The 70,717-nt window shown below is 48.1% G+C and overlaps 2 protein-coding genes across 2 annotated transcripts; one reads left to right on the forward strand and one right to left on the reverse strand.

The window, feature by feature from the left end:
• Positions 1 to 1,928: 1,928 nt before the first annotated feature.
• LOC131697463 (origin recognition complex subunit 5-like) lies at positions 1,929 to 54,195 on the forward strand. The gene is made up of 14 exons (XM_058986487.1): positions 1,929 to 2,038; positions 3,756 to 3,774; positions 4,020 to 4,112; positions 7,774 to 7,974; positions 9,483 to 9,557; positions 11,601 to 11,712; positions 20,875 to 21,005; positions 23,833 to 23,881; positions 24,527 to 24,617; positions 25,191 to 25,240; positions 31,092 to 31,204; positions 32,426 to 32,473; positions 44,991 to 45,101; positions 54,047 to 54,195. The coding sequence occupies exons 1-14, from the start codon at positions 1,929 to 1,931 to the stop codon at positions 54,089 to 54,091; spliced, it is 1,248 nt and encodes a 415-aa protein (XP_058842470.1). The 3' UTR covers positions 54,092 to 54,195.
• On the reverse strand, positions 17,990 to 20,005 carry LOC117412502 (proline-rich protein 12-like). The gene has a single exon (XM_058985490.1). The coding sequence runs from the start codon at positions 19,910 to 19,912 to the stop codon at positions 17,993 to 17,995; it is 1,920 nt and encodes a 639-aa protein (XP_058841473.1). The 5' UTR covers positions 19,913 to 20,005; the 3' UTR covers positions 17,990 to 17,992.
• Positions 54,196 to 70,717: the final 16,522 nt, after the last annotated feature.

Genomic DNA, 70,717 nt, shown 5'->3' on the forward strand with positions numbered 1-70,717 from the left:
AGCGCTTTCTCTAACCACTGAGCTACTCAAACCCACTGCCTTCCACACTGCAGCCCAGCACTCTCTAATCACTAAGCTATGGAAACCTCTAACCACTGAGCCACTCCTTGCAGTAGCTCCAAACCCTGACCTCAGCACTCCCTTTAAATGCTGCAGTATCCCCAGCGGTCTGCCTCCTCGGGGGCTAATGAAAGCACAGGGAAGTTTGTTAGATAGCCGATAGAAGCTGGAGGAATGAGATCTCTGGGGGCTGGCCTCGGCAGATATGAATGCTGTCCGGAGCACAGCAGCATTTTATTACAAAGAAACTCAAATTATATTCTACCTTAACAATGAATGAATGAATGAAGCTTGAGCACAGGGCGGAATTTCAAGTCTGCAATAAAATAAATAATAAAAACGTTGTCATGAAGTACTAGTTATAACTGCGGTACTTTTAATTACCCATATTCATTCCATGCTTCTTTGTAACACATGGTGTTTCTCACATGTATAAGGCATGCATTCACATCCTGGCGATTGTGAGAAGTGTTCATTTTATGCATGAATGCATGCCTTATACATGTGAGCAACGTCATGTGTTACAAAGGAACATGGAATGAATCCAGGTATATTTGTGTTTTAATACAACAGAGTAACACAAATCAATGACATCTCTCACACACAAACACACTCACTGTAGGACTGGACATCTCAGTAACCTTGATTACATCTTCAAAGCATATAGGAAACAGAAACGGCTTCAGAGAACTCAGGGCCCTGTTTACTGTAAAGGTCAATAGTTATTGTAATTTGTATTCATAGGGTGTAGAGAAAGATGATAATGAATCAACACTGGAACAACAGAACCCAGAACAGCTCAAGTACTGGAGCAACATAACCTAAAACCAACCGCTCATATACAAGCAACAGAACCTAGAACCATCTGCTCAAATACTGGAGCAACAGAACCCAGAACCACTCAAATACTGGAGCAATAGAACCAAGAACCACTCAAATACGAGCAGCATAACCTAGAACCAACTGCTCAAATACGAGCAACAGAACCTAGAACCAACCACTCAAGTACTGGAGCAAAGGAACCTAGAACCAACCGCTCAAATACTGGAGCAACAGAACCTAAAACCAACCACTCAAATACTGGAGCAACAGAACCCAGAACCAACCGCTCAAATACTGGAGCAACAGAACCAAGAACTACTAAAATACGAGCAGCATAACCTAGAACCAACTGCTCAAATACGAGCAACAGAACCTAGAACCAACCGCTCAAATACTGGAGCAACAGAACCCAGAACCACTCAAATACTGGAGCAACAGAACCCAGAACCACTCAAATACTGGAGCAACAGAACCCAGAACCACTCAAATACTGGAGCAACAGAACCCAGAACCACTCAAATACGAGCAACAGAACCTAGAACCAACCGCTCAAATACTGGAGCAACAGAACCTAAAACCAACTGCTCAAATACGAGCAGCAGAACACAGAACCACTCAAATACGAGCAACAGAACCTAGAACCAACCACTCAAATACTGGAGCAACAGAACCCAGAAACAACCGCTCAAATACTGGAGCAACAGAACCTAAAACCAACTGCTCAAATACTGGAGCAACAGAACCCAGAACCACTCAAATACTGGAGCAACAGAACCCAGAACCACTCAAATACGAGCAACAGAACCTAGAACCAACCACTCAAATACTGGAGCAACAGAACCCAGAACCACTCAAATACTGGAGCAACAGAACCTAGAACCACTCAAATACTGGCGCAACAGAACCCAGAACCACTCAGAATTATTGAATCAAACACCATAATAGAGGAATCAAAATATTTAAAAGCAATTCAAACGACATTCGAAGCTGTTTACTCTATATAGGAAAAACAACACGCTTCTGTAAAGTTAACTGCAGAGATAATCATGGATCCAGTGGAGCAGGACCACAGAGGCACAGTGGAAGCGCAGAGCCGGCGTTGCTTTGACACAAGCACGCAGCGCACCGCTCACAACCGCTACAGCTTCTGGTGCAGGTATTCTGAGCACCTCTAAACTTTAGCAATTATTAGAAATAGATTTTACTAAATGTTTTTTTAATGATCATTCTCATAATATGTGTAAGAAAGTCCTATTTTTCTTTTTGTTAGATGTTTTCATGATTTCTTTTTTATGATCATGTCATACAAGTTGTTAATTTGAAAGCAATCTGCCTACAAACCCCAGAAGACAATGCGGGAACTGCTGGTGCTGCAGCGCGCGAAACTTCACTCCTGTCCTGCAAGGAAAGGAAAGTTGAGTTGAGCGTTTCAGGTAATAATGATGAAAGATAGCGCGGGTTTAATGAGTGCATTCAAACCCGGACTGCTCGACAGGAGGGGAGGAGGTGGCGCTGCAATCCGGGTCGCCTTTGAAGTCTATGTGTATCCTTTATAAAACATGCAGGCACTAATGCGTACACTGTGTTAGCTGGATTTACCATGAGCGGAGACTATACCGGTACAGAGTTTAATAATAATGAAGGAGTTTTAAAACAGTAACATGTTACTACAACGGGAGCTGTTTGGAGACAGGCTATGTAATTAAAAAAATAATAATTAAAAATCACAAAAACTAACATGAAACCTATATTTATTTTAAAGGAAAACAGAACTTGAGTTCCCGCTGTTGTCTGTTTGTCTGGCAATGGAACCTTGTATTTCTGTGTTTGTGTCGTATTCCGATGAAGCGTTTTGTTTTGGTGTCGAGCCCAGCTGTATCCTTCACCATCAAGCCGCAGCGTCTCAGTCGAGATGAACCCGTTCCCTCCCCTCCTCGTTATGGCTGGCTGCACTCCCCTTCATTGACATGCCTGCTGTGGGGTGAAGCCCAGCTCTTGGAAGTGTGGGACAGACAGACACGCATTTAATGTATTAAGTGAAAGAGCTCCCTGTACGTGTGGAGCACAGTGCTCCAGGCAGGGCTCCTTCTCGTTTCTGAGAGCACACTGATCCCTAGATGCATGATGTATTAAGTGAAAGAGCTCCCTGTACGTGTAGAGCACAGTGTTCCAGGCAGGGCTCCTTCTCGTTTCTGAGAGCACACTGATCCCTAGATGCATGATGTATTAAGTGAAAGAGCTCCCTGTACGTGTGGAGCACAGTGTTCCAGGCAGGGCTCCTTCTCGTTTCTGAGAGCACACTGATCCCTAGACGCATGATGTATTAAGTGAAAGTGCTGTCGATATTTGGGGAGGTAAACACGCCTTCCTGTACCCCTTTGAAACCCCGTCTCCAATGAGATACTCAGTACCGAAGAGTTTTTATCTTCTCAAGCAACAAGTCTGGCTATTCCAGGAGAATGTGTCGTCAGTTACCGTGGATAAGTCACCAATATCACACTGCAGGCAGGACCTTTTCATGATCACATTTCTGTGCATTAGGATAGACCCATGACCAAAAACAGTCTGATAGTCTTATCAGTAAAAACAGTCAATGTCTTAACAATAAAGCATTTTCATTGACTCCCCCTTCTGTAGGACTTGAGGGGCTCCTCTCCTTTCTCTCACTCCTGAGATCTAAGGGAGTGTGCTGGCTTCTCTCTGCTATGAATGATGTTTAATTCTTCATTAGTTTATTTATTAAACAGGTGCAAGTCCATATTCTTACCTTGTGCCATTAACTACCCAGGTCAACCAAAGTACCCCCCTTTCAGTTTTGAGAATGTGCAAGCAGGATGGTGCATGTTGCTGTTTGTTTGTGTGTTTCTCTGCAGCAGTGCAGCTACCTCTCTGGTTTGTATTGTGTGTTTCTCTGCAGAAGTGCAGCTACCTCTCTGGTTTGTATTGTGTGTTTCTCTGCAGCAGTGCAGCTACCTCTCTGGTTTGTATTGTGTGTTTCTCTGCAGCAGTGCAGCTACCTCTCTGGTTTGTATTGTGTGTTTCTCTGCAGCAGTGCAGCTACCTCTCTGGTTTGTATTGTGTGTTTCTCTGCAGCAGTGCAGCTACCTCTCTGGTTTGTATTGTGTGTTTCTCTGCAGCCCCAGCAGTACAGCTACCCCTCTGTGTTCATCTATGGACATGCAGCCACCGGGAAGACCTTCGTCACGCAGACGCTGCTTCGCGAGCTCCAGGTAGAAATGTGGTTTTGAAATCATGCTTAATAAGTAGTTTGCAGTGACACAGTCAGTGGTGCGTGCTCGCCTCTCCTCACCAGGGTTCGGGTCCAGGCCTGATTTTCAGTTCCAAGTCCAGCTGAGTTTCCTTGGCAGGGATTGGAATTGGAATTCATGTTCTAGAGCAGTGTTTCCCAACCGGGGGTACGCGTACCCCTAGGGGTACGTGGGCAGTCCCCAGGGGGTACGTGGGAAGATTTTCAAAAATGTGCAAAAAAAAAAAATATATTGGGAAAAATATTTCTCAATAGGCAGGAAAACATTTACTGAGGTCACTGGTGTGAAATCTGTAGTTTATTTTGTATTTATAGGACAATTTTTTACTTTAGTTTCGGAGTGTATTTTTTATTCACCCTGGCCACTTCCCGCCAGTTGACCCTCGCTCACTCCTCCGCGGCCGCGCGCCACAGTCACTCACGATTTCAGGTAACAGGCAGCTATCTTTGAGTAGAAGAAAGACACTAGCTATGGATCAATGGCTGAAAAAACGCACTGTTCCAAGCAGCAGCAACGCTAGCGGCAGGTCAAGTGAACACGTGGAGAAAAGAAAGAAAGTTGACAAGTCAAAGTACCGTCAATTTCATGAACAGTATGTCCTCTTCGGTTTCACATCCACACCTACAGAGCCGCCTCAGCCACTGTGTTTCCTCTGCGGCGATGTGCTCTCAAATAATAGCATGAAACCAGCCCATTTACAACGGCACCTCAGTACCAAGCATCTTTCCTGTGTGGGAAAGACAGCAGAGTTTTTCCATAGAAAGCTGTCGGAATTTAAGGGAAGTCAAGAGAAATTAAAGAAAGCAACTGCAGTATCAACCAAAGCATTGGAAGCCTCATATGCTGTGTCGCTACTTGTGGCTAAGTCCAAAAAGCCGTTTACTATAGCTGAGGAGCTAATTTTGCCTGCTGCTGTTATTCTCGCAGAAACAATGATTGATAAGAAAGCAGCTGATGCACTGAAGACTGTACCATTGTCAAATAACACGGTGTGCCGCAGGATCGATGACATGGGCGTTGATATTGTTGATCAAGTGGTGGAAAAGTTAAAACATTCTGGTTCATTTGCTCTGCAGTTGGATGAATCGACCGATGTCAACGGGGAAGCCCAGTTGATTGCGTTTGTGCGATACAGAGACATTTCGGAAATTAATGAGCACATTCTGTTCTGCAAGAAGCTAACGGGGAGCACTACGGGTGAGGATGTGTTTCACATTATTGACAGCTTTTTCTCAGAGCACAATCTGGATTGGAAATCCTGTACTCATTTGTGCACGGATGGTGCGGCATCAATGACTGGGAGGGTGAAAGGATTACTTGCCCAAATAAAGAAGGTCAACCCCGACGTTGAGTGGAATCACTGTATCATTCACAGGGAGGCACTGGCCAGCAAGAGAATGAGTCCTGAGTTACATGATGTTTTGAATGACGCAGTGAAAGTGATTAACTTTATCGAGTCGAGGCCTCTAAATCACAGACTGTTTGAAAGGCTCTGTCATGACAGTGGGGCTGAGCACCAGCAGCTACTGCTTCACACTGACGTACGTTGGCTATCGAGAGGGAAAACACTACAGAGGCTTTTTGAGCTGCGCGACGAAGTAAGTGCTTTTCTGTCAGAGCACTCACACCCCCTTGTGGCTGTGTTCGAGGACACAGACTGGGTAGCCCGCCTTGCCTATCTTGCTGATGTGTTCAGCAAACTGAACAACCTGAATCTATCTCTGCAAGGTAAAGACACACACATTCTAAACATGTATGACAAAGTGTGTGGATTCATGAAGAAGATCAAACTCTGGGAGCGGAAATGTGAAGATGGGGACATAAGTTGTTTCCAGCAGCTACCTTTCTACAGGTGATGTTGACAGAGATCCTATGGTGCAACTAGTGAGCACACATTTATCCAAACTCAACAGTGAGTTCAACTCCTACTTCCCTGACATTGAAAACAAGTCTGCCAAACTTGACTGGGTGCGTAATCCTTTCATGACTGAAAGTACGAACAACAACATTCCTACCAGACTGCAGGAAAATCTGCTGGATGTGTCCTCAGACCGCGGCTTGAAGATGAGGTACTCAGAGACAACACAGTCACAGTTCTGGTGTGATGTGGAGAAGGAATATCCTGATTTGGGGAAACATGCACTGAATGAACTGCTGCCATTTGGATCTACATATTTATGTGAAGTGACATTTTCATCTATGACCATAATCAAGACCAAGCACAGGAACAGACTCAACTTGGAGAAAAGCCTGATAACTGCTGTTGCCACACTGTCCCCGAGACTGACAAAGCTTATGAGTGAGAGACAGGGTCAAATTTCTCATTGATTGGTGAGTCTTCATGTGTCATATGCAAGTCTATACATATGGGTGATATTGAGAGTAGGCTGCTACTATGTGTATAAAATTTGATCTTTGTTTTTGTATAACTGGTCTGGACTCTTGAAGATGTGAAAAAGTCATACAAATATTAAACTGATAAAAGTATGAGTATTATTATAGTAATACATTATCATTATTTACAGGTAAATGACAGACAGACAAATAATATTGATATTAAACCTAATTTAGTCAAATTTACACCTAATCTAGGAATCACACCGGTCACACACGCATAAGGGGGTACTTCAGGCAGGTGAAAGTGTTTTGGGGGTACAGTACCCAAAAAAGGTTGGGAACCACTGTTCTAGAGACACAGCGATTGTTGTGGTTGTTCAGTTGCTTTCATTTGGAGCCAGTTTAATTGACGAGCAGTGACTTCAACTGAAGTAATTTGTTGCCACTGTGAGAAGCTCATTTTAACAGAATCCTGCTAATTGCAATTTTGATCAGCGATGTGTTGGAATTGATTGAAAGGGAATTTGAATTTGAAATGGAACTGGAATTCACCCCAACCCTGTGTTCTAACGTGTTCACGTCCAGTCTGCTAGCTGCTCCAGTCTCTCTCTGTCAGCTCCCTGTAACATGTGGAGACACCTTTTCAATTCATGTTTTTGGACAGAATAATAATTGAAAATGGGTCATGCCACGCCAACTCAACCAGAAAAGAAATAGCCAGTTTGGATAGAACTATGTGGTACTTTAACCTCACCAAAGTGGCCATAATCAATGCTCGAATGCATGACAAATGCAACTTCAAAAATTCAAAATCCCTGGATACTGACGTATTTTGCTTGATGCTTGTAGATCTCATTAACATCTATCCAAACATATCTGTGGGTGATTTTTTGGAGTCCCCCCCACGCAAGTTATTATGGCCTAACTTGGTACAAATAGAAAAACTTCAAATTTCAAGGGGGTTTAATGACCAGTGGAGGGACTTGAAACCAAAAGTGTTTCACAGAATTTGGAAGACTGGTTCCTAAGGTTCTTACAGCAATACTTACATTTTAAGAACATAAGGGTTGGAAGTGAGACTCCTATTGCACAGCAGTCTCATCATTCTTTACTACCAGCTTGATGAGCCAGTGTGAATAGGTAACAGGCTCAGCTGTGTCTTAAACTCCTAGTGAAAGTAGGCAAGGATGAAACTGCTGTGCAATGGGAGTGTTATGTGCATCCCTGTGTTGTGTGTGTCTGAGTCTCTCTCTCTCTCTCTCTCTCTCTCTCTCTCTCCCCCCAGCTCCCTCACGCGCTGCTGAACTGTGTGGAGTGTTTCACGTCTCGCCTGCTCTTTGAACACATCCTGAACCAGCTGTGCGCTCACAGCCCCTCCCCAGACAACGAGTTCTCCTCTCACACTCGCTGCGATTCCTTCAATGACTTCATCCGGCTCTACAGACAGCTGGCTGACCTGCAGCAGCAGAAGAGCACCACCTACATTGTGAGTACAGCAGGATATTACCAGTGCTGTCTATAACCACTGAGCTACTCCAACACACTGCAGCCCAGCGCTGTCTATAACCACTGAGCTACTCCAACACACTGCAGCCCAGCGCGTTCGATAACCACTGAGCTACTCCAACACACCGCAGCCCAGCGCTGTCTATAACCACTGAGCTACTCCAACACACTGCAGCCCAGCACTGTCTATAACCACTGAGCTACTCCAACACACCGCAGCCCAGCGCTGTCTATAACCACTGAGCTACTCCAACACACTGCAGCCCAGCGCGTTCTATAACCACTGAGCTACTCCAACACACCGCAGCCCAGCGCTGTCTATAACCACTGAGCTACTCCAACACACTGCAGCCCAGCACTGTCTATAACCACTGAGCTACTCCAACACACTGCAGCCCAGCACTGTCTATAACCACTGAGCTAGTCCAACACACTGCAGCCCAGCACTGTCTATAACCACTGAGCTACTCCAACACACCGCAGCCCAGCACTCTCTATAACCACTGAGCTACTCCAACACACTGCAGCCCAGCACTGTCTATAACCACTGAGCTACTCCAACACACTGCAGCCCAGCGCGTTCTATAACCACTGAGCTACTCCAACACACCGCAGCCCAGCACTGTCTATAACCACTGAGCTACTCCAACACACCGCAGCCCAGCACTGTCTATAACCACTGAGCTAGTCCAACACACTGCAGCCCAGCACTGTCTATAACCACTGAGCTAGTCCAACACACTGCAGCCCAGCACTGTCTATAACCACTGAGCTACTCCAACACACTGCAGCCCAGCACTGTCTATAACCACTGAGCTAGTCCAACACACTGCAGCCCAGCACTGTCTATAACCACTGAGCTACTCCAACACACTGCAGCCCAGCACTGTCTATAACCACTGAGCTACTCCAACACACTGCAGCCCAGCACTGTCTATAACCACTGAGCTACTCCAACACACTGCAGCCCAGCACTGTCTATAACCACTGAGCTACTCCAACACACTGCAGCCCAGCGCGTTCTATAACCACTGAGCTACTCCAACACACCGCAGCCCAGCGCTGTCTATAACCACTGAGCTACTCCAACACACTGCAGCCCAGCACTGTCTATAACCACTGAGCTACTCCAACACACTGCAATCTTGTACTATAACTCTGACTAACCCAAAGTTCTCGATGGTTTGAGTACCATAATTGCTGCTCCCCTTCTCCCTTGTGCATTTTAACTCATTCATTTTTAACACATATCATGGTGACTCTGTGCCGTGCTGTTTGTTCTCTCCACTCTGATTGGACTCTCTGACCCCGCTGTTTGCTCTCTCCACTCTGATTGGACTCTCTGACCCCGCTGTTTGTTCTCTCCACTCTGATTGGACTCTCTGACCCCGCTGTTTGTTCTCTCCACTCTGATTGGACTCTCTGACCCCGCTGTTTGTTCTCTCCACTCTGATTGGACTCTCTGACCCCGCTGTTTGCTCTCTCCAGGTGTTGGACCGAGCCGAGGCATTGAGAGACATGGATGCCAATCTGCTATCTGGATTTCTTCGACTGCAGGAGCTGGTAGGGGTGAAAATACGCAAACGCAGGCATAATTTCAGAACCGTGTCATTCGTGTGTGGCTGCAGCAGCCAGCCCCTCCAATCCGCAGTTCAGAACCGTGTCATTCGTGTGTGGCTGCAGCAGCCAGCCCCTCCAATCCACAGTTCAGAACCGTGTCATTCGTGTGTGGCTGCAGCAGCCAGCCCCTCCAATCCGCAGTTCAGAACCGTGTCATTCGTGTGTGGCTGCAGCAGCCAGCCCCTCCAATCCGCAGTTCAGAACCGTGTCATTCGTGTGTGGCTGCAGCAGCCAGCCCCACCAATCCACAGTTCAGAACCGTGTCATTCGTGTGTGGCTGCAGCAGCCAGCCCCACCAATCCACAGTTCAGAACCGTGTCATTCGTGTGTGGCTGCAGCAGCCAGCCCCACCAATCCACAGTTCAGAACCGTGTCATTCGTGTGTGGCTGCAGCAGCCAGCCCCTCCAATCCGCAGTTCAGAACCGTGTCATTCGTGTGTGGCTACAGCAGCCAGCCCCTCCAATCCGCAGTTCAGAACCGTGTCATTCGTGTGTGGCTACAGCAGCCAGCCCCTCCAATCCGCAGTTCAGAACCGTGTCATTCGTGTGTGGCTGCAGCAGCCAGCCCCTCCAACCCGCAGTTCAGAACCGTGTCATTCATGTGTGGCTGCAGCAGCCAGACCCTCCAACCCGCAGTTCAGAACCGTGTCATTCATGTGTGGCTGCAGCAGCCAGCCCCTCCAATCCGCAGTTTGTTTGGATGGTACTGCTCACTGCTGTTCAGAATTCATTCAGCCCATTTCAATGGCTTGCATTCTGATTGATCTGACTGCTTCCCTTCATGTAGCCTCCTGTGTGCCAACCCCATGTCAGTCTATTCCACTCACACCAGCTATGTATGTATGTATGCCATGCATGTGGAAGGATGTGGACGCCTTTATAATCATTTTACTTTGAATTAATCCATGATGTTAATAATACTTGACAACAGTGAGTAAAGTCAATCAAAGTTATTTATTAAAGCGTACATTTATCAAACACTAGCCTCCACGTATTATTGGAAATATAGAAATGCACCGCTCTAAATCTACTCCTAGCCAGGATATACTAGCCAGCTAGTTTTAAACAGTTACAGAAGAGGGGTGTGAGATCTACCTGCACTGGGACTAGTGTTAAACAGTTACAGAAGAGGGGTGTGAGATCTACCTGCACTGGGACTAGTTTTAAACAGTTACAGAAGAGGGTTGTGAGATCTACCTGCACTGGGACTAGTTTTAAACAGTTACAGAAGAGGGTTGTGAGATCTACCTGCACTGGGACTAGTTTTAAACAGTTACAGAAGAGGGGTGTGAGATCTACCTGCACTGGGACTAGTGTTAAACAGTTACAGAAGAGGGGTGTGAGATCTACCTGCACTGGGACTAGTTTGAAACAGTTACAGAAGAGGGTTGTGAGATCTACCTGCACTGGGACTAGTGTTAAACAGTTACAGAAGAGGGGTGTGAGATCTACCTGCACCTGGGACTAGTGTTAACAGTTACAGAAGAGGGGTGTGAGATCTACCTGCACCTGGGACTAGTGTTAACAGTTACAGAAGAGGGGTGTGAGATCTACCTGCACTGGGACTAGTTTGAAACAGTTACAGAAGAGGGGTGTGAGATCTACCTGCACCTGGGACTAGTGTTAAACAGTTACAGAAGAGGGGTGTGAGATCTACCTGCACCTGGGGTTATTCTTTCAGGAACAGGAGTGAAGGATGTCCTCTTGAATCTCCTGAATAGCTACAGCTCTAACTCTATCACCCCATGGTTATAACAGATGTTATGCAAAGTCATCTCTATCACCCCATGGTTATAACAGATATTATGCAAAGTCATCTCTATCACCCCATGTACTTTCAATCTTGTCCTGTTCACTTTGCCACATACCGGTTTTAGCCAGACCAGTGGCTTGTTATTGTGGTCCACACCCTCTGTACATTAACTTTCATAACCCTTAAATACAATTTTCCAGTTTTTCTTTCTTCTTTTTTTTCAATGCTGACAGGTGGGAGGGAACGTGACGGTCATCTTCCTCAGCGAAATCGTCTGGGAGAAGTTCCGTCCGAACACCGGCTGCTTTGAGCCCCTGATCATCTGCTTCCCGGACTACAGCAAAGGTGAGGCAGGATCAGCAGGAGCAGGGCGAGATCCCTTGTCAGTCCTCTCTCTCTATCTCTCGGTTGTTACTGTATAGAGACCTCTCTCTCTCTCTCTGTCTCTCTCTCTCTCTCTGTCTCTGTCTCGGTGGTTTCTGTATAGAGATCCCTTGTCTGACTCGTCTCTCTCTCTCTCTCTCTCTCTCTCTCTCTCTCTGTCTCGGTGGTTTCTGTATAGAGATCCCTTGTCTGACTCGTCTCTCTCTCTCTCTCTCTCTCTCTCTCTCTCTGTCTCGGTGGTTTCTGTATAGAGATCCCTTGTCTGACTCGTCTCTCTCTCTCTCTCTGTCTCTGTCTCGGTGGTTTCTGTATAGAGATCCCTTGTCTGACTCGTCTCTCTCTCTCTCTCTCTCTCAAAAAATTCAAAATTAAAAAATTCAAAAATGCTTTATTGGCATGACGAGAGCGCTCAGGTATTGCCAAAGCTTTTATAATACAAAACAGAAATAATAAAACGGAAATACAATTACAGAACCTAACAAACACAAAAAAACATTGTTCCCTTCCCTTTGAACGATATAACTCCCTCCCTCCCTCCCTCCCTCCTCATCAACAGTACCCCCTGGTCGTGTATGCAGGGTGTCACACACTGTCCCTCAGGTTGTGGCAGGCAGACACATAATGTGCTGCTAGATTTGCAGTTCGCTCCTCCTCTCCTAGAAGGATGGGGATTTTACTCAAATTGGAGAGGAGGTTAAACTCTGCCATTTGTTTTTTGAATTGGGGGATATATCTCTCCCGTATCTCTGTGTATTTTGAGCAGGACAACAGGAAGTGCATTTCTGTCTCTACCTCTCCCAGATCACAGTGACCGCACAGCCTTTTTTCTTTGGCAATCCAGGTTTTTTTGTGCCGGCCAGTTTCGATGGCCAGGCTGTGGTCACTGAGTCTGTACTTGGTCAGGATCTGTCTATGTTTTGTGTTTTTGACCCTGACCAGATATTCTGCCAGGGTAAATTCTTTTTTTAGGGCCAGATAGCATTGTAATTTATTGTGTGATTCAATTTCGTTATTCCAATGTACTTTATAATTGTTTTCCAGATTTAGATTAATTTGTTTCATTTTTTGTGCTGGGAGTTTTTTGTTGGTGGTGTTCTGAAGCTCGCTGGTATTAATTTGACTTATTTGGCTGCGCTTCAGTACCATTCTACTGAGGGGATTCTCTTGTGGGGGCTGTGAGCAGCTCCGCAGTGCAGTGTGGTGGTAGGACTGCGGATCAGCCTGCTGTAGATGGACCCAGTAGTTGAGCGCTCGTTTCTGTATGGAGTGGAGTAAGGGGAACCGGCCCAATTCAGCCCTGCAAGCGCTATTGGCTGCACTCCTGTGAACCTGCAGGAGGTGTTTACAGAATTCCAGATGGAAATTCTCTATGGGGCTTTGATCCCATTTTTTATAATCAGGGTTCATAAGGGGACCCCATACTTCACTACCATACAGGATTGGCTTTATTATGCTGTCGAAAATTTTTAGCCAAATTTTTATTGGTGGTTTAATTTTGTATAGCCGATTCTTTATTGCATAAAAAGCCCTGCGCGCTTTATCTCTTAATGCATTTATAGCCAGGTTGAAGTTCCCAGACGCACTGATTTTTAGACCCAGGTAATTGTAGCTGGTGCTATGCTCCAGGGTGTTGTTTCCCAGGGTGAAGTGGTACCTGTTTCCCTGAGATCTGGCTTTCTTCTGGAATACCATAACTCTGGTCTTGTCCAGGTTTACTGTCAGTGCCCATTTCTGACAGTACTGCTCTAGCAGTGCCAGGCTCTGCTGCAGCCCCTGTTCAGTGGGTGACAGCAGGACCAGGTCATCTGCATAGAGCAGGAATTTGATTTCTTTGTCGTGTAGAGTGATGCCAGGGGCTGCAGACTGTTCCAGCACCGTAGCCAACTCGTTGATGTAGATGTTGAACAGTGTTGGGCTCAGACTGCAGCCCTGCCTCACTCCACGCCCTTGGGTGAAAAACCCTGTTCTTTGGTTTCCAATTTTCACACCACACTTATTCTCTGTATTCTCTCTCTCTCTGTCTCTGTCTCGGTGGTTTCTGTATAGAGATCCCTTGTCTGACTCGTCTCTCTCTCTCTCTCTCTCTCTCTCTCTCTCTCTCTCTCTCTCTCTCTCTCTCTCTCTCTGTCTCGGTGGTTTCTGTATAGAGATCCCTTGTCTGACTCGTCTCTGTCTCTGTCTCTGTCTCTGTCTCTGTCTCTGTCTCTCTCAATTCAATTCAATTCAATTCAATGGTGCTTTATTGGCATGACTTACAATAGCAGGTGTTGCCAAAGCAATTATACAATACAGACATGTATATATACAATGCATCATGAATACATATATATAAACAAACTGATTTATAAAGTACAGTAAAAAAAAAAAAAAAAAAAACAAAAAAAAAAAACACATATCACTACTAACAATAAACATGTATCAGGACAATAAGCATTTACCTAATACATACATGCCTACATACACAACAACATACATACTGTATATACATAAGTGTGTGTGTGTCTCTGTGCAGAGCTCTCATTGTGTGTCCCTCAATCTGTGACATGCAGACACATACTGGGCTGCTAGTTGGGCTGTGCTTCTCTCCTCTCCCAGGAGGATTGGGACTTTTTCAGGGTTGGTCATGTTTGGGAAGTTTGGGAGGGAATTTGCAAATTTTTTAAAATAAGTTTGTCTATTTTCCGAGTATTTCTTACATTGAAGAAGGAAGTGCATCTCTGTCTCAACCTCTCCTGTCTCACAGTGACCACAGAGCCTTTCTTCTTTAGGAAGCCAGGTCTGCCGGTGACGGCCTTTTTCAATGGCCAGGCTGTGGTCACTGAGCCTGTACTTGGTCAGGATCTGCCTCTGCTTTGTATCTCTGACAGTAGAGAGATACTCTGCCAGAGTGTAATCTCTTTTTAGGGCCCGATAACAATCCAGTTTATTTTGAGATTTTGTTTCTGTGTCCCAATGTTTCAGATAGCAGTTTTTGGTTAGTTTTATAATTTGGTTGACTCTGATTGGGGGCTGGTAAGCAGTGCTGCCCTGAAGCTGGTTTGTTTTAGTATTATTAGTTGGGTTCAGTGCAGTGAGCTTCAGGGCCAGCTGGCTTAGAGGACTCTTTTCAGGGCTGAGCTCTTGGGTTTGCATGGCCTCATACTGGAGGGAGTCTGATTCACTTTTCTTTAGGTGCATCCAAAACTTTAGTGCTCTTTTCTTTATATTTATGAGTGTTGGGTAACGGCCTAATTCTGCCCTGCATGCATGATTTGGTGTTTTTCTTTGCACCTGTAGGATGTTTTTGTAGAGTTCAGCATGCAGGGTTTCGATTGGGTGTTTGTCCCATTTAGTGTAGTCTTGTTGACTGAGTGGACCCCATACCTCACTTCCATACAGCGCAATGGGCTGGATGACACTGTCAATTAATTTTAGCCATATTTTGATAGGAATATTGATTTTATAGAATCTTCTTTTGATGGCATAGAAAGCTCTTCTGGCTTTTTCCTTTAGTGCATTCACTGCTAGGTTAAAGCTCCCTGACGCACTGATAGTCAGGCCCAGGTACGTGTAGTCTGAGGTGTGTTCTAGTGTAGTGTTGTTTAGGGTGAAGTGGTATCTGTTTCCCTGAGTTCTGGCCTTTTTTTGAAAAATCATTATTTTGGTCTTTTTAAAGTTTACTGCCAGGGCCCAGGTCTGACAGTACTGCTCCAGCAGTGCCAGGCTCCGCTGCAGCCCCTGCTCTGTGGGCGACAGCAGGACCAGGTCATCTGCATAGAGCAGGAACTTGACTTCGGTGTTGTGTAGAGTAAGGCCGGGGTCTGCAGACTGCTCCAACATCGTAGCCAACTCGTTAATATAAATATTGAACAGTGTTGGACTCAGACTGCAGCCCTGCCTCACCCCCCGCCCCTGAGTGAAGAAATCAGTTCTTTTGTTGCCAATTTTGACTGCACATTTGTTTTCTGTGTACATTGATTTTATTATATCATAGATTTTACCCCCTACACCACTTTGAAGAATTCTGTAATATAAACCTTCATGCCAAATAGAATCAAATGCTTTTTTAAAGTCAATGAAGCAGGCGAAAATTTTGCCTTTATTTTTTTGGTGTACGTGTTTGTTTATTAGGGTGTGTAGGGTGTAAATATGATCTGTTGTGCGGTGATTTGGTAGGAATCCAATTTGACTCTTACTCAGGACATTGTGTTCGGTAAGGAAGGCCAGTATCCGGGCGTTGATGATACTGCAGAACACCTTCCCCAGATTACTGCTCACACAGATGCCCCGGTAGTTGTTGGGGTCGAATTTGTCTCCACTCTTGTGAATTGGGGATATAAGCCCTTGGTTCCAGATGTCAGGGAAGTAACCAGTACTTAGTACCATGTTGAACAATTTAAGCATTGCCTCCTGTAATTTAGGGCTGCTGTGTTTGAGCATCTCAGTGCTGATGCTGTCAGGGCCACAGGCTTTCCTGGTTTTCAGTGCCTGCAGCTTCTTAGTTAATTCCTGTAGGGTGATTGGAACATCAATTGTGTTTTGGTTATCTTTAATTGATTGTTCAAGTAATTTCAGTTTTTCTCTAGTTTCATTTTGTTTATCTGTTAGATCTTTTTGTTGAATATCTTTATAAAGGTTTTCAAAATAATTTTTCCAAACTGTTCCATTTTGTATCGTCAATTCTTGTTGTTTTGTTGGGTTTAAATTGTTCCACATTTCCCAGAACTGATTTTGGTCAACAGATTTTTCAATGTCTGTGAGGGTTTTGTTTGTGTGTTTTTGTTTTTTCTGTTTGAGGGTGTGTTTGTAGTGTTTTAGAGTCTCACAGTACCTCAGACGTAAGTCTGTGTCTTGTGGTTGATGGTGTTTTTGATTAGATAATTTTCTTAGATTTGTTCGTATTGATTTACATTCATCATCAAACCATGACTGTGTGTGTTTTTGTTTCCGATTGATCTTCTTTTTGGTCTTTTTAATATTTGCCATTATGGCTGCTTTTTCAAATATCTGATTGAGGTCATTAACAGACAGATTTAGTCCTGTCATATTAGGTTGGTACAGAGTGTTGAGGAAAGTGTTAATGGTGTTAGTTATTTCAGTGGAACTGATTGCTTTGATATATTCCTCAGTGCTGTTTGGAGCCCATCTGTATGGTTGATTCAGATTGTACAGCTTACTGGGCTGTGTTTGTGTGTTGCTTGCCTGACTTCCTCTTTTCAGGAACACAGTGATTTGATTGTGGTCCGATAGAGGGGTTTGTTGCCTGACAGTGAATGCACTTAGAAAGGAGGGGTCCATGTCAGTGATGGCATAGTCGACTACACTAGTCCCAAGAGCTGAGCAATACGTGAACCTCCCTAAAGAGTCCCCTCTGATCCTGCCATTAACGATGTACAGACCTAGGGCTTGACAGAGATGCACTAATTCTCTCCCATTTTTGTTCACGGCACGGTCAGGGTTGTTTCTCTGGATTGTGGTGGGTGTGAGGTACAGAGGGGTCTGTCCAAATACATGGCTGTTTCCCTGGGTGTTAATACAGTCAGGCTCTGAGCCTGTCCTGGCATTGAAATCCCCACAGAGCAGCACATTCCCCTGGGCCTGGAAATGGCCGATCTCTGTGTGGAGGGTGTTAAAATACTCTTCGTTGTAATAGGGGGATTCAGAAGGGGGGGTGTATGCTGCACACAGGTATATGTCATTTTGACATTGGGCTATTCCCTTGTTAATTTTGAGCCATGTGTGTGTTTGGCCCTGTTTGACTGGGCTGATGTAGCTGGCCAGCTCCTCTCTGTACCACACTATAATCCCCCCTGAGTCCCTGCCGCGCCGGACTGTGCTCAGTTTAATAGAGGGCACTATCGCCTCCCTGTAGCCTGAGGGGCAGTGTGTGAGCGCGTCTGCACGGCACCATGTCTCCAACAGAACTATCACATCGACATCTTTTGTATTTTTAATAAATTCAGGATCTGTGCTCTTCAGCCCAAAAGCAGAGGAATACAGGCCCTGAATGTTCCAACAGCTAACAGTAAATGAACTCATGTAATCCAACCAATATTATTCTTAATGAAATAAAATGTCTAACAATAACACAACCTTTTATCATTTTAAGTTCCCTTTAAACAGTAAAGTACAAGTATAGTAATTATTTTAGTAGTATTAATAATTATTTATTTATTTATACTTTATTTATTTATTTGTAGTTATTTACATGTAGAATATTTTTTTTTTTTTTTTTTTTTTTCCTACCCGAGTGTTGCAGGTCTCAGTTCAGCAGCCTGGAGCAGAGGATGCTGAGGAGCTGTTTGATCTCTCCCAGTTCGGTGGGGGCTGGGGGGGTGGGCCGGGACAGAGTTGCAGCATAGCTGAGTTGCTGCTGGTGGTCGCTGAGCCTGGCGGTAGTGGGACGAGTGGGGGGCCGGATGGCGGGCGGCTGTACGGTGCTGCGGGGGCGGGATGTGTGCGCTGCAGTGCGGGGGGGCTGCATGCTACGCTGGCCTCTGCTGGCACTGCTGCGAGGGGGGCTGGCTGGGCTACGGCCCATGGCTGCATCCTTCAGGGTCTTGGCAAAGACTTTGACCCCCTCCTGGTTGAGGTGCACCTTGTCGTAGAGGTGCCAGGGCCCCACTGTGGGGTGGTGTGCCAGGTGCACGTTAGGCAGCGCAGCGCAGCCTCTGGTGATCTCTGCGTTCACAGCGTTGATGGTGTGTGGGTGGGTGTCGGCTCGGGGCAGCAGCGTGGAGATGACCACTCTGGAGTCGGGGAACTCCTGCGTGGCTCTCTCAGCCACCCTTCTCACGGCCTTGGCAGTGTCGTGGCGCAGGGAGCCCAGGTCGTTGGTGCCGGTGTGGATGACGATGCAGCTCGGGCTCCCCAATGTGTCCCGGTTCAGCAGCTGCAGGGCTCGCTCCGTGTTTGTGCAGCGGATGTTGTTGACACGCCGGCTGGGAAACAGTCTCCTCATGTCCAGGTATTTCCCGTTGCTGTCAATGAGGAGGACCACTTCTGCGTTTGTCTTCTTTTTGGCCAGCATGCTGTGGGTGTGGGTGGGGATGGGGGTGGGAGCGGGGTGGGGGGGGGAGCGGGGTGGGAGGGGGAGCGGGGGGGAAGCGGGGGTGGGGATGGGAGCGGGGTGGGAGGGAGACCGGGGGGGGAGCGGGGGTGGGGATGGGACCGGTGTGGGAGTGCGGGGGGCAGCGGGGGTGGGAATAGGGGGGGAGCGGGGGGGGAGCGGGGGTGGGGATGGGACCGGTGTGGGAGTGCGGGGGGCAGCGGGGGTGGGAATAGGGGGGGAGCGGGGGGGGAGCAGGGGTGGGAGTGTAGCGGGGGTGGTAGCACGGGGAGCAGGGTTGGGGGGGGCTGTGTATCTGTGGAGCTGCTCCCTCAATCCCTGCAGCTCCTTGTTGGTGGTTTTCTCTCTGCGCTGCATCTCCTCCTTGACGCTGGTCAGCTGGGTCCTTAGGTTCGCATTCTCCTGCTGCAGGTCCTTCATCTCGCTGGTCAGCTCGGTGATGGCCACCCTGTTCTCTCTCTTGAGCTGGCTCACCTCATCTCTGAGGTGCTGGGTGATGCTGGTTTCCTTGAGCCTGGCCAGTGTAAGTTCTCTGAACTCCACAAACTCCAGCTCCAGCAGGGCCAGGCACTCCCGCATGTGCTGGGTGTCGCTGGGGGTCGTGGGGGGGGGCAGGTTGGTGTCGGGTGTTGTGCTGTCTGAGGTAGGATCTTCAGGGTCTTCAGGGTCGGTGTTCTCGGGGTCGTTGGCTGTAGTGTTTGTTTTTTCAATCTCTGCTGCCTCTTTTAGTTGTTTATATTTTTTTTCAAAGGAGGTCAGGCTAGCCTCACTGCCCTGGATCAACACAGTTCCGCTGTGGTAGACATTAATACTCAGGACTGTGCTGTCCGGGTCAGAGTCTTCTCTTAAGAGGATCTGTCTACCTTGGCAGATCCCTCTTTTTGTGACGTTGCTGTACGTCTTACACACAGCAGTGTGCCAGGCATTGAGGTGCTGAGTGTAGAAGATGAGGTTGCTTCTCATCTTCTTGTCTCCTGTCCCAGAGTAGTCTGTGTACAGACACTCCGGGTTCTCTCTCAGCACGCTCAGTTTATGATGCTTCCTGGCCTGTGCGCTGCGCAGTTCAGCCGGGCACTGGAACTCCCTGCTCTCTGCACGCTGACTCGTCTCCATGGCAACCGGGAGAATCTGCTACACTTTGTTGCAATTTCCAACTGTCACTGCCAACGGCTGCTTTTTTGAAAGTAAACTGAACTTTTTTATTTTATTTTTTTTAAAAAGCAAACTACTGCTGAACTTTTAATTTTTGTATTATTTTTTGTATTTATTACTATAAAATTATAAAATAAAATGATGGTAGTGTAAAACGCTTACCTCTACCTCTGTAATTTTCTTCCTTTATTTTCCTCTTTTATTTACTTCTATCTTTTCTTTCTTTCTCTTTCTTTATCCTTTTCTTTCCTTTTCTCTTAAATATTTTTCTTCTCTTCCTTTAATTCTCTCTTCTTTCCTTCCTTCCCTTTGCTCTGTGATTTTCTTCCTTCCTTTATTTTCCTCTTATTTCATTCTTCCTTTCTTTCTTTTCTTTCTCTTTCTTTTTTCCCTTTCTTTCCTTTTCTTTTAATTTTTCTTCTCTTCCTTTAATTCTCTCTTCTTTCCTTCCTTCCCTTTCCTCTGTGTTCTTTTTTCTTTTGGTCTTGATCTTCTTTTGGTGTTTTTATAATATTTAATCAAAATGTTTTTTCTTATTTTTTCATATTACGTTAAATACTACTTTAAGTACTACTATACATATGTTTATGTTATTAAATTGGCATTTTATTTCACAAAGAAACATAAATTTTTAAATTTTCAGGAGCTCATATTTTCTGTGACTGCTCACTCTAAAAGTCTCTCTCTCTCTCTCTGTCTCGGTGGTTTCTGTATAGAGATCCCTTGTCTGACTCGTCTCTGTCTCTGTCTCTGTCTCTGTCTCTCTCTCTCTCTCTGTCTCGGTGGTTTCTGTATAGAGATCCCTTGTCTGACTCGTCTCTGTCTCTGTCTCTGTCTCTGTCTCTGTCTCTCTGTCTCTGTGGTTTCTGTATAGAGATCCCTTGTCCTGACCCCTCTCTCTGGTCTTTGATTTCCTCGTGCAGCTGAGCTGCAGCAGATCCTGTCTCTCGATCACCACCCAGAGTACTCTGCAGACCTGTACGCCTCCTACATCAACATCCTGCTGGGCGTCTTCTACTCCGTCTGCCGAGACCTGAAGGAGCTCAGACATCTGGTGAGACGTGCACTGCTCTCCGACACTGCTGCTAACCACAGTCAATCTGCAATCTCCCAGAGTTGTGTCCCATTGAAGCAGCAATCCCGATTCCCAGGATCCCGATCAGGCGGTGCTGACTGTACTGTGCATTTACCGTAGTCTATTATGGGTTGTAATGTTAGTGGGTTTTGTTTTTTGACAGGGATGGAAATAAGACTCTGTATAGGAGTTTGATACATTCCTGTTTATTTTTTCCAAGTTTAATAAGTCACTGAGCTTTTCACTTATATAGTGGGGCTAACGAAGCTCCTATTAAAACCTGGAATGGGTGAAACTGCTATGCAATATATGCTTTACCATACCTCTCTGGGCTTTACAGTGCTTCCCTATGCATTCACTATGCTTTATTACACTTTGCTATGCTTTTACTATGGGAAGCTATAGCACTGTAGCGGGTTCTGTAGCACTTCCTGATGCTGTTTCACCTACCAGTCCCCCAGCATGGAGTGTGGGGGTGCTTTGCTGTTTGTAGCGTGGTGTACAGTGTGGGGGTGCTTTGCTGTTTGTAGCGTGGTGTACAGTGTGGGGGTGCTTTGCTGTTTGTTTGTAGCGTGGTGTACAGTGTGGGGGTGCTTTGTTGTTTATTAGCAGCGTGGTGTACAGTGTGGGGGTGCTTTGCTGTTTATTTGTAGCGTGGTGTACAGTGTGGGGGTGCTTTGCTGTTTGTTTGTAGCGTGGTGTACAGTGTGGGGGTGCTTTGCTGTTTATTTGTAACGTGGTGTACAGTGTGGGGGTGCTTTGCTGTTTATTTGTAGCGTGGTGTACAGTGTGGGGGTGCTTTGCTGTTTATTTGTAGCGTGGTGTACAGTGTGGGGGTGCTTTGCTGTTTGTTTGTAGCGTGGTGTACAGTGTGGGGGTGCTTTGCTGTTTGTAGCGTGGTGTACAGTGTGGGGGTGCTTTGCTGTTTATTTGTAGCGTGGTGTACAGTGTGGGGGTGCTTTGCTGTTTGTTTGTAGCGTGGTGTACAGTGTGGGGGTGCTTTGCTGTTTGTAGAGTGGTGTACAGTGTGGGGGTGCTTTGCTGTTTATTTGTAGCGTGGTGTACAGTGTGGGGGTGCTTTGCTGTTTGTAGCGTGGTGTACAGTGTGGGGGTGCTTTGCTGTTTGTAGCGTGGTGTACAGTGTGGGGGTGCTTTGCTGTTTGTTTGTAGCGTGGTGTACAGTGTGGGGGTGCTTTGCTGTTTGTTTGTAGCGTGGTGTACAGTGTGGGGGTGCTTTGCTGTTTGTTTGTAGCGTGGTGTACAGTGTGGGGGTGCTTTGCTGTTTGTTTGTAGCGTGGTGTACAGTGTGGGGGTGCTTTGCTGTTTGTTTGTAGCGTGGTGTACAGTGTGGGGGTGCTTTGCTGTTTGTAGCGTGGTGTACAGTGTGGGGGTGCTTTGCTGTTTATTTGTAACGTGGTGTACAGTGTGGGGGTGCTTTGCTGTTTGTTTGTAGCGTGGTGTACAGTGTGGGGGTGCTTTGCTGTTTGTAGCGTGGTGTACAGTGTGGGGGTGCTTTGCTGTTTGTTTGTAGCGTGGTGTACAGTGTGGGGGTGCTTTGCTGTTTGTAGCGTGGTGTACAGTGTGGGGGTGCTTTGCTGTTTGTAGCGTGGTGTACAGTGTGGGGGTGCTTTGCTGTTTGTTTGTATCGTGGTGTACAGTGTGGGGGTGCTTTGCTGTTTATTTGTAGCGTGGTGTACAGTGTGGGGTGCTTTGCTGTTTGTTTGTAGCGTGGTGTACAGTGTGGGGGTGCTTTGCTGTTTGTAGCGTGGTGTACAGTGTGGGGGTGCTTTGCTGTTTATTTGTAACGTGGTGTACAGTGTGGGGGTGCTTTGCTGTTTGTTTGTAGCGTGGTGTACAGTGTGGGGGTGCTTTGCTGTTTATTTGTAGCGTGGTGTACAGTGTGGGGGTGCTTTGCTGTTTGTTTGTAGCGTGGTGTACAGTGTGGGGGTGCTTTGCTGTTTGTTTGTAGCGTGGTGTACAGTGTGGGGGTGCTTTGCTGTTTGTTTGTAGCGTGGTGTACAGTGTGGGGGTGCTTTGCTGTTTGTAGCGTGGTGTACAGTGTGGGGGTGCTTTGCTGTTTGTTTGTAGCGTGGTGTACAGTGTGGGGGTGCTTTGCTGTTTGTAGCGTGGTGTACAGTGTGGGGGTGCTTTGCTGTTTGTAGCGTGGTGTACAGTGTGGGGGTGCTTTGCTGTTTGTTTGCAGCGTGGTGTACAGTGTGGGGGTGCTTTGCTGTTTATTTGTAGCGTGGTGTACAGTGTGGGGGTGCTTTGCTGTTTGTTTGTAGCGTGGTGTACAGTGTGGGGGTGCTTTGCTGTTTGTTTGTAGCGTGGTGTACAGTGTGGGGGTGCTTTGCTGTTTATTTGTAGCGTGGTGTACAGTGTGGGGGTGCTTTGCTGTTTGTTTGTAGCGTGGTGTACAGTGTGGGGGTGCTTTGCTGTTTGTTTGTAGCATGGTGTACAGTGTGGGGGTGCTTTGCTGTTTGTTTGTAGCGTGGTGTACAGTGTGGGGGTGCTTTCCTGTTTGTAGCGTGGTGTACAGTGTGGGGGTGCTTTGCTGTTTGTTTGTAGCGTGGTGTACAGTGTGGGGGTGCTTTGCTGTTTGTAGCGTGGTGTACAGTGTGGGGGTGCTTTGCTGTTTGTTTGTAGCGTGGTGTGCAGTGTGGGGGGGTTTGTGTTGACTACTTTCTAACCCAATGGCCTTCTCATACTGTGTATTCCATACATGTACTTCAGACTGGGAGGTAAGTCTAATCCCCTTTTTCCTTTTCCAATTTTCTTTCTTTTTTTTTTTTTTTTTTTGGTACAGGCTGCGCTCAATTTTACCAAATTCTGTGAGCCGCTGGTAAAAGGAGAAGGTAAGCTGCAATCGCAGTAGCGGCTGAGAGCAGGGGGTTCAGCTGAGAGCAGGGGGTTCAGCTGAGGGGCTGAGAGCAGGGGGTTCAGCTGAGAGCAGGGGATTCAGCTGAGGGGCTGAGAGCAGGGGGTTCAGGTGAGAGCAGGGGGTTCAGGTGAGAGCAGGGGGTTCAGCTGAGGGGCTGAGAGCAGGGGGTTCAGGTGAGAGCAGGGGGTTCAGGTGAGAGCAGGGGGTTCAGCTGAGGGGCTGAGAGCAGGGGGTTCAGCTGAGAGCAGGGGGTTCAGCTGAGAGCAGGGGATTCAGCTGAGGGGCTGAGTGCAGGGGGTTCAGGTGAGAGCAGGGGGTTCAGCTGAGGGGCTGAGAGCAGGGGGCTCAAGTGAGATCAGGGGGTTCAGCTGAGGGGCTGAGAGCAGGGGGTTCAGCTGAGAGCAGGGGATTCAGCTGAGGGGCTGAGAGCAGGGGGTTCAGCTGAGGGGCTGAGAGCAGGAGGTTCAGGTGAGAGCAGGGGGTTCAGCTGTGGGACTGGGAGGGAGGCAATGTGGTTTGAGCTGAGTGACTGGGAGGGAGGTACTGTAGTGTGGCTAGCTGTCAGAGCTGGATTCCAGCGCTGTCTGTAATGTTTTTGTCCCTCCCTGGTGTGTTTCAGCGAAGGAGAGCGACACGCACAGGCTGTGGAGGAACATTGAGCCTCACCTGAAGAAGGCCATGCAGACAGTCTACCTGCGGGAGATCTCCAGGTGGGCGGGGGGGCCGGGGGGCGAGGGGCGAGGGGCGAGGGGCGAGGGGCGGGGGCGTAATCACTCAATCGCCATGAAATAAATAAAACTAAAGAAACCTGAGTCTTGAAATCAAACCTTTCAACAAAGGCCTGAACAACTTTTGCCACTAATAACTTTAGTGTTAAAAGTGATAGAAATTAAGTTTGTAGGACTGATAGATGTATTGATCTAGGTGTGTGCGCTGGTGTTTGAGTGACCCCCCTGATCATGCGAGTGTCACTCTGTCTGATAGATGTATTGATCTAGGTGTGTGCGCTGGTGTTTGAGTGACCCCCCTGATCATGCGAGTGTCACTCTGTCTGATAGATGTATTGATCTAGGTGTGTGCGCTGGTGTTTGAGTGACCCCCCTGATCATGCGAGTGTCACTCTGTCTGATAGATGTATTGATCTAGGTGTGTGCGCTGGTGTTTGAGTGACCCCCCTGATCATGCGAGTGTCACTCTGTCTGATAGATGTATTGATCTAGGTGTGTGCGCTGGTGTTTGAGTGACCCCCCTGATCATGCGAGTGTCACTCTGCTGTGTTGCAGTTCACAGTGGGAGGAGATGCAGCAGAAGGAGGGAGAGCTGCACCTGAAAGGTAAGATGCTCACAGGTCTGGCTGCCGGAGGGTAGCATGTTATTTTATTGATTTAAAGTGACCTTCATGTTGTTTGAGATTCTTGGTGGAATGCCTTTTCTGTAGAGCATCTAAATGCAGGAAGTCTTGCTTCTGAACCCCCCCCCCCAAACAATTTGTACTTCATGATGAGGTGGGCTTTTTATACATGCATGAGATTCTGCACTATGCTCAAGCGTCATGCGTTTTAAGGTAGAATACAGTTACTGTTTTTGTTATCTAATATGTCATATAAGGTTATGATGCATTTAAATATCTGAGTTTTTATTATAATGAGTTTACATTAATTTGTAATATTTTACATGACAGAGTATTCGCCAGTGTGGCTGTGATCCTGAAGCTGGCTTTATTCTCCTCACTGTGTAATCCCAGAGGGAGTTGCGGGGAGGAGGGCTGCGCACTGAGGCTGCACGCCAGCTATAGAATGAAGAGATTCATTCATTCATTGTTTTGCCCTTGCATTGATAGAAGTTAAAACAAGAAGGAAGGACAGGCAGAAAGGATCGATGGTGCTGAGGGGGGTCCTGCCTGCCTGTCAGCCTCTATCTGGGTGTGCTGTTACCTTCGTCTGATGTCTGTTAATTAGTGCAGAGATTGGTTTTGCAGGAGAGGCTGGGAGCTCTCTACAGTGCAGGGACCGGAGGAGAGGCTCTGCCGGCTGAATCGGTAATGAGCTGCTCAGCTCAGTGTGGACGAGAGTCGCACTCGGGGATTCAGACAGGACCAGGGCGAGATCTTCTACTGGAAACAATCTGATGCACGCCTTTCACTTCACCTGGGGGCGTGGCCTCCCTGATGCACGCCTTTCACTTCACCTGGGGGCGTGGCCTCCCTGATGCACGCCTTTCACTTCACCTGGGGGCGTGGCCTCCCTGATGCACGCCTTTCACTTCACCTGGGGGCGTGGCCTCCCTGATGCACGCCTTTCACTTCACCTGGGGGCGTGGCCTCCCTGATGCACGCCTTTCACTTCACCTGGGGGCGTGGCCTCCCTGATGCACGCCTTTCACTTCACCTGGGGGCGTGGCCTCTGGAACACCATGTGTCCGAGGGGAAAGCGTTGGCCTTCAGTAAGGCAGCCCTGGTTCACAGCCCTGACCAGTGGCTTCCTGTGTGCTCATGAATCACAGCCACTTGTTATCACAGGACAGATTTAACCTATTTAAAGCCCTGGGCTTTTTTAACCTGTGAATAATATTCTGTCTTAAAAATAAATCATTAATAAATGTATTTGTCACCGTAATCTGCTGACAACGTTTTCTGCAGCCTGAACCCCCCCCCCCCTCCTTTCCCCTTCCCCTTTCTACAGCAATACCTAACACAACCCTCCTTTCGCTTGTACCAGCGCTTAAAGGGTTTGAAACCAGGACCAGGGGTCACAAATGGAGATTAGATAAAGGGGCATTCAGAACAGAAAATAGGAGGCACTTTTTTACACAGAGAATTGTGAGGGTCTGGAACCAACTCCCCAGTAATGTTGTTGAAGCTGACACCCTGGGATCCTTCAAGAAGCTGCTTGATGAGATTCTGGGATCAATAAGCTACTAACAACCAAACGAGCAAGATGGGCCGAATGGCCGCCTCTCGTTTGTAAACTTTCTTATGTGTCACTGTCTGCTTATACTCCACTGCCCAGTGCTGCCTTGCCGTGGTGCGTTCTTGATGGGAGGCTGTAATGAAGGTAGTTTGTTCTCTCTGGTCCTCGTTGGCAGGTCTCTCTGCTCATGCTCAGTTCTTGATGGGAGACTGTAATGAAGGCACTCTGTTCTCTCTGGTCCTCGTTGGCAGGTCTCTCTGCTCATGCTCAGTTCTTGCTGGGAGGCTGTAATGAAGGTACTCTGTTCTCTCTGGTCCTCGTTGGCAGGTCTCTCTGCTCATGCTCAGTTCTTGATGGGAGGCTGTAATGAAGGTACTCTGTTCTCTCTGGTCCTCGTTGGCAGGTCTCTCTGCTCATGCTCAGTTCTTGCTGGGAGGCTGTAATGAAGGTACTCTGTTCTCTCTGGTCCTCGTTGGCAGGTCTCTCTGCTCATGCTCAGTTCTTGATGGGAGGCTGTAATGAAGGTACTCTGTTCTCTCTGGTCCTCGTTGGCAGGTCTCTCTGCTCATGCTCAGTTCTTGATGGGAGGCTGTAATGAAGGTACTCTGTTCTCTCTGGTTCTCGTTGGCAGGTCTCTCTGCTCATGCTCAGTTCTTGCTGGGAGGCTGTAATGAAGGTACTCTGTTCTCTCTGGTCCTCGTTGGCAGGTCTCTCTGCTCATGCTCAGTTCTTGCTGGGAGGCTGTAATGAAGGTACTCTGTTCTCTCTGGTCCTCGTTGGCAGGTCTCTCTGCTCATGCTCAGTTCTTGCTGGGAGGCTGTAATGAAGGTACTCTGTTCTCTCTGGTCCTCGTTGGCAGGTCTCTCTGCTCATGCTCAGTTCTTGATGAGAGGCTGTAATGAAGGTACTCTGTTCTCTCTGGTCCTCGTTGGCAGGTCTCTCTGCTCATGCTCAGTTCTTGCTGGGAGGCTGTAATGAAGGTACTTTGTTCTCTCTGGTCCTCGTTGGCAGGTCTCTCTGCTCATGCTCAGTTCTTGATGGGAGGCTGTAATGAAGGTACTCTGTTCTCTCTGGTTCTCGTTGGCAGGTCTCTCTGCTCATGCTCAGTTCTTGCTGGGAGGCTGTAATGAAGGTACTCTGTTCTCTCTGGTCCTCGTTGGCAGGTCTCTCTGCTCATGCTCAGTTCTTGCTGGGAGGCTGTAATGAAGGTACTCTGTTCTCTCTGGTCCTCGTTGGCAGGTCTCTCTGCTCATGCTCAGTTCTTGCTGGGAGGCTGTAATGAAGGTACTCTGTTCTCTCTGGTCCTCGTTGGCAGGTCTCTCTGCTCATGCTCAGTTCTTGATGAGAGGCTGTAATGAAGGTACTCTGTTCTCTCTGGTCCTCGTTGGCAGGTCTCTCTGCTCATGCTCAGTTCTTGCTGGGAGGCTGTAATGAAGGTACTTTGTTCTCTCTGGTCCTCGTTGGCAGGTCTCTCTGCTCATGCTCAGTTCTTGCTGGGAGACTGTAATGAAGGTACTCTGTTCTCTCTGGTCCTCGTTGGCAGGTCTCTCTGCTCATGCTCAGTTCTTGATGGGAGGCTGTAATGAAGGTAGTTTGTTCTCTCTAGTCCTCGTTGGCAGGTCTCTCTGCTCATGCTCAGTTCTTGCTGGGAGGCTGTAATGAAGGTAATCTGTTCTCTCTGGTCCTCGTTGGCAGGTCTCTCTGCTCATGCTCAGTTCTTGCTGGGAGGCTGTAATGAAGGTACTCTGTTCTCTCTGGTCCTCGTTGGCAGGTCTCTCTGCTCATGCTCAGTTCTTGCTGGGAGGCTGTAATGAAGGTACTCTGTTCTCTCTGGTCCTCGTTGGCAGGTCTCTCTGCTCATGCTCAGTTCTTGATGAGAGGCTGTAATGAAGGTACTCTGTTCTCTCTGGTCCTCGTTGGCAGGTCTCTCTGCTCATGCTCAGTTCTTGCTGGGAGGCTGTAATGAAGGTACTTTGTTCTCTCTGGTCCTCGTTGGCAGGTCTCTCTGCTCATGCTCAGTTCTTGATGGGAGGCTGTAATGAAGGTACTCTGTTCTCTCTGGTTCTCGTTGGCAGGTCTCTCTGCTCATGCTCAGTTCTTGCTGGGAGGCTGTAATGAAGGTACTCTGTTCTCTCTGGTCCTCGTTGGCAGGTCTCTCTGCTCATGCTCAGTTCTTGCTGGGAGGCTGTAATGAAGGTACTCTGTTCTCTCTGGTCCTCGTTGGCAGGTCTCTCTGCTCATGCTCAGTTCTTGCTGGGAGGCTGTAATGAAGGTACTCTGTTCTCTCTGGTCCTCGTTGGCAGGTCTCTCTGCTCATGCTCAGTTCTTGATGAGAGGCTGTAATGAAGGTACTCTGTTCTCTCTGGTCCTCGTTGGCAGGTCTCTCTGCTCATGCTCAGTTCTTGCTGGGAGGCTGTAATGAAGGTACTTTGTTCTCTCTGGTCCTCGTTGGCAGGTCTCTCTGCTCATGCTCAGTTCTTGCTGGGAGACTGTAATGAAGGTACTCTGTTCTCTCTGGTCCTCGTTGGCAGGTCTCTCTGCTCATGCTCAGTTCTTGATGGGAGGCTGTAATGAAGGTAGTTTGTTCTCTCTAGTCCTCGTTGGCAGGTCTCTCTGCTCATGCTCAGTTCTTGCTGGGAGGCTGTAATGAAGGTAATCTGTTCTCTCTGGTCCTCGTTGGCAGGTCTCTCTGCTCATGCTCAGTTCTTGCTGGGAGGCTGTAATGAAGGTACTCTGTTCTCTCTGGTCCTCGTTGGCAGGTCTCTCTGCTCATGCTCAGTTCTTGATGGGAGACTGTAATGAAGGTACTCTGTTCTCTCTGGTCCTCGTTGGCAGGTCTCTCTGCTCATGCTCAGTTCTTGCTGGGAGGCTGTAATGAAGGTACTCTGTTCTCTCTGGTCCTCGTTGGCAGGTCTCTCTGCTCATGCTCAGTTCTTGCTGGAAGGCTGTAATGAAGGTACTCTGTTCTCTCTGGTCCTCGTTGGCAGGTCTCTCTGCTCATGCTCAGTTCTTGCTGGAAGGCTGTAATGAAGGTAGTTTGTTCTCTGGTCCTCGTTGGCAGGTCTCTCTGCTCATGCTCAGTTCTTGATGAGAGGCTGTAATGAAGGTACTCTGTTCTCTCTGGTCCTCGTTGGCAGGTCTCTCTGCTCATGCTCAGTTCTTGCTGGGAGGCTGTAATGAAGGTACTTTGTTCTCTCTGGTCCTCGTTGGCAGGTCTCTCTGCTCATGCTCAGTTCTTGCTGGGAGGCTGTAATGAAGGTAGTTTGTTCTCTCTGGTCCTCGTTGGCAGGTCTCTCTGCTCATGCTCAGTTCTTGATGGGAGGCTGTAATGAAGGTACTCTGTTCTCTCTGGTCCTCGTTGGCAGGTCTCTCTGCTCATGCTCAGTTCTTGATGGGAGGCTGTAATGAAGGTACTCTGTTCTCTCTGGTCCTCGTTGGCAGGTCTCTCTGCTCATGCTCAGTTCTTGATGGGAGGCTGTAATGAAGGTACTTTGTTCTCTCTGGTCCTCGTTGGCAGGTCTCTCTGCTCATGCTCAGTTCTTGATGGGAGGCTGTAATGAAGGTACTTTGTTCTCTCTGGTCCTCGTTGGCAGGTCTCTCTGCTCATGCTCAGTTCTTGATGGGAGGCTGTAATGAAGGTACTCTGTTCTCTCTGGTCCTCGTTGGCAGGTCTCTCTGCTCATGCTCAGTTCTTGCTGGGAGGCTGTAATGAAGGTACTTTGTTCTCTCTGGTCCTCGTTGGCAGGTCTCTCTGCTCATGCTCAGTTCTTGCTGGAAGGCTGTAATGAAGGTAGTTTGTTCTCTGGTCCTCGTTGGCAGGTCTCTCTGCTCATGCTCAGTTCTTGATGAGAGGCTGTAATGAAGGTACTCTGTTCTCTCTGGTCCTCGTTGGCAGGTCTCTCTGCTCATGCTCAGTTCTTGATGGGAGGCTGTAATGAAGGTACTCTGTTCTCTCTGGTCCTCGTTGGCAGGTCTCTCTGCTCATGCTCAGTTCTTGATGGGAGGCTGTAATGAAGGTACTTTGTTCTCTCTGGTCCTCGTTGGCAGGTCTCTCTGCTCATGCTCAGTTCTTGATGGGAGGCTGTAATGAAGGTACTCTGTTCTCTCTGGTTCTCGTTGGCAGGTCTCTCTGCTCATGCTCAGTTCTTGATGGGAGGCTGTAATGAAGGCACTCTGTTCTCTCTGGTCCTCGTTGGCAGGTCTCTCTGCTCATGCTCAGTTCTTGCTGGAAGGCTGTAATGAAGGTACTCTGTTCTCTCTGGTCCTCGTTGGCAGGTCTCTCTGCTCATGCTCACGTGGAGCTGCCCTATTACTCCAAGTTCCTGCTGATAGCAGCCTACCTGGCTTCCTTCAACCCTGCCCGTGCAGACAAACGCTTCTTCCTCAAGGTAAGCCACACCGCCCAGCCACCTGTCCAACCAGATCAAGCATTGAGGAATGCTACAAAGACGCTTTTGTCCAAATGTATCCAGTCCCTTGGCACCGTGATGCAATCTGTACCATTATTTTGTGGAAGAAAATGAATAAACCTAATTGGTTTACAGGGTTGGAAATAAGACTACTGTTGTGTACCAGTTTCATCCCTTCCAGGTTTTACTATGAGCTTGACGAGCTACAGTGTATAGGTAACAACCTTCCTCTTCACGTTTAAATGATGAGAGCGGCTCTGGAGCGTTCGATCTTCCTCTTCATGTTTGAGTGATGAGAGCGGCTCTGGAGCGTTCGATCTTCCTCTTCACGTTTGAATGATGAGAGCGGCTCTGGAGCGTTCGATCTTCCTCTTCACGTTTGAATGATGAGAGCGGCTCTGGAGCGTTCGATCTTCCTCTTCACGTTTGAATGATGAGAGCGGCTCTGGAGCGTTCGATCTTTTCACGTTTGTATGATGAGAGCGGGTCTGGAGCGTTCGATCTTCCTCTTCACGTTTGAATGATGAGAGCGGCTCTGGAGCGTTCGATCTTCCTCTTCACGTTTGAATGATGAGAGCGGCTCTGGAGCGTTCGATCTTCCTCTTCACGTTTGAATGATGAGAGCGGCTCTGGAGCGTTCGATCTTCCTCTTCACGTTTGAATGATGAGAGCGGCTCTGGAGCGTTCGATCTTCCTCTTCACGTTTGAATGATGAGAGCGGCTCTGGAGCGTTCGATCTTCCTCTTCACGTTTGAATGATGAGAGCGGCTCTGGAGCGTTCGATCTTCCTCTTCACGTTTGAGTGATGAGAGCGGCTCTGGAGCGTTTGATCTTCCTCTTCATGTTTGAATGATGAGAGCGGCTCTGGAGCGTTCGATCTTCCTCTTCACGTTTGAATGATGAGAGCGGCTCTGGAGCGTTCGATCTTCCTCTTCATGTTTGAATGATGAGAGCGGCTCTGGAGCGTTCGATCTTCCTCTTCACGTTTGAATGATGAGAGCGGCTCTGGAGCGTTCGATCTTCCTCTTCACGTTCGAACGCTCCAGACCCGCTCTCATCATACAAACGTGAAGAGGAAGATCGAACGCTCCAGACCCGCTCTCATCATTCAAACGTGAAGAGGAAGATCGAACGCTCCAGAGCCGCTCTCATCATTCAAACATGAAGAGGAAGATCGAACTCTCCCTCTTTTCATTACAGCACCATGGGAAGATAAAGAAGACAAACTTCCTGAAAAAGCACGAGAAGGTAAGAATGATTTACAAGATGGTCAGGTGTGAAATCAGAGCCACTGTATAGCAGGGTCAGCCACCCCATTGTACTGCAGTCCAGCCCAACCCAACCCAACCCAACCCAACCCGCTGCATTCCACTCCATTATTGCAATCCATTCCATTCCATTGTGTTTAATTCCATTCTACTCTCCTCCAGTCCAGTCTGTTCCACTCCACTGTGTGTCGGTGGGGATGAGTAAGACGTGGTATAGATCAAACTGCTATGCAAAGGGGTTCTTACTCGCAGCTGGTAGTGCCTTCTAGCAGGGTGCATTAATTGAAGCATTTGGTTATTTGTTTCACTCACCAAAACTGTGATATTAATACATGCCAGAGTGAAGAGCATACTCACTTACTGTGATATTAATACATGCCAGAGTGAAGAGCATACTCACTTACTGTGACTCCCTGAAGGAACAGCAACACAACTCCCAAATCATTACCCAGGAGTATGGACCTGGGCTGAGCAGAGCCCTTGAGATACACATCTCAACTACAAGGGGGTGCTGGCCATAGAACCATACAAGTACACAAGGGATTCCAAGAACCCCTAGTTCTTAGTCTTGCTGCTAACTGCATTTGGAGCTGTCTGAAATATAAAGTGTGAACTAAAATGTAAGAAATACATAAAAGCAAACCCACAAAAAACCCACACTACTTTTACATTGCGAGCGCTAATGGACCAGCCCATTTTCTTGCTCACAAAAGGCTCCATCAAGATGAATTGGAATACATCGTCTATTTGAAAAGGTTCAATAGTGTCTGGCTGTACAGGCGAGTTCACACAAGGAGGTCTGGAGTGTGTTTAATAGCAGCAGCCCCTGAGCTAGCTGAATGCAGCCTTTAGCACCATTCAGGGCTTTGTGGTGTAATTGGCTTTTCTCTCACATAAGTCAAGGCATTAAATCCCTACCTAAAAGGAATGAGTCTCTAACCAGCTGGAAAACGACCATCTCTAGGGCAGGAGTTCTGATATCGGAGCTAAACACGACCCATCTCTGGGACAGGGGTTCTGATATCGGAGCTGAACTCGACCCATCTCTGGGGGGCAGAGATAAGGAGGGCAGCGTGTTCTTCATTGAACCAGTGTTGGACACTAATAACACTTTCAGCTATCGATTTATCAGCTGAGCATGATCCTGTCAGTCACTTTTTCACTCCTGTTAATCGCTTCTTCCTCCTTAGTCTTTTTTCTCTTTTTCTCTCACTTTTCTGTTAGACTGATTTTTGCACTCTGCTTTTTAAACACCCCTCCAGAATATGTTTATGGTTGCAGTAGTAATTAATAAGGCGAGTATCCTTCGTTGTCTGAACCTCCCTGTACCAGTCGGAACGGGACCCTGTACCCTGCAGGACTGACCCAGTCGGAACGGGACCCTGTACCCTGCAGGACTGACCCAGTCGGAACGCGGGACCCTGTACCCTGCAGGACTGACCCAGTCGGAACGGGGCCCTGTACCCTGCGGGACTGACCCAGTCGGAACGGGACCCTGTACCCTGCAGGACTGACCCAGTCGGAACGGGACCCTGTACCCTGCGGGACTGACCCAGTCGGAACGCGGGACCCTGTACCCTGCAGGATTGACCCAGTCGGAACGGGACCCTGTACCCTGCGGGACTGACCCAGTCGGAACGGGGCCCTGTACCCTGCGGGACTGACCCAGTCGGAACGGGACCCTGTACCCTGCGGGACTGACCCAGTCGGAACGGGACCCTGTACCCTGCGGGACTGACCCAGTCGGAACGCGGGACCCTGTACCCTGCAGGATTGACCCAGTCGGAACGGGACCCTGTACCCTGCAGGACTGACCCAGTCGGAACGGGACCCTGTACCCTGCAGGACTGACCCAGTCGGAACGGGACCCTGTACCCTGCAGGACTGACCCAGTCGGAACGGGGCCCTGTACCCTGCAGGATTGACCCAGTCGGAACGGGACCCTGTACCCTGCGGTACTGACCCAGTCGGAACGGGGCCCTGTACCCTGCAGGACTGACCCAGTCGGAACGCGGGACCCTGTACCCTGCAGGACTGACCCAGTCGGAACGGGACCCTGTACCCTGCAGGACTGACCCAGTCGGAACGGGACCCTGTACCCTGCAGGACTGACCCAGTCGGAACGGGGCTGTGTGAACCGGCTTCTATTTAGGGAAGGTTTGGGAGGTGAAAGGTTGACGTTGTAGTAAATGGGGTGCAGTTCAGAGCTGTTCCCCCTGACAGTGGGCTGCAGTCGATGGCGTCGAGGGGGCTGGTTGATTAATGTGGGCTGGCTGCTGTGTGGCAGAGCTGTGGTTTGTGTTGGAGTCTGGAGCTTCTCCCCTGTCCTGTTCTCAATTAATCAAGCCCCCTCCTGTAGTGGCGCTCTCCCCCAGCACCGCACTCTCCCGGTCTGGATCATTCACGGCAGTGCCGGTCAGTGGAGCCTGTCCACACAGCAAGATAAATGAGTGTCCCTGGCCGGGTAGGGCTGGGCTGGCAGTGCTGCCATGGAGCCCCAGCAACAACTACCAAGCCTAGTCTTCCACCCCTGACTCAGTCACCATGATAATAATCATTAGAATCACAAAGAACCTTCCATGCAGCCAGCTGCCTCAAATTACATGAACAATTATGATAGGTTAGGAGCACAGGATCATTTTAAAAATAAAATACAAAAAAATGACAAAAACAACAAAGGGATGAATCCATTTTGTCCCGTCGTTTATCGATCTGTTCTTATTTATCGAGTCCCATGTCAGTGTGTCTCCTCGGTCTCTCTCTCCAGAGATATCTCTGGATCTCTGTGTGTCTGTTATCTGTTCTTATTTATCGAGTCCCATGTCAGTGTGTCTCCTCGGTCTCTCTCTCCAGAGATATCTCTGGATCTCTCTGTGTCTGTTATCTGTTCTTATTTATCGAGTCCCATGTCAGTGTGTCTCCTCGGTCTCTCTCTCCAGAGATATCTCTGGATCTCTGTGTGTCTGTTATCTGTTCTTATTTATCGAGTCCCATGTCAGTGTGTCTCCTCGGTCTCTCTCTCTCCAGAGATATCTCTGGATCTCTCTGTGTCTGTTATCTGTTCTTATTTATCGAGTCCCATGTCAGTGTGTCTCCTCGGTCTCTCTGACCAGAGATATCTCTGGATCTCTCTGTGTGTCTGTTATCTGTTCTTATTTATCGAGTCCCATGTCAGTGTGTCTCCTCGGTCTCTCTGACCAGAGATATCTCTGGATCTCTCTGTGTGTCTGTTATCTGTTCTTATTTATCGAGTCCCATGTCAGTGTGTCTCCTCGGTCTCTCTCTCCAGAGATATCTCTGGATCTCTCTGTGTGTCTGTTATCTGTTCTTATTTATTGAGTCCCATGTCAGTGTGTCTCCTCGGTCTCTCTCTCCAGAGATATCTCTGGATCTCTGTGTGTCTGTTATCTGTTCTTATTTATTGAGTCCCATGTCAGTGTGTCTCCTCGGTCTCTCTCTCCAGAGATATCTCTGGATCTCTCTGTGTGTCTGTTATCTGTTCTTATTTATCGAGTCCCATGTCAGTGTGTCTCCTCGGTCTCTCTCTCCAGAGATATCTCTGGATCTCTCTGTGTGTCTGTTATCTGTTCTTATTTATCGAGTCCCATGTCAGTGTGTCTCCTCGGTCTCTCTCTCCAGAGATATCTCTGGATCTCTCTGTGTGTCTGTTATCTGTTCTTATTTATCGAGTCCCATGTCAGTGTGTCTCCTCGGTCTCTCTCTCCAGAGATATCTCTGGATCTCTGTGTGTCTGTTATCTGTTCTTATTTATCGAGTCCCATGTCAGTGTGTCTCCTCGGTCTCTCTCTCCAGAGATATCTCTGGATCTCTGTGTGTCTGTTATCTGTTCTTATTTATCGAGTCCCATGTCAGTGTGTCTCCTCGGTCTCTCTCTCTCCAGAGATATCTCTGGATCTCTGTGTGTCTGTTATCTGTTCTTATTTATCGAGTCCCATGTCAGTGTGTCTCCTCGGTCTCTCTCTCCAGAGATATCTCTGGATCTCTGTGTGTCTGTTATCTGTTCTTATTTATCTAGTTCCATGTCAGTGTGTCTCCTCGGTCTCTCTCTCCAGTGATATCTCTGGATCTCTGTGTGTCTGTTATCTGTTCTTATTAATCGAGTCCCATGTCAGTGTGTCTCCTCGGTCTCTCTGACCAGAGATATCTCTGGATCTCTGTGTGTCTGTTATCTGTTCTTATTTATCGAGTCCCATGTCAGTGTGTCTCCTCGGTCTCTCTGACCAGAGATATCTCTGGATCTCTCTGTGTGTCTGTTATCTGTTCTTATTTATCGAGTCCCATGTCAGTGTGTCTCCTCGGTCTCTCTCTCCAGAGATATCTCTGGATCTCTGTGTGTCTGTTATCTGTTCTTATTTATCGAGTCCCATGTCAGTGTGTCTCCTCGGTCTCTCTCTCTCCAGAGATATCTCTGGATCTCTGTGTGTGTCTGTTATCTGTTCTTATTTATCGAGTCCCATGTCAGTGTGTCTCCTCGGTCTCTCTCTCCAGAGATATCTCTGGATCTCTGTGTGTCTGTTATCTGTTCTTATTTATCGAGTCCCATGTCAGTGTGTCTCCTCGGTCTCTCTCTCCAGAGATATCTCTGGATCTCTGTGTGTCTGTTATCTGTTCTTATTTATCGAGTCCCATGTCAGTGTGTCTCCTCGGTCTCTCTCTCCAGAGATATCTCTGGATCTCTGTGTGTCTGTTATCTGTTCTTATTTATCGAGTCCCATGTCAGTGTGTCTCCTCGGTCTCTCTCTCCAGAGATATCTCTGGATCTCTGTGTGTCTGTTATCTGTTCTTATTTATCGAGTCCCATGTCAGTGTGTCTCCTCGGTCTCTCTCTCTCCAGAGATATCTCTGGATCTCTGTGTGTCTGTTATCTGTTCTTATTTATCGAGTCCCATGTCAGTGTGTCTCCTCGGTCTCTCTCTCCAGAGATATCTCTGGATCTCTGTGTGTCTGTTATCTGTTCTTATTTATCGAGTCCCATGTCAGTGTGTCTCCTCGGTCTCTCTCTCTCCAGAGATATCTCTGGATCTCTGTGTGTCTTGTTATCTGTTCTTATTTATCGAGTCCCATGTCAGTGTGTCTCCTCGGTCTCTCTCTCCAGAGATATCTCTGGATCTCTGTGTGTGTCTGTTATCTGTTCTTATTTATCGAGTCCCATGTCAGTGTGTCTCCTCGGTCTCTCTCTCCAGAGATATCTCTGGATCTCTCTGTGTGTCTGTTATCTGTTCTTATTTATCGAGTCCCATGTCAGTGTGTCTCCTCGGTCTCTCTCTCCAGAGATATCTCTGGATCTCTGTGTGTCTGTTATCTGTTCTTATTTATCGAGTCCCATGTCAGTGTGTCTCCTCGGTCTCTCTCTCTCCAGAGATATCTCTGGATCTCTGTGTGTCTTGTTATCTGTTCTTATTTATCGAGTCCCATGTCAGTGTGTCTCCTCGGTCTCTCTCTCCAGAGATATCTCTGGATCTCTCTGTGTGTCTGTTATCTGTTCTTATTTATCGAGTCCCATGTCAGTGTGTCTCCTCGGTCTCTCTCTCCAGAGATATCTCTGGATCTCTCTGTGTGTCTGTTATCTGTTCTTATTTATCGAGTCCCATGTCAGTGTGTCTCCTCGGTCTCTCTCTCCAGAGATATCTCTGGATCTCTGTGTGTCTGTTATCTGTTCTTATTTATCGAGTCCCATGTCAGTGTGTCTCCTCGGTCTCTCTCTCCAGAGATATCTCTGGATCTCTGTGTGTGTCTGTTATCTGTTCTTATTTATCGAGTCCCATGTCAGTGTGTCTCCTCGGTCTCTCTCTCCAGAGATATCTCTGGATCTCTGTGTGTCTGTTATCTGTTCTTATTTATCGAGTCCCATGTCAGTGTGTCTCCTCGGTCTCTCTCTCCAGAGATATCTCTGGATCTCTGTGTGTCTGTTATCTGTTCTTATTTATCGAGTCCCATGTCAGTGTGTCTCCTCGGTCTCTCTCTCTCCAGAGATATCTCTGGATCTCTGTGTGTCTGTTATCTGTTCTTATTTATCGAGTCCCATGTCAGTGTGTCTCCTCGGTCTCTCTCTCCAGAGATATCTCTGGATCTCTGTGTGTCTGTTATCTGTTCTTATTTATCTAGTTCCATGTCAGTGTGTCTCCTCGGTCTCTCTCTCCAGTGATATCTCTGGATCTCTGTGTGTCTGTTATCTGTTCTTATTAATCGAGTCCCATGTCAGTGTGTCTCCTCGGTCTCTCTGACCAGAGATATCTCTGGATCTCTGTGTGTCTGTTATCTGTTCTTATTTATCGAGTCCCATGTCAGTGTGTCTCCTCGGTCTCTCTGACCAGAGATATCTCTGGATCTCTCTGTGTGTCTGTTATCTGTTCTTATTTATCGAGTCCCATGTCAGTGTGTCTCCTCGGTCTCTCTCTCCAGAGATATCTCTGGATCTCTGTGTGTCTGTTATCTGTTCTTATTTATCGAGTCCCATGTCAGTGTGTCTCCTCGGTCTCTCTCTCTCCAGAGATATCTCTGGATCTCTGTGTGTGTCTGTTATCTGTTCTTATTTATCGAGTCCCATGTCAGTGTGTCTCCTCGGTCTCTCTCTCCAGAGATATCTCTGGATCTCTGTGTGTCTGTTATCTGTTCTTATTTATCGAGTCCCATGTCAGTGTGTCTCCTCGGTCTCTCTCTCCAGAGATATCTCTGGATCTCTGTGTGTCTGTTATCTGTTCTTATTTATCGAGTCCCATGTCAGTGTGTCTCCTCGGTCTCTCTCTCCAGAGATATCTCTGGATCTCTGTGTGTCTGTTATCTGTTCTTATTTATCGAGTCCCATGTCAGTGTGTCTCCTCGGTCTCTCTCTCCAGAGATATCTCTGGATCTCTGTGTGTCTGTTATCTGTTCTTATTTATCGAGTCCCATGTCAGTGTGTCTCCTCGGTCTCTCTCTCTCCAGAGATATCTCTGGATCTCTGTGTGTCTGTTATCTGTTCTTATTTATCGAGTCCCATGTCAGTGTGTCTCCTCGGTCTCTCTCTCCAGAGATATCTCTGGATCTCTGTGTGTCTGTTATCTGTTCTTATTTATCGAGTCCCATGTCAGTGTGTCTCCTCGGTCTCTCTCTCTCCAGAGATATCTCTGGATCTCTGTGTGTCTTGTTATCTGTTCTTATTTATCGAGTCCCATGTCAGTGTGTCTCCTCGGTCTCTCTCTCCAGAGATATCTCTGGATCTCTGTGTGTGTCTGTTATCTGTTCTTATTTATCGAGTCCCATGTCAGTGTGTCTCCTCGGTCTCTCTCTCCAGAGATATCTCTGGATCTCTCTGTGTGTCTGTTATCTGTTCTTATTTATCGAGTCCCATGTCAGTGTGTCTCCTCGGTCTCTCTCTCCAGAGATATCTCTGGATCTCTGTGTGTCTGTTATCTGTTCTTATTTATCGAGTCCCATGTCAGTGTGTCTCCTCGGTCTCTCTCTCTCCAGAGATATCTCTGGATCTCTGTGTGTCTTGTTATCTGTTCTTATTTATCGAGTCCCATGTCAGTGTGTCTCCTCGGTCTCTCTCTCCAGAGATATCTCTGGATCTCTCTGTGTGTCTGTTATCTGTTCTTATTTATCGAGTCCCATGTCAGTGTGTCTCCTCGGTCTCTCTCTCCAGAGATATCTCTGGATCTCTCTGTGTGTCTGTTATCTGTTCTTATTTATCGAGTCCCATGTCAGTGTGTCTCCTCGGTCTCTCTCTCCAGAGATATCTCTGGATCTCTGTGTGTCTGTTATCTGTTCTTATTTATCGAGTCCCATGTCAGTGTGTCTCCTCGGTCTCTCTCTCCAGAGATATCTCTGGATCTCTGTGTGTGTCTGTTATCTGTTCTTATTTATCGAGTCCCATGTCAGTGTGTCTCCTCGGTCTCTCTCTCTCCAGAGATATCTCTGGATCTCTGTGTGTCTTGTTATCTGTTCTTATTTATCGAGTCCCATGTCAGTGTGTCTCCTCGGTCTCTCTCTCCAGAGATATCTCTGGATCTCTGTGTGTGTCTGTTATCTGTTCTTATTTATCGAGTCCCATGTCAGTGTGTCTCCTCGGTCTCTCTCTCTCCAGAGATATCTCTGGATCTCTGTGTGTCTTGTTATCTGTTCTTATTTATCGAGTCCCATGTCAGTGTGTCTCCTCGGTCTCTCTCTCCAGAGATATCTCTGGATCTCTGTGTGTGTCTGTTATCTGTTCTTATTTATCGAGTCCCATGTCAGTGTGTCTCCTCGGTCTCTCTCTCCAGAGATATCTCTGGATCTCTCTGTGTGTCTGTTATCTGTTCTTATTTATCGAGTCCCATGTCAGTGTGTCTCCTCGGTCTCTCTCTCCAGAGATATCTCTGGATCTCTGTGTGTCTGTTATCTGTTCTTATTTATCGAGTCCCATGTCAGTGTGTCTCCTCGGTCTCTCTCTCCAGAGATATCTCTGGATCTCTGTGTGTCTGTTGGGCACAGCTGTGTTTCAGAATTCCAGACACGTCTAAGAGTCTGCTGAGATATTCCAGTGACCTGGTTTAAAGGACTGAAGGAAACACGCTGCATGTGTTTTGAAGGACTTTTCCCTTTTTGTAGATCTTTATGCCAGTTCAAAGAGCTGCTCAAGCTCTTTGTCTGGATATAACTTCTCTCATCTGCAGAGCAGTGAGTGCTGTACATGGAGACTGAGACCCAGATTCAGTGCACTGCACATAGTGTGTCTTATGTCGAATGCTAGAAATGAGTTTGACATTTACTTTGACATTGTGGAATTGTACTTCCTATGATCTGTTTCTCATGTCCTTTGTGTGTCTGTCTAGCCTTATATTTGAAATTATTAACTATTTATTTGAACATTAACAAATACTGAGTATGGATTTATGTAACACATTTAAATAAATGATAGCTAGCTGATCACACAAATTTGAAATTAATTAATGATGTAAATGATCTCAGCTATTTTTTAAACCTGTGTTTAGTCTAATTAGTGATCGGTAACAGTGATGTCATAATTGTTAGCCACTTGATGTATTTAATTGACTCATGCTACCCTTTTTTACAAATGACTTGTAACCTGTTGAAGACGCGGACGTGTCGAAGCGCGTGGTTGTTTTACACAGTTTTTTATGTCAGTAAATAATCTTTGATGGGGTACCTGTCTCTCCATCTTTTTTGAATTGTTCGTCACCATTTGGATCTACATGAGAGTGCTGCTATACCATCTACTGCTACTAAATACAAGTGAGCTTACTCCCTGCCTGGGGGTCTGTGACGGGGTACTGCCCCGTCTTTATGATCATGTTGGGACTGGCAGGGAGGGGGTTAAAATTCCTCCCTGCCAGAAAAACATGTGAGAATGTGGCTGGAGCCCTAATTGAATAAGCAGCAATTATTGATTAATTGGGCTCCAGCCACAGGGGATAAAAGCCAGGGGAGAGGCCCTGGCTAAGGGAGAGAGTAGGAGAAAGAGAGTTCAAGAAGCAAGAGTGTGTTTGTATGTGGTGTTTTTCTGTTCCAGTGAAGGCAACGCCCAGCCTGGAAACCTTTATTTTTGTAAGTTTTGCTTTTTGCTTTGTGTGTATTTTATGTTTAAAACCTTTTTGTTTGGCCCTCGTGCCTATTTATTTTGTATTTTTGTTTATTAAAAATCTTTATTTTGAACTTAAAACTGTCTCTGAGTCTCAAACCTCGGTCCATCCTGTCACATTTGGTGTCAGAAACGGGAGAGCGCCACCTGGAGGCTCAGAGCAGTAATTTTTTTTTTTTTTTTTTCTTGAATTTTGGGAGTTTTTTTTTGAAAATGGGGAAGAGCAGACAGCGGCAAAGGCAGGAGAAGCAGCAGCCGAAGAAATGTAGGCTGCTGCAACAACAGCCACCCCAGCTGGAGGACCCAGCCAGTCTTTTCCCCTGGTGCTCTTGGTGCGGGAAGGTGGATCATCAATGGAGGTCCTGTCCAGATGGGCTACCAGCTGACTGGTGTGGGTACTGTGAGGTGGATGGCCACAACTGGGCAGGATGCCCCCACAATCGGGACCAGGAGCAGCTGCAAACCCCGTCCTCGGCAGCCATCCCACCACTTCCTACATCACCGCCTTCACCACCATCCCAGGAAATATGGGACTGGTTGATGCACCCTGAGGCAGACCTCTCCCACAACCTCCCCATAGTTGTCAACACACTGTGGCGTCGAGATGGGGGGAGGTGGGAAAAGTGGGAGGAACAGCATCACCCGGCGTCCTTCGCAGAGCTGGCCCTGATGGTCATTAATTACCTGGCGGTAGATATGGGAGACGCCCCAATCATTCCAATAAAGAAGGTGGAGCTGTCGTCCCGAGAGCCAGAGAGGGGTGAGCCATCGTCCCGAGAGCCAGAGAGGGGTGAGCCATCGTCCCGAGAGCCAGAGAGGGGTGAGCCATCGTCCCGAGAGCCAGAGAGGGGTGAGCCTTTGTCCCGAGAGCCAGAGAGGGGTGAGCCGCTGTCCCGAGAGCCAGAAGGGGAGGAGCCGCTGTCCCGAGAGCCAGAAGGGGAGGAGCCGCTGTCCCGAGAGCCAGAAGGGGAGGAGCTGCCGTCCCGAGAGCCAGAAGGGGAGGAGCCGCCGTCCCGAGAGCCAGAAGGGGAGGAGCCGCCGTCCCGAGAGCCAGAAGGGGAGGAGCCGCTGTCCCGAGAGCCAGAAGGGGAGGAGCCGCTGTCCCGAGAGCCAGAAGGGATGGAGCCGCTGTCCCGAGAGCCAGAAGGGATGGAGCCGCTGTCCCGAGAGCCAGAAGGGATGGAGCTGCCGTCCCGAGAGCCAGAGAGGGGTGAGCCGCCCGCAGAGGGAGACGAGCTGCCGTTCCCGCCTCCGCCAGCAGAGGGAGACGAGCTGCCGTTCCCGCCTCCGCCAGCAGAGGGAGACGAGCTGCCGTTCCCGCCTCCGCCAGCAGAGGGAGACGAGCTGCCGTTCCCGCCTCCGCCAGCAGAGGGAGACGAGCTGCTGTTCCCGCCTCCGCCACTAGAGGGAGAGGGGCCGCCGTTCCCGCCTCCGCCAGCAGAGGGAGACGAGCCGCCGTTCCCGCCTCCGCCAGCAGAGGGAGACGAGCCGCCGTTCCCGCCTCCGCCAGCAGAGGGAGACGAGCCGCCGTTCCCGCCTCCGCCACCAGAGGGAGCCGGGCCGCCGTTCCCGCCTCCGCCACCAGAGGGAGCCGGGCCGCCGTTCCCGCCTCCGCCACCAGAGGGAGCCGGGCCGCCGTTCCCGCCTCCGCCACCAGAGGGAGCCGGGCCGCCGTTCCCGTCTCCGCCAGCAGAGGGAGCCGGGCCGCCGTTCCCGTCTCCGCCAGCAGAGGGAGCCGGGCCGCCGTTCCCGTCTCCGCCAGCAGAGGGAGCCGGGCCGCCGTTCCCGTCTCCGCCAGCAGAGGGAGCCGGGCCGCCGTTCCCGTCTCCGCCAGCAGAGGGAGCCGGGCCGCCGTTCCCGTCTCCGCCTCCCGAGGGTCCGCTGCTGCTGCCGTCGCCTCCCGAGGGTCCGCTGCTGCTGCCGTCGCCTCCCGAGGGTCCGCTGCTGCTGCCGTCGCCTCCCGAGGGTCCGCTGCTGCTGCCGTCGCTTGGGGTCTTCGGGGATCCTGCTTCGCCTGGGGTCGCTACACTGTGGCCGGAGCCCCACGGAGGGGAGTTGCTGACCATGAAGAGGGGGAGGGAGGTCAGGAGACCAGCTCCCCCAGCTGCACTTTCGCGGCAAGATGGTGTGTGGCCGGAGCCCCAGAAGAGGGAGCTGCTGGCCACGAAGAATTGGGTGGTGCCGGACGTCCCACCATGGCCACCCCCATGGACACTGTGCTTCCCCCTCTTCTGGGACTGAGACTGAGGGGGGAGGTGGCCATTTAGGCCATGTTGTGCTTGGCACAAGGGGGGGGATATGTGACGGGGTACTGCCCCGTCTTTATGATCATGTTGGGACTGGCAGGGAGGGGGTTAAAATTCCTCCCTGCCAGAAAAACATGTGAGAATGTGGCTGGAGCCCTAATTGAATAAGCAGCAATTATTGATTAATTGGGCTCCAGCCACAGGGGATAAAAGCCAGGGGAGAGGCCCTGGCTAAGGGAGAGAGTAGGAGAAAGAGAGTTCAAGAAGCAAGAGTGTGTTTGTATGTGGTGTTTTTCTGTTCCAGTGAAGGCAACGCCCAGCCTGGAAACCTTTATTTTTGTAAGTTTTGCTTTTTGCTTTGTGTGTATTTTATGTTTAAAACCTTTTTGTTTGGCCCTCGTGCCTATTTATTTTGTATTTTTGTTTATTAAAAATCTTTATTTTGAACTTAAAACTGTCTCTGAGTCTCAAACCTCGGTCCATCCTGTCACAGGGTCTTTTTTTAAAATGTTTTTTTATTAATTCTTTCTTTCTCAAATTCTCACTATTTGGCAGACTTCTTTTGTAGTCTCTGTTTGAATGTTTCTGTTTCTGTGTTTCAGTATAGCTGTGTGGGTGGGTTCGATGTCAGGCAGCCCCCCAGTCTCTAACTCCCACTCTGTCTCTCTCAGACCAGTAACCACCTGCTGGGACCGAAGCCCTTCCCCCTGGACCGCCTGCTGGCCATCTTCTACAGCATCGTGGACAGCCGAGTGGCTCCGACTGCCAACATCTTCTCACAGGTCAGTGGAGCTGCACTGTGTCCGATACACAAACACACAGGCAGTGTAGTGGATCGGTCAGTGTGACCCACACTGCAGTGCTGGCGCTGTGTCCCTCACTGCTACACAAACGCACGGGCAGTGTAGTGGATCGGTCAGTGTGACCCACACTGCAGTGCTGGCGCTGTGTCCCTCACTGATACACAAACGCACGGGCAGTGTAGTGGATCGGTCAGTGTGACCCACACTGCAGTGCTGGCGCTGTGTCCCTCACTGATACACAAACGCACAGGCAGTGTAGTGGATCGGTCAGTGTGACCCACACTGCAGTGCTGGCGCTGTGTCCCTCACCGATACACAAACGCACGGGCAGTGTCGTGGATCGGGCAGTGTTCTCTTTGAGAAAGGGATCTCAGGCCTATTGCACAGAGAAATCATTGGCCCCTTTCTTTCTGATCTCGTCTGTAACTGATTAGAAATCTCAAAACAGATCCTGCAGTAATCAGGAACTCTTAAACGCAGTGTTTTCACAAGTGTGTCGCGTGTTCTCTGCACTGGCTGCCCTCTGTGCACAGGGAGCGATGACCAGGTGTGTCGCGTGTTCTCTGCACTGGCTGCCCTCTGTGCACAGGGAGTGATGACCAGGTGTGTTTCGTGTTCTCTGCACTGGCTGCCCTCTGTGCACAGGGAGCGATGACCAGGTGTGCCGCGTGTTCTCTGCACTGGCTGCCCTCTGTGCACAGGGAGCGATGACCAGGTATGTCGCGTGTTCTCTGCACTGGCTGCCCTCTGTGCACAGGGAGCGATGACCAGGTGTGCTGCGTGTTCTCTGCACTGGCTGCCCTCTGTGCACAGGGAGCGATGACCTGGTGTGCCGCGTGTTCTCTGCACTGGCTGCCCTCTGTGCACAGGGAGCGATGACCAGGTGTGCCCCGTGTTCTCTGCACAGGGAGCGATGACCAGGTGTGCCCCGTGTTCTCTGCACAGGGAGCGATGACCAGGTGTGCCGCGTGTTCTCTGCACTGGCTGCCCTCTGTGCACAGGGAGCGATGACCAGGTGTGCCCCGTGTTCTCTGCACAGGGAGCGATGACCAGGTGTGCTGCGTGTTCTCTGCACTGGCTGCCCTCTGTGCACAGGGAGCGATGACCAGGGATCCTGAGAAACCCTTTAATGGTGATTTGGGTGATTTTTCTCCTGCATGATTTACAGTAGATCTCTCTCAACCTCGTGGATAACGTTTACTTCCCTGGTTTCTAATTCCACACGTTTCCTTTTTGTAATTTCCTGCTGTTTCTTAACTGTAGGTTCCTTCCTTTCTTAATTTGAACCCAGTGTGAGCAGTGTGCTGTTGATGAACTTCACTGATTGCCGTGGTATTTGCATGACGCGCTTTGCTCCTGTGCAAAGCACATCGCATTTTAAATCAGGAGTGCCTTTGCCAAGTGGCTTCATTTACTTTATTTACCCTGCCCTTCGATTCCCTTAACACTTACAATCACCCGTGCAGTTCATACAACCAATCAACTGATACTTATTACAGTGTTAAAAAGCCTTGCTTTTCAGTAGGTTCAATTCAAATCTATATGACTGTTAGGATGATGTGTCCATCTATCCCGGTGAAAATAAATAAATACAATCACAGTAAATGCAATACAGCCAGCTGTCCACACGATGGCAGCAGTGGCTCACGTATACAAGCTGCACCTCAGCACTGCTGATACAGGCCCTGACCCTTATTGAGTGAGATTAAAAGCTCTAAAAGCACGAGTGCCGATGAGTCTGGCTCTTTTGCACAGTGGTTAAGGCGCGGGGTCGCAGGTTCACGCCCAGTGTCTGCCCGGTTACACAGACGCTTGTTCCAGAGTCAGTCCTGCTCTGTTTATCTCTCACACATGTACCAGTTTAACTTACAGTAAGCAAACACGCAAAGAAACGCTAGCAGAGCGTACACCGTGGAAAACTGAACCACATGTCTCCCAAGGATTGAAAACAAAGCTGAGATTCAGATAAGGATCACGTGACAGGGAAGACACACAAGGGAGTTGACCAGAAGAATGGATCAGATTCACAGAAGCGCTTGTGAAATCCTCTTCTGATGTCAGGCTTTTCCCACAGTGCTTTTCACCTGTTCTCTGTGTTGCCATTCGATTGGAAAGCTTGTCCATCTTCGCCTGCACTGAATTCTCCAATCACACTCCCTCGGACTTCTCAGGGTGTCCGATACACCCAGCAAAGGGACCGGCATCTCACTCCAGGTCTGAAAGCCAAGGGGCCAAACTCAAGCCTAGTGGGACCAGCCTCCACTCGCTGTGTCTGTCCCCGTGGGTGTGGAATTGGTACAGGATGTACTGCTGGACTGAACTCGGGACCTGCTGCACCAAAGAGACAACAAGATCAAGGAAGAGTTGTGCTGTCTGAGCTCAGCAGATAATTCACATTCTCATACCAGAGCTGACTGACTGACTGTCTGCACGCTCTCATACCAGAGCTGACTGACTAACTGTCTACACGCTCTCATACCAGAGCTGACTGACTAACTGTCTACACGCTCTCGTACCAGAGCTGACTGACTGACTGACTGTCTGCACGCTCTCATACCAGAGCTGACTGACTAACTGTCTACACGCTCTCGTACCAGAGCTGACTGACTGACTGTCTGCACGCTCTCGTACCAGAGCTGACTGACTGACTGTCTGCACGCTCTCATACCAGAGCTGACTGACTGACTGTCTGCACGCTCTCATACCAGAGCTGACTGACTGACTGTCTGCACGCTCTCATACCAGAGCTGACTGACTAACTGTCTACACGCTCTCATACCAGAGCTGACTGACTGACTGTCTGCACACTCTCATACCAGAGCTGACTGACTGACTGTCTACACGCTCTCATACCAGAGCTGACTGACTGACTGTCTACACGCTCTCGTACCAGAGCTGACTGACTGACTGACTGTCTGCACGCTCTCGTACCAGAGCTGACTGACTGACTGACTGTCTGCACGCTCTCATACCAGAGCTGACTGACTGACTGTCTACACGCTCTCGTACCAGAGCTGACTGACTGACTGACTGTCTGCACGCTCTCATACCAGAGCTGACTGACTGACTGTCTACACGCTCTCATACCAGAGCTGACTGACTAACTGTCTACACGCTCTCGTACCAGAGCTGACTGACTGACTGACTGTCTGCACGCTCTCATACCAGAGCTGACTGACTGACTGTCTACACGCTCTCATACCAGAGCTGACTGACTGACTGTCTGCACGCTCTCGTACCAGAGCTGACTGACTGACTGTCTGCACGCTCTCGTACCAGAGCTGACTGACTGACTGACTGTCTGCACGCTCTCATACCAGAGCTGACTGACTGACTGTCTGCACGCTCTCATACCAGAGCTGACTGACTGACTGTCTGCACGCTCTCATACCAGAGCTGACTGTCTGTCTGCACGCTGTCATACCAGAGCTGACTGACTGACTGTCTGCATGCTCTCATACCACAGCTGACTGACTGTCTGCACGCTCTCGTACCAGAGCTGACTGACTGACTGTCTGCATGCTCTCATACCACAGCTGACTGACTGTCTGCACGCTCTCGTACCAGAGCTGACTGACTGACTGTCTGCACGCTCTCATACCAGAGCTGACTGACTGTCTGCACGCTGTCATACCAGAGCTGACTGACTGACTGACTGCACGCTCTCATACCAGAGCTGACTGACTGACTGACTGTCTGCTCCCAGTGCTGCTGAGACCTGCCCTGCTTTTAATGTGACCTTTGTGAATGTTTGATGTTAATGTAGCCTGACAAAATAATTATATTCACAGGGAAGCCTGAGGGCGTGTTTAAAAAAATGTATTTGAATGCGGTCAGATTAGCATTGCTGCCCAGGGCCAGGTGGAAAACAAGGACGCTTTTTGTTCTGTTGGGAGGGAGCAGGGAGATCAAGTCAATCTCCTCTTACTGCCCACCAACCCTAACCAGTGGATGTTATTGAGGCACTGAGCCCCGGAGGCAAGGCTCTAGCCTGGGAAATCTCTGTCTGGACTGGTGCGTGGCTGGACCGGACCAGCAGGGGGTGTCGATACGTAGTGAGGTGGACTGTCCCAGCCTCCCTAACCCAGAGCGAGCTCAGAGGCCAGTACAGCGCTCCCCGTGGGCCCTAGCCTAGGCTTCCAGCTCACCCTGCACTGCAAGCTGTAGTACGTTTACTAGCAGAGCCACAGGGACGCCCTTGACGTGCCTCATTTGAAACCGGTACAATTGAATTTAAAATCTCATTAGTCAAAGTAAGTTAAGCTAATACCACATTTCAGGTGGGTCCGGATTTGGGTTAGGGTGAGATCAACAGGTTTTCTGAAGTCGTACCCCCCTCGCTTCGGGCAGTAAGGGGTTAACAGTGAGTGGGAGAAACTGGCTCAGGGCACCAGTCTGTTCCAGTTTGGAGTTTGGAAAGAATCGGAGAATAAACAGCAGAGCTCTGTACCCAATTAGCGGTGTTTCGTATTTAAGGCTGTGTTTCTGGGAGATCTGGGAAGGTCGTTCGGAGGTTGTTTGCTTCTTGTGGGCTCGGGGAGTGTGGGGGGCTGGTGGGCTTTAATGTGCTGCTGATTGAAATTTCTCAATTCCAGATCTTTTCCCTTGCCGGCCCCCCCCCCCCCGATATTAGCAATTTGTTTTCAAAGGGGGTCCTGTCTTGGCCGTTCAGAGTTATCTTTCTAACAGCAGAACAATTAACACGTTGATCAGAGCTCCAGAATTAAAAAGGTTTTTGAAATTAATCATTTGTTTTTATCTAGCTGCAGATCCAGTTGGTGGCCAGCATTATTCAAACACTGTTGAAATCTGAGCCATGTGTTCTGGGCAGCGTCTCTCAGTATAATGAGGTTTGACAGGAAGGAGATTTGCTTGCAATTTATAATAAAGAAACAGGAGGAAAACAGTCTAATTGCTGTCTTACTGGAGAGATGAGGGGTTTAGTGGAGGCAGTCATGGAGGGACGGGCAGACGTCACATCAGAACTGCTTATCCTGTTGTCATGAAACTGGGTGTTAATGGTATTTAGTTATTGGGAGCATCACATTGGGGTCCTTGACTGATAGCTGTGATATTGAATTTGGCGGGGGCTGTGTGTCCACGACGTTGTTGTTGTTGCTTTTCATTATTGTCTTTCTGTGATCGACCCACAGCTGAGCCGATTGAGGAGGAGAGTGAACTCTGCCCATCCTGGAACATAAGAACATTTTACAAACGAGAGGAGGCCATTCAGCCCATCTTGCTCGTTCGGTTGTTAGTAGCTTATTGATCCCAGAATGTCATCAAGCAGCTTCTTGAAGGATCCCAGGGTGTCAGCTTCAACAACATTACTGGGGAGTTGGTTCCAGACCCTCACAATTCTCTGTGTAAAAAAGTGCCTCGGATTTTCTGTTCTGCCCCTTTATCTAATCTCCATTTGTGACCCCTGGTCCTTGTTTCTTTTTTCAGGTTGAAAAAGTCCCCCGGGTTGACATTGTCAATACCTTTTAGGATTTTGAACGTTTGAATCAGATCGCCGCGTAGTCTTCTTTGTTCAAGACTGAATAGATTCAATTCTTTTAGCCTGTCTGCATACGACATGCCTTTTAAACCCGGGATAATTCTGGTCGCTCTTCTTTGCACTCTTTCTAGAGCAGCAATATCCTTTTTGTAACGAGGTGACCAGAACTGAACACAATATTCTAGGTGAGGTCTTACTAATGCATTTTAGAGTTTTAACATTACTTCCCTTGATTTAAATTCAACACTTTTCACAATATATCCGAGCATCTTGTTAGCCTTTTTTATAGCTTCCCCACATTGTCTAGATGAAGACATTTCTGAGTCAACATAAACTCCTAGGTCTTTTTCATAGTTCCCTTCTTCAATTTCACTATCTCCCATATGATATTTATAATTATTATTATTATTTTTTTTTTATTTCTTAGCAGACGCCCTTATCCAGGGCGACTTACAATTGTCACAAGATATCACATTATACATTATTTCACATTATACAGATATCACATTATTTTTACATACAATTACCCATTTATACAGTTGGGTTTTTACTGGAGCAATCTAGGTAAAGTACTTTGCTCAAGGGTCCAGCAGCAGTGTCCCCCACTGGGGATTGAACCCACAACCCTCCGGTCAGGAGTCCAGAGCCCTAACCACTACTCCACACTGCTGCCCATTTTTATTGTCTGCGTGCAATACTGCACATTTTTATTGCCTGCGTGCAATACTTTACACTTTTCTCTATTAAATGTCATTTGCCATGTGTCTGCCCAGTTCTGAATGCTGTCTAGATCATTTTGAATGACCTTTGCTGCTGCAACAGTGTTTGCCACTCCTATTTTTGTGTCGTCTGCAAATTTAACAAGTTTGCTTACTATACCAGAATCTAAATCATTAATGTAGATTAGGAATAGCAGAGGACCTAATACTGATCCCTGTGGTACTCCACTGGTTACCTCGCTCCATTTTGAGGTTTCTCCTCTAATCAGTACTTTCTGTTGTCTACATGTTAACCACTCCCTAATCCATGTGCATGCATTTCCTTGAATCCCTACTGCGTTCAGTTTGAGAATTAATCTTTTATGCAGGACTTTGCGGTGTCGCGCTGGTACACAGTGTGTGTGTGAGTTAGAGAGAGAGAACTCCCTGCTCTCCCCATTGTCCTGGTGTCGCACTGGTACACTCTGTGTGTGTGTGTGTGTGTGTGTGTGTGTGTGAGAGTTAGAGAGAGAGAACTCCCTGCTCTCCCCATTGTCCTGGTGTCGCACTGGTACACTGTGTGTGTGTGTGTGTGTGTGTGTGTGTGTGTGTGTGTGAGTGTGAGAGTTAGAGAGAGAGAACTCCCTGCTCTCCCCATTGTCTTGGTGTCACACTGGTACACAGTGTGTGTGTGTGTGTGTGTGTGTGAGAGTTAGAGAGAACTCCCTGCTCTCCCCATTGTCCTGGTGTCGCACTGGTACACTGTGTGTGTGTGTGTGTGTGTGTGTGTGTGTGTGTGTGTGTGAGAGAGAGTTAGAGAGAACTCCCTGCTCTCCCCATTGTCCTGGTGTCGCACTGGTACACTGTGTGTGTGTGTGTGTGAGAGTTAGAGAGAGAGAACTCCCTGCTCTCCCCATTGTCTTGGTGTCACACTGGTACACAGTGTGTGTGTGTGTGTGTGTGTGAGAGTTAGAGAGAGAGAACTCCCTGCTCTCCCCATTGTCCTGGTGTCGCACTGGTACACTGTGTGTGTGTGTGTGTGTGTGTGTGTGTGTGTGTGTGAGAGTTAGAGAGAGAGAACTCCCTGCTCTCCCCATTGTCCTGGTGTCGCACTGGTACACTGTGTGTGTGTGTGTGTGTGTGTGTGAGAGAGTTAGAGAGAGAGAACTCCCTGCTCTCCCCATTGTCCTGGTGTCGCACTGGTACACTCTGTGTGTGTGTGTGTGTGTGTGTGTGTGTGTGTGTGTGTGTGTGAGAGAGTTAGAGAGAGAGAACTCCCTGCTCTCCCCATTGTCTTGGTGTCACACTGGTACACAGTGTGTGTGTGTGAGAGTTAGAGAGAACTCCCTGCTCTCCCCATTGTCCTGGTGTCGCACTGGTACACTGTGTGTGTGTGTGTGTGTGTGTGTGTGTGTGTGAGAGTTAGAGAGAGAGAACTCCCTGCTCTCCCCATTGTCCTGGTGTCGCACTGGTACACTGTGTGTGTGTGTGTGTGTGAGAGAGTTAGAGAGAACTCCCTGCTCTCCCCGTTGTCCTGGTGTCGCACTGGTACACTGTGTGTGTGTGTGTGTGTGTGTGTGTGTTTGTGTGTGTGTGTGTGTGTGTGTGTGTGAGAGTTAGAGAGAGAGAACTCCCTGCTCTCCCCATTGTCCTGGTGTCGCACTGGTACACAGTGTGTGTGTGTGTGTGTGTGTGTGTGTGTGTGTGTGTGTGAGAGTTAGAGAGAACTCCCTGCTCTCCCCGTTGTCTCGGTGTCGCGCTGGTACACAGTGTGTGTGAGAGAGTTAGAGAGAACTCCCTGCTCTCCCCGTTGTCCTGGTGTCGCACTGGTACACTGTGTGTTTGTGTGTGTGTGTGTGTGTGTGTGTGTGTGTGAGAGTTAGAGAGAGAGAACTCCCTGCTCTCCCCATTGTCCTGGTGTCGCACTGGTACACAGTGTGTGTGTGTGTGTGTGTGTGTGTGTGTGTGAGAGTTAGAGAGAGAGAACTCCCTGCTCTCCCCATTGTCTTGGTGTCACACTGGTACACAGTGTGTGTGTGTGTGTGTGTGTGAGAGAGTTAGAGAGAACTCCCTGCTCTCCCCATTGTCTCGGTGTCGCGCTGGTACACAGTGAAGTGGCTGCTCTCAGTAGAAGCTTTTCATTCCTCAGAGCTCCTGTTTGTTTCCCATGCTTTCTCTGCTTTTGAACTTTATTCTCCTCAAGAAACATATTAAGTTGATTGGCTACTACCTTCTCCAAGATCTTAGCTATAAAAGGTAAATTGGAGATCGGTCTAAAATTGCTCAAAACTAGGATGTAAACTAGGATTTTGTACAATACAACACGCACCCCTGAGCCGCCTGTGCCAAGCTGTCCAGGTGCTTCATTTTAAATGAGGCGTGTGACCAGCACAGCCGAGAGGCTTGAAGCTGTGGTCTCAGCATTGCCATGGAAGCCCACTCGCCCCCAGTCCTTCAGCCCAAACAACTAGGCCATGCTGCATCCTTTTCTCCATCAAGCTTTTCTCATATATTATTTAATAATGTCTCTTTTCAGAGTAAACCAGGGCTGCTTCATTTTTTTATCTCTCATGAAATATGTATAAATAGTCATTCTGAACGTACTGTAGTGGAAGAGAAGTTTCAGCAGGACATTGTTGAATAAGCTGCAGTAATCGTGTCTACAGCGTTGAGCACATGTGTTTTTTATGGTGTAGTGTATCTGGATGTTTGTTTCTGGTCTTCAGACCGTGCTGCTGGGGGGGGCTAATGCAGTACACCCCCCACTCTGAGGTCATATGAACTGCCACCTCGCTCCTGTCCTGGAAGCTGAGGGCTGCAGAGAGGAAGGCTGGTGTGCAACACAAGTGTTTCATAAGAACAGAAGACATCCCAGAACGAGGAAAGGCCATTCGACCCACCTGTGCTCACTCGCTTCGGTGCCAGCGTGGTCCGTTAGTACTCAGGAGAGGATAAACAAGACCCCCTAACCAGGTTAGTATGGCAATGAAACCTCTGGGAATCCGTGGCTAGACGGACCGCCCTTCCTCCAGGCGGCTCGCTAAAGGTCTTATTATGGTCACAGAGGGTTATACAGTGTTGTCATGACAGCATCCAGTCTTTTCTTGAAGGCTCTGATAGTCTCTGCTTCGGCAGCCTGTTCCAATGGTTCACCACCTTTTCTGTGAAAAAGCTCATTCTCTCGGTTCTGAATATTCCCTTCTTCAGATTCCACCTGTGGCCCCTGGTTCTGTTCTCTGTGACCTGAGAGAAATAATTCTCAACAGTTACTTTGCTAAACTCCTTGACCATTTTAAATCCCTCTATTAAGTCTCCTCTGGCTCTCCTCCTTTCTAGGCTGTACAGATTCAGCTCTTTCAGTCTGTCTTCATATGACATGCCCTTCAGTCCTGGAAGGAATCGTGTTGCTCTCCTCTGTACTCTCTCCAATGCCTCGATGTCTTTCTTATGATACAGGGATCAGAACTGGACACAGTATTCTAGGTGTGGTTGTACCAGTGCATTGTATAATTTAATATAACTTCTCTAGATTTGAATTCCACTGTCTTGGCTGTATAACCTAGCATTCTGTTTGCCTCTTTTTATAGCTTCTCTGCACTGTCTAGTTGGCTTAAGAGATTCCTCCACTACTACCCTCAAGTCCTTTTCATACACAGCCTCCTCTATTTCATTACTGATTGATTGGGAGTTGGCTACCCCTCCCAGTTTTGTGTCGTATGCAAAATTAGCAGTTTACTGATTATGTCTTGGTCCAAGTCATTTATATAGATTAACAATAGCAATGGTCCGTTACTCCAGTTTGATGCCTGGCCTCTGATTATAACTCTCTGCTTCCTATCTTGTAACCCGTTATGAATCCATACTGCTACTTTACTGATTTCATATTTAGATATAGCCTTTCAGGCGGTACTTTGTCAGATGCCTTTTGAAAATCTAAGCAGATGATGTCATTCGCACTGTCCTTGTCCACTCTAGCAGTCACCTCCTGAAAGAAATCTAGTGAATTAGTTAAACAAGCTCTACCCTTCCTAAACACATGCTGGCTGTCTCCTATAATGTTACTATAGAAACATTCCTCAGTTGTGGTCCTTTATAGTTTCCATGATTTCACATCTGATTGATGTTAAGCATACAGGTCTGTAGTTCCCAGGGTCAAATTTATCTCCCTTTTTAAACACAGGAACAACATTGCCAATGTCCCAGTCCAGTGGGATGGCTCCTTTTATTTATAGATGTATTGAATATATAACATATTGGTTTAAAAATGTGTTCTCTCGTTTCCTTGAGGATAGATTCCATCAGGCCCAGGGGATTTGTTTATTTTTAGTGCTGCCAGCTCCCTTAGTACTGCATGTTGGCCTTTATATTCAATTTGGGTTTGTTTCCAAGGGAGAGTTTTACTGTTGTAACTGATCTTACTTTACCTGTTGATGTGACCGTAGTTTAATATTACCCTATAGTGTTAACTTCTAACTTGTTTTAATACTTTGTGTGCTTGGGGCTACTGTTGGGATGACTGTTTTGTGTTTACGAGGAGACCGCGTAACCAGGTCGAGCGCAGGGCTGGAGACCTCGTAACCAGGCCTAGTGCAGGGCCGGAGACCTCGTAACCAGGCCGAGCGCAGGGCCGGAGACCTCGTAACCAGGCCGAGCGCAGGGCCGGAGACCTCGTAACCAGGCCGAGCGCAGGGCCGGAGACCTCGTAACCAGGCCGAGCGCAGGGCCGGAGACCTCGTAACCAGGCCGAGCGCAGGGCCGGAGACCTCGTAACCAGGCCGAGCGCAGGGCCGGAGACCTCGTAACCAGGCCGAGCGCGGGGCCGGAGACCTCGTAACCAGGCCGAGCGCGGGGCCGGAGACCTCGTAACCAGGCCGAGCGCGGGGCCGGAGACCTCGTAACCAGGCCGAGCGCGGGGCCGGAGACCTCGTAACCAGGCCGAGCGCGGGGCCGGAGACCTCGTAACCAGGTCGAGCGCGGGGCTGGAGACCTCGTAACCAGGCCGAGCGCGGGGCTGGAGACCTCGTAACCAGGCCGAGCGCAGGGCTGGAGACCTCGTAACCAGGCCGAGCGCAGGGCTGGAGACCTCGTAACCAGGCCGAGCGCAGGGCTGGGGAGGGAGCTGGAGACCTCGTAACCAGGCCGAGCGCGGGGCCGGAGACCTTGTAACCAGGTCGAGCGCGGGGCCGGAGACCTCGTAACCAGGTCGAGCGCGGGGCCGGAGACCTCGTAACCAGGTCGAGCGCAGGGCCGGAGACCTCGTAACCAGGTCGAGCGCGGGGCCGGAGACCTCGTAACCAGCTCGAGCGCGGGGCCGGAGACCTCGTAACCAGGCCGAGCGCGGGGCCGGAGACCTCGTAACCAGGCCGAGCGCGGGGCCGGAGACCTCGTAACCAGGCCGAGCGCGGGGCCGGAGACCTCGTTACCAGGCCGAGCGCGGGGCCGGAGACCTCGTAACCAGGCCGAGCGCGGGGCCGGAGACCTCGTAACCAGGCCGAGCGCGGGGCCGGAGACCTCGTAACCAGGCCGAGCGCGGGGCCGGAGACCTCGTAACCAGGCCGAGCGCGGGGCCGGAGACCTCGTAACCAGGCCGAGCGCGGGGCCGGAGACCTCGTAACCAGGCCGAGCGCGGGGCCGGGGACCTCGTAACCAGGCCGAGCGCGGGGCCGGGGACCTCGTAACCAGGCCGAGCGCGGGGCCGGGGACCTCGTAACCAGGCCGAGCGCGGGGCCGGGGACCTCGTAACCAGGCCGAGCGCGGGGCCGGGGACCTCGTAACCAGGCCGAGCGCGGGGCCGGGGACCTCGTAACCAGGCCGAGCGCGGGGCCGGGGACCTCGTAACCAGGCCGAGCGCGGGGCCGGGGACCTCGTAACCAGGCCGAGCGCGGGGCCGGGGACCTCGTAACCAGGCCGAGCGCGGGGCCGGGGACCTCGTAACCAGGCCGAGCGCGGGGCCGGGGACCTCGTAACCAGGCCGAGCGCGGGGCCGGGGACCTCGTAACCAGGCCGAGCGCGGGGCCGGGGACCTCGTAACCAGGCCGAGCGCGGGGCCGGAGAGGGGGAGGCTAAATAAAAAAGAATTTATTTTAATTGAACACAACGACAACACTGATTTAATCTTCAATCTGTAATCGTTTACAACAATAAAACATAGCAAAATAAATAACAGGAGGATGTACTTGAACACTTGTTAATAAAAACCTGAATCCGTTGTGTTCTGATCGTAACCAGGTCGCTCAGGCAATTTATCAAAACACACGTACTGAGATCCTGCTGCTTGAGTTGGGATTTAATCTAGACTGGTGTTCACTAAACCTTTCATTTTTAAATTTCTTTAAAACAGGACTTTGCCTACCTTATCTTATTAACATTTTATTAGCATTTTTTTCTGGTCTCTCTCATTGTGTAGATAACCTTTTATATGTATATTTGTAGGGTATGAAATACAGTGGAGGTCTGACTGGAGTGTAGCCTTTGAACTACAGCACAACATTGTAATTAAAAGCGTTTAAGCAGCCTTTCGATTTGTATCCAGTGCGACGCTTCCACCAATGGTTATTTCAATGTTTTTAAAACAAACAGCAGCGCTGGTTAGAGCTGGTGACCTGTAGAGATGCTTTCATGGAGCTTCTCTATCTACTCCTGTCAGCACAGCCCTGTGCTGATACTACCCAGAGCTCCTGTTCCACTGCTAGCTCATAAATACTATAAATAATCCAGCCTTTTTGAAATTCTTTGTTTAATTTTAGTGGAATGTCACTGTACTGTGATTTATTGTATGCAATTTATGAAGAGAAAAAGATTTGGCACTGCGCTAATGCAGAAGGAGGCTCAGTCTGCAATTGCCAGAAATGTGCTCCCATTAGTCAGAGAGATCCAGATCCACAGTACTGAGTTCTCTATACTGTATTGAATGAGCTGGCTCTCAGATCCACAGTACTGAGTTCTCTATACTGTACTGTATTGAATGCGCTGGCTCTCAGATCCACAGTACTGAGTTCTCTATACTGTACTGTATTGAATGTGCTGGCTCTCAGATCCACAGTACTGAGTTCTCTATACTGTACAGTATTGAATGTGCTGGCTCTCAGATCCACAGTACTGAGTTATCTATACTGTACTGTATTGAATGAGCTGGCTCTCAGATCCACAGTACTGAGTTCTCTATACTGTACTGTATTGAATGCGCTGGCTCTCAGATCCACAGTACTGAGTTCTCTGTACTGTATTGAATGAGCTGGCTCTCAGATCCACAGTACTGAGTTCTCTATACTGTACTGTATTGAATGTGCTGGCTCTCAGATCCACAGTACTGAGTTCTCTATACTGTACTGTATTGAATGTGCTGGCTCTCAGATCCACAGTACTGAGTTCTCTATACTGTACTGTATTGAATGTGCTGGCTCTCAGATCCACAGTACTGAGTTCTCTATACTGTATTGAATGTGCTGGCTCTCAGATCCACAGTACTGAGTTCTCTATACTGTACTATATTGAATGTGCTGGCTCTCAGATCCACAGTACTGAGTTCTCTATACTGTATTGAATGTGCTGGCTCTCAGATCCACAGTACTGAGTTCTCTATACTGTACTGTATTGAATGAGCTGGCTCTCAGATCCACAGTACTGAGTTCTCTATACTGTACTGTATTGAATGAGCTGGCTCTCAGATCCACAGTACTGAGTTCTCTATACTGTACTGTATTGAATGTGCTGGCTCTCAGATCCACAGTACTGAGTTCTCTATACTGTACTGTATTGAATGCTCTGGCTCTCAGATCCACAGTACTGAGTTCTCTATACTGTACTGTATTGAATGAGCTGGCTCTCAGATCCACAGTACTGAGTTCTCTATACTGTACTGTATTGAATGTGCTGGCTCTCAGATCCACAGTACTGAGTTCTCTATACTGTACTGTATTGAATGTGCTGGCTCTCAGATCCACAGTACTGAGTTCTCTATACTGTACTGTATTGAATGTGCTGGCTCTCAGATCCACAGTATTGAGTTCTCTATACTGTACTGTATTGAATGTGCTGGCTCTCAGATCCACAGTACTGAGTTCTCTATACTGTACTGTATTGAATGTGCTGGCTCTCAGATCCACAGTGCTGAGTTCTCTATACTGTACTGTATTGAATGTGCTGGCTCTCAGATCCACAGTACTGAGTTCTCTATACTGTACTGTATTGAATGAGCTGGCTCTCAGATCCACAGTACTGAGTTCTCTATACTGTATTGAATGTGCTGGCTCTCAGATCCACAGCACTGAGTTCTCTATATTGTACTGTATTGAATGTGCTGGCTCTCAGATCCACAGTACTGAGTTCTCTATACTGTACTGTATTGAATGTGCTGGCTCTCAGATCCACAGTACTGAGTTCTCTATACTGTATTGAATGTGCTGGCTCTCAGATCCACAGTACTGAGTTCTCTATACTGTACTGTATTGAATGTGCTGGCTCTCAGATCCACAATACTGAGTTCTCTATACTGTACTGTATTGAATGTGCTGGCTCTCAGATCCACAGTACTGAGTTCTCTATACTGTACTGTATTGAATGCGCTGGCTCTCAGATCCACAGTACTGAGTTCTCTATACTGTACTGTATTGAATGCGCTGGCTCTCAGATCCACAGTACTGAGTTCTCTATACTGTACTGTATTGAATGTGCTGGCTCTCAGATCCACAGTACTGAGTTCTCTATACTGTACTGTATTGAATGTGCTGGTTCTCAGATCCACAGTACTGAGTTCTCTATACTGTACTGTATTGAATGCGCTGGCTCTCAGATCCACAGTACTGAGTTCTCTATACTGTACTGTATTGAATGAGCTGGCTCTCAGATCCACAGTACTGAGTTCTCTATACTGTACTGTATTGAATGTGCTGGCTCTCAGATCCACAGTACTGAGTTCTCTATACTGTACTGTATTGAATGTGCTGGCTCTCAGATCCACAGTACTGAGTTCTCTATACTGTACTGTATTGAATGAGCTGGCTCTCAGATCCACAGTATTGAGTTCTCTATACTGTACTGTATTGAATGTGCTGGCTCTCAGATCCACAGTACTGAGTTCTCTGTACTGTATTGAATGTGCTGGCTCTCAGATCCACAGTACTGAGTTCTCTATACTGTACTGTATTGAATGTGCTGGCTCTCAGATCCACAGTACTGAGTTCTCTATACTGTACTGTATTGAATGTGCTGGCTCTCAGATCCACAGTACTGAGTTCTCTATACTGTACTGTATTGAATGAGCTGGCTCTCAGATCCACAGTACTGAGTTCTCTATACTGTATTGAATGTGCTGGCTCTCAGATCCACAGTACTGAGTTCTCTATACTGTACTGTATTGAATGTGCTGGCTCTCAGATCCACAGTACTGAGTTCTCTATACTGTACTGTATTGAATGTGCTGGCTCTCAGATCCACAGTACTGAGTTCTCTATACTGTATTGAATGTGCTGGCTCTCTGATCCACAGTACTGAGTTCTCTATACTGTACTGTATTGAATGTGCTGGCTCTCAGATCCACAGTACTGAGTTCTCTATACTGTACTGTATTGAATGTGCTGGCTCTCAGATCCACAGTACTGAGTTCTCTATACTGTATTGAATGTGCTGGCTCTCTGATCCACAGTACTGAGTTCTCTATACTGTACTGTATTGAATGTGCTGGCTCTCAGATCCACAGTACTGAGTTCTCTATACTGTACAGTATTGAATGTGCTGGCTCTCAGATCCACAGTACTGAGTTCTCTATACTGTACTGTATTGAATGAGCTGGCTCTCAGATCCACAGTACTGAGTTCTCTATACTGTACTGTATTGAATGTGCTGGCTCTCAGATCCACAGTACTGAGTTCTCTATACTGTACTGTATTGAATGCGCTGGCTCTCAGATCCACAGTACTGAGTTCTCTATACTGTACTGTATTGAATGAGCTGGCTCTCAGATCCACAGTACTGAGTTCTCTATACTGTACTGTATTGAATGTGCTGGCTCTCAGATCCACAGTACTGAGTTCTCTATACTGTACTGTATTGAATGTGCTGGCTCTCAGATCCACAGTACTGAGTTCTCTATACTGTACTGTATTGAATGTGCTGGCTCTCAGATCCACAGTACTGAGTTCTCTATACTGTACTGTATTGAATGAGCTGGCTCTCAGATCCACAGTATTGAGTTCTCTATACTGTACTGTATTGAATGTGCTGGCTCTCAGATCCACAGTACTGAGTTCTCTGTACTGTATTGAATGTGCTGGCTCTCAGATCCACAGTACTGAGTTCTCTATACTGTACTGTATTGAATGTGCTGGCTCTCAGATCCACAGTACTGAGTTCTCTATACTGTACTGTATTGAATGTGCTGGCTCTCAGATCCACAGTACTGAGTTCTCTATACTGTACTGTATTGAATGAGCTGGCTCTCAGATCCACAGTACTGAGTTCTCTATACTGTATTGAATGTGCTGGCTCTCAGATCCACAGTACTGAGTTCTCTATACTGTACTGTATTGAATGTGCTGGCTCTCAGATCCACAGTACTGAGTTCTCTATACTGTACTGTATTGAATGTGCTGGCTCTCAGATCCACAGTACTGAGTTCTCTATACTGTATTGAATGTGCTGGCTCTCTGATCCACAGTACTGAGTTCTCTATACTGTACTGTATTGAATGTGCTGGCTCTCAGATCCACAGTACTGAGTTCTCTATACTGTACTGTATTGAATGTGCTGGCTCTCAGATCCACAGTACTGAGTTCTCTATACTGTATTGAATGTGCTGGCTCTCTGATCCACAGTACTGAGTTCTCTATACTGTACTGTATTGAATGTGCTGGCTCTCAGATCCACAGTACTGAGTTCTCTATACTGTACAGTATTGAATGTGCTGGCTCTCAGATCCACAGTACTGAGTTCTCTATACTGTACTGTATTGAATGAGCTGGCTCTCAGATCCACAGTACTGAGTTCTCTATACTGTACTGTATTGAATGTGCTGGCTCTCAGATCCACAGTACTGAGTTCTCTATACTGTACTGTATTGAATGTGCTGGCTCTCAGATCCACAGTACTGAGTTCTCTATACTGTACTGTATTGAATGTGCTGGCTCTCAGATCCACAGTACTGAGTTCTCTATACTGTACAGTATTGAATGTGCTGGCTCTCAGATCCACAGTACTGAGTTCTCTATACTGTACTGTATTGAATGTGCTGGCTCTCAGATCCACAGTACTGAGTTCTCTATACTGTATTGAATGCGCTGGCTCTCAGATCCACAGTACTGAGTTCTCTATACTGTACTGTATTGAATGTGCTGGCTCTCAGATCCACAGTACTGAGTTCTCTATACTGAACTGTATTGAATGTGCTGGCTCTCAGATCCACAGTACTGAGTTCTCTATACTGTACTGTATTGAATGTGCTGGCTCTCAGATCCACAGTACTGAGTTCTCTATACTGAACTGTATTGAATGTGCTGGCTCTCAGATCCACAGTACTGAGTTCTCTATACTGTACTGTATTGAATGTGCTGGCTCTCAGATCCACAGTACTGAGTTCTCTATACTGTACTGTATTGAATGTGCTGGCTCTCAGATCCACAGTACTGAGTTCTCTATACTGTACTGTATTGAATGAGCTGGCTCTCAGACCCACAGTACTGAGTTCTCTATACTGTACTGTATTGAATGTGCTGGCTCTCAGATCCACAGTACTGAGTTCTCTATACTGTACTGTATTGAATGCGCTGGCTCTCAGATCCACAGTACTGAGTTATCTATACTGTACTGTATTGAATGTGCTGGCTCTCAGATCCACAGTACTGAGTTCTCTATACTGTACTGTATTGAATGTGCTGGCTCTCAGATCCACAGTACTGAGTTCTCTATACTGTACTGTATTGAATGCGCTGGCTCTCAGATCCACAGTACTGAGTTCTCTGTACTGTATTGAATGAGCTGGCTCTCAGATCCACAGTACTGAGTTCTCTATACTGTACTGTATTGAATGTGCTGGCTCTCAGATCCACAGTACTGAGTTCTCTATACTGTACTGTATTGAATGTGCTGGCTCTCAGATCCACAGTACTGAGTTCTCTATACTGTACTATATTGAATGTGCTGGCTCTCAGATCCACAGTCCTGAGTTCTCTACATTTTGATTACTGGACAGTACATACATAATATTGCAGTAGTTTATGCATGCTTGCATTTCTTTGCATGTTTGCTGGAGGTGTGTGTGAGTGTGTGTGTGTGTGTGTGTGTGTGTTTCTGTGTTTGCTGGTGATTTGGGAGGACACAGGTGTGTGAGTGTGTTTGCTGGTGGTGTGTGTGTGTGTGTGTGTGTGTGTGTTTGTGTGTGTGTGTTTGTGTGTGTTTGCTGGTGATTTGGGAGGACACAGGTGTGTGAGTGTGTTTCTGTGTGTGTGTGTGTGTTTCTGTGTGTTTGCTGGTGGTGTGTGTGTTTGCTGGTAGTTTGGGAGGACACAGAGGTGTGTGTTTGTGTGTGTTTGCTGGTGGTTTGGGAGGACACAGAGGTGTGTGTTTGTGTGTGTTTGCTGGTGGTTTGGGAGGACACAGGTGTGTGTGTGTGTGTGTGTGTGTGTGTGTGTGTGTGTGTGTTTGTGTGTGTTTGCTGGTGGTTTGGGAGGACACAGAGATATGGGCTGCGGAGCCTGTTGTCAGACCCAGGGGTGTTTCATTAATGCAGTTTCCTGATGGTTTTGATCATGTTGCGAATTATATATGAGCTGTGAGGGCAGCCAGCAGGGTGCATCAGGAATGTCTGAGCCTTATCCAGGCTCTGATATGTACTGAACCTGCAGTGGAAATAGTCCTGTCTTAGATCTACACCAGTGCTCCTCACCGTGCAGGGAGGGCTGCTTACAGGGATCACGAGCGCAGCTTACAGGGATCACGAGCGCAGCTTACAGGGATCACGAGCGCAGCTTACAGGGATCACGAGCGCAGCTTACAGGGATCACGAGCGCAGCTTACAGGGATCACGAGCGCAGCTTACAGGGATCACGAGCGCAGCTGTGTTCTTCCTTTCCCTTTTTATATTTACATTCAAATACTCTTAGTTTGGTTGAATGCATGTACCTGCCAGCCAGATGCATGCTCTTTCTGACTGGGATATTCAAGTACAGCACTGGGGGCGTGCGTCTGTCTGTATGGCAGAAAACTTCATGTGAGCTTTCTTCATCAGAAGCTGTTGAAGGTTTTTAATACTAATAGTAAATAACTACTTGGAGAATGAACTGGTTCTCGTGTCGTTCTTTTGATTTGTAATGTTGTTGTTGTTGTCGTCTTTTGTTTTTCAGACTTTTGTAAACAGCTTTTCTCCATTTAAACGTACGAGGGTTTCTTGAATTTCGTAAGGTGGTTTCTAATTGAATCTAATTGAATCAATATTGCTAAGGGGGCTAAAACCAATTCCAAAATGTTTTTCCAATATTATAACGGCAAGAGAACATTCAAAGAGGAGGTTAAATGTCTAAGAGACACAAATGGCAAAATCATAGATGAAGAAAAAAAAATAGCAAATATATTAAATGATTACTTTTCACAGGTTTTTACAAAGGAGGACTCGGACAACATGCCCCACATGTCGACCTGTTCCTATCCAATTTTAAATAACTTTAGCATAACAGAGGCACAAGTGTTAAAGGGACTGGGAGCTCTTAAAATAAACAAATCCCCTGGGCCGGATGAGATCCTCCCAATAGTACTCAAAGAAATGAAAGAAGTTATTTACAAACTGCTAACCAAGATCATGCAACAGTCTCTTGACACAGGGGTTGTACCGACAGACTGGAAAATAGCAAACGTAATACCGATCCACAAAAAGGGAGACAAAACCAAACCAGATAACTACAGACCAATAAGCCTGACTTCTATTATATGTAAACTTATGGAAACTATAATAAGATCCAAAATGGAAAATTACCTATATGGTAACAATATCCTGGGAGACAGCCAGCATGGTTTTAGGAAAGGGAGATCATGTCTAACTAACCTACTTCACTTTTTTGAGGACGCAACATTGAAAATGGATAACTGCAAAGCTTACAACATGGTTTATTTAGATTTCCAGAAAGCTTTTGACAAAGTCCCGCATAAAAGATTAATTTTCAAACTGAACGCAGTAGGGATTCAAGGAAATGCATGCACATGGATTAGGGAGTGGTTAACATGTAGAAAACAGAAAGTACTGATTAGAGGAGAAACCTCAGAATGGAGCGAGGTAACCAGTGGTGTACCACAGGGATCAGTATTAGGTCCTCTGCTATTCCTAATCTACATTAATGATTTAGATTCTGGTAAAGTAAGCAAACTCGTTAAATTTGCAGACGACACAAAAATAGGAGGAGTGGCAAACACTGTTACAGCAGCAAAGGTTATTCAAAATGATCTAGACAGCATTCAGAACTGGACAGACACATGGCAAATGACATTTAATAGAGAAAAGTGTAAGGTACTGCATTAAATATCATATGGGAGATAGTGAAATTGAAGAAGGGAACTATGAAAAAGACCTAGGAGTTTATGTTGACTCAGAAATGTCTAGACAATGTGGGGGAAGCTATAAAAAAGGCTAACAAGATGCTCGGATATATTGTGAAAAGTGTTGAATTTAAATCAAGGGAAGTAATGTTAAAACTCTAAAATGCATTAGTAAGACCTCACCTAGAATATTGTGTTCAGTTCTGGTCACCTCGTTACAAAAAGGATATTGCTGCTCTAGAAAGAGTGCAAAGAAGAGCAACCAGAATTATCCCGGGTTTAAAAGGCATGTCGTATGCAGACAGGCTAAAAGAATTGAATTTATTCAGTCTTGAACAAAGAAGACTACGCAGCGATCTGATTCAAACATTCAAAATCCTAAAAGGTATTGACAATGTCAACCCGGGGGACTTTTTTGACCTGAAAAAAGAAACAAGGACTAGGGGTCACAAATGGAGATTAGATAAAGGGGCATTCAGAACAGAAAATCCGAGTCACTTTTTTACACAGAGAATTGTGAGGGTCTGGAACCAACTCCCCAGTAATGTTGTTGAAGCTGACACCCTGGGATCCTTCAAGAAGCTGCTTGATGAGATTCTGGGATCAATAAGCTACTAACAACCAAACAAGCAAGATGGGCTGAATGGCCTCCTCTTGTTTGTAAACTTTATGTTCTTAATGAACCAAACAGTAAGCATGCACTGCACTGTGCATGAGGGTTAGGTTGCTAGTTGATTACATTAGACTGATGCTGCAAAACCACCATTACTTTGAATTATGCAGTCTCTGCAAGTTACAGTAAACCACCAGCAGAGTGCGCTCTTTCTGCAGCACATTCGTCAGTCAATCAGTCAGTCTTCATTTATGCAGCGCCTTTTCATGATACATCGCTCACCGCAAGGCAGTGAACATGGATAAAAACATTCAGAGAAGAAATGAACAGCAATGAAACCAGTAAAAGAGTAAAGCAATGAGACTGAGAGGAGGAGCGTTACTTTAGGGACTAAAAGCTTGGTTATAATAATGCATTTCCGCTGACTGGACTCGCGCTCATTAGCAGCCTGCACTTTAACTACTTTCCTAATTAAAGTAATCCGCAAGCCTCCAGTGTGACCTCGACTCGGTCCTTGTGTGTGTGTATGAAGTGTGTTTGCTGCCCTACAGAAATGTGAACGTGGTTTGTTTCATGTCTTGCGCTTGCACTTTGACGTGAATAACCTGTAGGTGTTTAATGATGGTGTGATTTCCACGCTGTCTCGGAGCTTCGTATTGATATTGCAAGCTGCCTGCGCTGTGTTTAATGATGGTGTGATTTCCACGCTGTCTCGGAGCTTCGTATTGATATTGCAAGCTGCCTGCGCTGTGTTTAATGATGGCACGATTTCCACGCTGTCTCGGAGCTTCGTATTGATATTGCAAGCTGCCTGCGCTGTGTTTAATGATGGCACGATTTCCACGCTGTCTCGGAGCTTCGTATTGATATTGCAAGCTGCCTGCGCTGTGTTTAATGATGGCACGATTTCCACACTGTCTCAGGGCTTCGTATTGATATTGCAAGCTGCCTGCGCTGTGTTTAATGATGGTGTGATTTCCACGCTGTCTCGGAGCTTCGTATTGATATTGCAAGCTGCCTGCGCTGTGTTTAATGATGGTGTGATTTCCACGCTGTCTCGGAGCTTCGTATTGATATTGCAAGCTGCCTGCGCTGTGTTTAATGATGGTGTGATTTCCACGCTGTCTCAGGGCTTCGTATTGATATTGCAAGCTGCCTGCGCTGTGTTTAATGATGGCACGATTTCCACGCTGTCTCGGAGCTTCGTATTGATATTGCAAGCTGCCTGCGCTGTGTTTAATGATGGTGTGATTTCCACGCTGTCTCGGAGCTTCGTATTGATATTGCAAGCTGCCTGCGCTGTGTTTAATGATGGTGTGATTTCCACGCTGTCTCAGGGCTTCGTATTGATATTGCAAGCTGCCTGCGCTGTGTTTAATGATGGCACGATTTCCACGCTGTCTCAGAGCTTCGTATTGATATTGCAAGCTGCCTGCGCTGTGTTTAATGATGGCGTGATTTCCACGCTGTCTCAGGGCTTCGTATTGATATTGCAAGCTGCCTGCGCTGTGTTTAATGATGGCACGATTTCCACGCTGTCTCGGAGCTTCGTATTGATATTGCAAGCTGCCTGCGCTGTGTTTAATGATGGCACGATTTCCACGCTGTCTCGGAGCTTCGTATTGATATTGCAAGCTGCCTGCGCTGTGTTTAATGATGGTGTGATTTCCACGCTGTCTCGGAGCTTCATATTGATATTGCAAGCTGCCTGCGCTGTGTTTAATGATGGCGTGATTTCCACGCTGTCTCGGAGCTTCGTATTGATATTGCAAGCTGCCTGCGCTGTGTTTAATGATGGCACGATTTCCACGCTGTCTCGGAGCTTCGTATTGATATTGCAAGCTGCCTGCGCTGTGTTTAATGATGGCGTGATTTCCACGCTGTCTCGGAGCTTCGTATTGATATTGCAAGCTGCCTGCGCTGTGTTTAATGATGGCGTGATTTCCACGCTGTCTCGGAGCTTCGTATTGATATTGCAAGCTGCCTGCGCTGTGTTTAATGATGGTGTGATTTCCACGCTGTCTCAGGGCTTCGTATTGATATTGCAAGCTGCCCGCGCTGTGTTTAATGATGGCACGATTTCCACGCTGTCTCGGAGCTTCGTATTGATATTGCAAGCTGCCTGCGCTGTGTTTAATGATGGTGTGATTTCCACGCTGTCTCGGAGCTTCGTATTGATATTGCAAGCTGCCTGCGCTGTGTTTAATGATGGCACGATTTCCACGCTGTCTCGGAGCTTCGTATTGATATTGCAAGCTGCCTGCGCTGTGTTTAATGATGGTGTGATTTCCACGCTGTCTCAGGGCTTCGTATTGATATTGCAAGCTGCCTGCGCTGTGTTTAATGATGGTGTGATTTCCACACTGTCTCAGGGCTTCGTATTGATATTGCAAGCTGCCTGCGCTGTGTTTAATGATGGTGTGATTTCCACGCTGTCTCAGGGCTTCGTATTGATATTGCAAGCTGCCTGCGCTGTGTTTAATGATGGTGTGATTTCCACGCTGTCTCGGAGCTTCGTATTGATATTGCAAGCTGCCTGCGCTGTGTTTAATGATGGCACGATTTCCATGCTGTCTCAGGGCTTCGTATTGATAGTGCAAGCTGCCTGCGCTGTGCAGTGAGTATGCAGTCACTTGCCCTATTGCACATCTGCTGTGGAAAAGCATCTGAAACACAGGGGGCGCTACAGCAGACAGCTGCAGAGGTTATTGTGCTAAACACTTAACATAGCGTTATGACAGCACCCCCAATCACTGATGCGTGCAGTTCTGTGTGTGGGAGTGACCGCTGTATTCACAGGTGAATTTCCAGTGACTCTGATTTCTTTAATCGTCCTCAGACGATGTTGAGATGCTTTCTGCCGTTGCCTCGTTCCCGAGTCACACTGGCACTGCGTTCCATGGATTTATATTAATCAATCAATCAATCAATCAACCCATAAGCGTGCTTTATACAATAGAGTAAATCTACACTGTCAGCATCTCGGAAACCATGTGAGATACAGCTTCCTATTTGCAGGGTTATGCATTGTGTTGTGCGAGTATGGAAACCCTGAAATTAGCATTGAAGTAGATCCATGTGGAAGCTGCTCTAATGAGCGGAATTACCTGTGAACTAACAAGGTGCTCTTTGCTGTTCTAATCCCCATTTGCATTAAACCCCAAGTGTAAAAGGAATTGCTCATGCACAGACATGGAGCTGTTTAACCTTCCCTGTGCTCTACAAGCCTCCTTTTAGCCACGCAGTGGATCGGATCATGCCATGTTGAGCTGCTGAAGTCTCTTCAGTTTGATAGAAGTGTCATTGTGGATAATCTAGCCTCAGTCGTGGTTGTGATGCTGAAGTCTCTGAATGCAGTTTCAGAAGGATCTGCTGTACCGTGAACAAATACCCTTGACCGTGTGATGTCCTCATAGTTAGTGAGAAGGGTGGCTATTTTAAACCACAATAAATGGGTCAGCAGGTACCATGCTGCTTAGTGTTTATAACAGAGACTGGGAGGGAGGAGGCAGTGTGGTGTAGTGGAGAGAGCGGAGGGGCTGGGAGGGAGGCAGTGTGGTGTAGTGGTGAGAGCGGAGGGGCTGGGAGGGAGGCAGTGTGGTGTAGTGGTGAGAGCGGAGGGGCTGGGAGGGAGGCAGTGTGGTGTAGTGGTGAGAGCGGAGGGAGGGAGGGAGGCAGTGTGGTGTAGTGGTGAGAGCGGAGGGGCTTGGAGGGAGGCAGTGTGGTGTAGTGGAGAGAGCGGAGGGGCTGGGAGGGAAGCAGTGTGGTGTAGTGGTGAGAGCGGAGGGGCTGGGAGGGAGGCAGTGTGGTGTAGTGGAGAGAGCGGAGGGGCTGGGAGGGAGGCAGTGTGGTGTAGTGGTGAGAGCGGAGGGGCTGGGAGGGAGGCAGTGTGGTGTAGTGGTGAGAGCGGAGGGGCTGGGAGGGAGGCAGTGTGGTGTAGTGGTGAGAGCGGAGGGGCTGGGAGGGAGGCAGTGTGGTGTAGTGGAGAGAGCGGAGGGGCTGGGAGGGAGGCAGTGTGGTGTAGTGGTGAGAGCGGAGGGGCTGGGAGGGAGGCAGTGTGGTGTGGTGAGAGCGGAGGGGCTGGGAGGGAGGCAGTGTGGTGTAGTGGTGAGAGCGGAGGGGCTGGGAGGGAGGCAGTGTGGTGTAGTGGTGAGAGCGGAGGGGCTGGGAGGGAGGCAGTGTGGTGTAGTGGTGAGAGCGGAGAGGCTGGGAGGGAGGCAGTGTGGTGTAGTGGTGAGAGCGGAGGGGCTGGGAGGGAGGCAGTGTG

The sequence above is a fragment of the Acipenser ruthenus genome, chromosome 14 (genome assembly GCF_902713425.1).
Source record: "Acipenser ruthenus chromosome 14, fAciRut3.2 maternal haplotype, whole genome shotgun sequence".
NCBI lineage: Eukaryota > Metazoa > Chordata > Actinopteri > Acipenseriformes > Acipenseridae > Acipenser > Acipenser ruthenus.

Excerpts from the sequence above, each read along its gene's own strand:
- LOC131697463 (XM_058986487.1), top strand. The coding sequence starts at position 1,929 with ATGGATCCAGTGGAGCAGGACCACAGAGGCACAGTGGAAGCGCAGAGC. Across the intron at positions 24,618-25,190 it reads TACCTGCGGGAGATCTCCAG|TTCACAGTGGGAGGAGATGC; the intron begins GTGGGCGGGGGG and ends GCTGTGTTGCAG. Across the intron at positions 25,241-31,091 it reads GGGAGAGCTGCACCTGAAAG|GTCTCTCTGCTCATGCTCAC; the intron begins GTAAGATGCTCA and ends CCTCGTTGGCAG.
- LOC117412502 (XM_058985490.1), bottom strand. The coding sequence starts at position 19,912 with ATGGAGACGAGTCAGCGTGCAGAGAGCAGGGAGTTCCAGTGCCCGGCT.